Source organism: Durio zibethinus, chromosome 13 (genome assembly GCF_047325235.1).
Source record: "Durio zibethinus cultivar Kanyao isolate XHJ-2024 chromosome 13, ASM4732523v1, whole genome shotgun sequence".
NCBI lineage: Eukaryota > Viridiplantae > Streptophyta > Magnoliopsida > Malvales > Malvaceae > Durio > Durio zibethinus.
In genome coordinates, this window is record NC_143174.1 from 8,027,680 (window position 1) to 8,099,768 (window position 72,089).

At 30.3% G+C, this 72,089-nt stretch overlaps 1 protein-coding gene and 1 pseudogene across 1 annotated transcript; one reads left to right on the forward strand and one right to left on the reverse strand.

The window, feature by feature from the left end:
• Nucleotides 1-10,742: 10,742 nt before the first annotated feature.
• Nucleotides 10,743-14,014, forward strand: LOC111304019 (delta(12)-fatty-acid desaturase FAD2-like). The gene is made up of 2 exons (XM_022900549.2): nucleotides 10,743-11,159; nucleotides 12,572-14,014. Exon 2 carries the CDS (start codon nucleotides 12,600-12,602, stop codon nucleotides 13,749-13,751), a length of 1,152 nt encoding a protein of 383 aa, XP_022756284.2. The 5' UTR covers nucleotides 10,743-11,159; nucleotides 12,572-12,599; the 3' UTR covers nucleotides 13,752-14,014.
• Nucleotides 14,015-17,777: 3,763 nt separating this feature from the next.
• LOC149515295 (uncharacterized) lies at nucleotides 17,778-44,986 on the reverse strand (annotated as a pseudogene).
• Nucleotides 44,987-72,089: the final 27,103 nt, after the last annotated feature.

The window sequence follows — 72,089 nt, forward strand, 5'->3', positions numbered from 1 at the left end:
GAGGCTTCAAAATCTTGTTTGAAAATGGTTCTCCTTAAACAGAGGCTTTGAAACTTTTAAAATTTTGTTTCTCTTTTCTTTCTCTTTCTGTTGAAACTGGTTTGAAAATGACTCATGATGTCATGGCTCGAGAATTTCACAAATTTTGATTATTTTAAAAATCATTTTTCATACCTTAGTCCTTTATTTGAATTATCTTTCCTTGAAAAACAAAGTTTAAATTTTTTTGAAAAATATATTAACTGTAATTCACAAATACAATGAATATGGTACATGTAATGCAAGTATTATTAGAAAATGATATGATGCATCCAAATTTTGATAGTAAGGTTCTTTTCATTGGTCCTTTCCTTTATTTTTTTATTAAAAAAAACCATTCTTAAACCTAGTTTGCATATTCTAAGAGCTTCTTTCTTATGAACCTCAATAATCATTTGGTGATCTTTATCCTTACAAAGTTAACAAACACAATCCTGATACAAATTTCTATCAAATGATGTAAATACAAATGCCAATGTCAATGTGAGTGCTTGATGTAAATACAGGTGACTTTCTCACAATACAAATAACAATGTTCCTTTCATGTAAATGCCCTACAAATACCTTTTCTTAGGATGAAGATGTCATGATGCAAATGCAAACTTCTTTCTTATGGTGCAAATGCAAATGTCAATGTCAATGTGAATGCTTGATGTAAATACAGATGACTTTCTCACAATACAAATAACAATGTTCCTTTCATGTAAATGCCCTACAAATACCTTTTCTTAGGATGCAGATGTCATGATGCAAATGCAAACTTCTTTCTTATGGTGCAAATGCAAATACCTCGATTAAGATGCAAATACAAATGCAAATACAAGTGATGCAAATGTAAATATCTTTCTTATGATGCAGATGCAAGTGATGCAAATGCAAATGCAAGTGATGTAAATGCAATTTTCATAATGCAAATGCAAGTGATGCAAATATAAATGTCTTTTTATTGATACAGAGCTAAATGCAAATGTCTTTTTCATGATACAAATGCAAGTGATGTAAATGCAAGTATCTTTTTATTGATGCAGAGCTGAATGCAAATGTCTTTTTTATGATGCAAATGCAAAGGTCTTTTTTCTTATAATGCACATGCAAGTATGAATACAAATGTTCTTTTTTTTGTGATGTAGATGCAACTAAGGTAAATATCATTTTTTTATTAGTGATGCAGATGCACTGGGCTTAATATTTTATTGGAGGGCCAACTTGTGATGTAGATGCAACTAAGGCAAACATCTTTTTTTTTTTAGTGATGTAGATGCAACTAAGGCAAACATCTTTTTTTTTTAGTGATGCAGATGCAACTAAGGCAAACATCTTTTTTTTTTAGTGATGCAGATGCACTGGGCTTAATATTTCATTGAAGGGCCAACTAATTTAGGCTTAAATATTTCTTTGAAAGCTAGCTAAACTGGGCTTATATTTATTGGAGGTTAGCTAATCTAGGCTTAAATTTTTCTTTGAAAGCTAGCTAAATTGGGCTTATTATTTCATTAGGGGCTAGCTAATCTGGGTCTAAAATTTCATTAGAGGCCAACTAACTAGGCTTACATTCATTGGAGGCCAGCTAATTTGGGCTTAATATTTCATTAAGGGCCAACTAATCTAGGCTTAATATTTTTTTTCAAGGATAGCTAAACTGGGCTTACATGCCCGAGAATTAGCGATCTCTATTAGAAATGAAAGGTGAAGATTCTTTCCAAATAGGTTGAATAGTTCTATATATGGATATTTCTATTTATTCAAAAGGGTTTTAGCACCTATAAGGGATAAAAAGGCATGTACTTTTTTCATACAAGCTCATAGATGAAATATAAATTTTTTCTAAAAACATAAATTCCTTGAAAATCAAACATGTTAAACACTTTTTTTAATCTTCAAATGTGATATTTGATATATGTCAAAGTTAGCTGTAAAGGCTTAAGACTTTGAAAGGTCATTCGAAAATGGACAAAGGTTGAGATTTTCGAAATCAACTCATCTCAGACTTCTGTGACTTTGATATTTCAGATCTTTCAATAAGGTTTGACTTAACTTGGTTCAGCATCCACCACATTTAACATTAGGAATGACTTTCAATGTTTGCTCTAGGATTGCCTTTTTTAAGGTTTTCACCCTAGAGCCATTTTTCTATTTTTTTTTTATTAATGTATCATACACTTAAAAACTTCAAAACTAATCTGAAAGAGAAAAATAATTTTTTCAAAAGGGGTTAACGATCCAAATAAGAAATTATGTAAGAAATGGAGACTTAAAAGTTTTATGATCATTTTTCCAAGAGAAAACTCTTCAATTTTAGGCCTTCATGCTTGATCAAATATGGACTTTTCAAATATTGTAATGTAGATTAAGGTTTGAGGTTATTAAAGAAAAGGATAAAAAGATCCAAAACAAGTATTTAAGGCTATTAAAACTAAAGATCATTTTTCTATTCGAAGGATACTCTCTGAAGTCTAATTTTTTTTACTTTCCACCCACTCATTTTTTTCTTTCTTTTATTCTTTATTTTTTTTTCATTTTTTCCTTTCCTTTTTCTTTTTTGCTTTACTTTTTTTTTTTTTTTTTTTGCATTTGAATCTTGTCATTGAGTGGATTTAAAACTTTTGTGAACTTTTATATTGAGCCTTTGGCATAGCATATGTGTTTCTAATTGGATATCCCTATTTTTAACCCTTAGAGGTGTTTTTTCTTGCCCTCCAATATGGAAGGTGATCCTTAGTTAGGGTTTATTTTGAAAGAATTCAATTAGGCTTAAAAAGGGTAACAAGGAATAAATTTTTACATTTGTGAAATGGTAATGAAAGACGACCATTTATCATTTCAAGTATAAACATTTAAATTGAAGAGCAGTTCCCTTTAAAAAGATGACATCGAAGAAAGGTTCTCATTTCAATAGTTTTTTTTAGGTTTTTTGTTTTGACATTTTTTATTTTGGGGCTTTTTTTCTTGTCCCATTTTTCAAAACTTCAAAATTTATCAGGATTTTATTGGAATTTATTTGAATTTCCTAAATGCATGATATCATAAGCATATTTTCTTCATTCTCTTTTTCTTTTTCTTTTTTTTTTTTTTGTTTTGTTTGTTATTATTATTATTTTTTGACGTGCCTTCCAAATTCATTTTTCCAATAATGTGTTTCATAGAAGATGTCATATTTTAGCAAATCATCCTTAATGGAAAGTTATTATAAGAATGGGTTGATCATAACTCAAATTGTCTAAAGGGCAATAGGATCTTTCTTTTCTGAATAATATGCCCACGAGACGCATGGTTAGGCCAATTTTAAGGTAAGGAATTGAAAGGTTGGTAAGTTTCGTAATCAACATAACCCTGACAACATATAGGTCTGGCCAACTTTTTGGGTAAAGAGGCTGAAAGGTTGGTAAATATAAGCAATATGTCTTGAAAACACATAAGCTAGGCAAAAGTTTTGGTAAAAGACTGAAAGTTTGGTAAGTTTTGCGATCAACATGACCTTGATGACATATGGGTTAGGCCAACTTTTTGGGTAAAAGGGTTGAAAAATTGGTAAATATAAGCAACATGCCACGGAAACACATGAGCCAGGCAAAATTTTGGGTAACAGATTGAAAGATTGGTAAATCTGTGGTCATTTTATAGGATTTGTGTTAGCTTTGATTTCAAAAATTTTTGGAACTATAGCGTAATATTGACACATCAAATTATCACATTTGAATCTTTAAGAAAAAAATGTCATATTTACCTGATCTTCTAGGAATCCAAATTCCTTTCTTCCTTTTTAAATTAGATGTTTCACGAATTCAACTTTATAGCTTTTGAGGGGTCATGGCTGTTGAATGGAATCATTTGAAAGGCCTAAAAAAGAGAGTTTAGGTATTTGACAAATCCCTAATAATGATTGCCAACTCATACAAGACTCAAATTTTTTTTCTTGCCTTTCTATTTTTTTTTATTTCACTTTTTCCTAAGTACTTTTTCTTTTATATTTCAACCTTGGGACCTAACTATGTAGGGTTTTATTCAAATCTAACATTTTCCCCTTTTTACCAGTTATAAGTCCAAAATTTAACAGAAATTAAAAATATCAAATGACAATATAAATTCATGGAACACTCTTGATGCACAAGATCTATTCATGCAATGCAAACACTAAAACATGACCTCAAAAATTCATATTCTTAATAATATTCTTGAGATGACACTTAAACTTACAAACAAAGGTTTTTCATTTGATGATTCAATTTTAACATCATTGACTTGTAACTTTCCCACTATCAATCATTAAAATCACTAATCAATTCTTTAAATATTACAAAGAAAATCCTTTTATTCTTTCATTCAGCAAAAATCTGCTTCAAGGATCAAGCAAACTTGTTCTTGAATGCTTTAAGTGTCTTTAAAACTTGTTCTTTAATGCTTCAAGAATCTTGTTGACTTAATCTTGAATGCAAAATTAGCTGCAAGGGTTAGGCAAACTTGTTCTTGAATGTTTTAAAAGGTGTTGAGATTTATTCTTGAATACTTCAAAGGTCTTGTTAACTTGATCTTGAACAAACAGAATTGATCTCTTTCCTTTATAAGGAATAAAATTGAAGAGCAATACATTGACAATTCTTAAAACCCAAATGCTTTGTTCTTCGAGTTCTTCAAAATTTCTTCAATTCTTCATAGCTTGCTTATTCAGACTTTAGAGAAGTTTTAGGTATTTAAAATCTTTTTCTTCTCTTCAAAATTATTAATTGTGAATTGGGAAGCACTGTATTTATAGTGCCACTAGATAAGAGGGGGAGTTTCAAGGGAACTTAACCTCTTTGATTTTATCTCTAAATAATTGTAATTTAATTAAAGATAAAAATTGATGATTCATTGGTGAAATTTAATTTGTCAAACCAAGTATTTTATCTTCAATTGACAAGTGATATATTTAATTAATCATAAAATTAATTAATCAATTAATTATATTATTAAAATAATATCATCAATTCATATGGTGATAATTGATTTGTCACTTAAAATTTTTTTAATTAATTAATTAAAGAAATTTTATTGGACATGTGGTAATCCATGATTGGATGAAAATTTTTTCCTTCCACAATTTTACTAATAGAAATATTTACCTTTTAAAATTCTAATGATATACCTGCCTCATTGCATCCATTCTAAATCTGTCCCTGTTGTTTACTATGGCAATGTTCTCTTTTATTTTAAAAGAAAAAAAACTAATAAAATGCTGAATTTTATACATAAAAAAAATTTGTAAGAATGTGGAGACAAAACCTAAAAAGAAGATCCTTGGGATATTCCAACAATTTTACATAAATAAGAAGGTGAAATGAAAAATAAAATAAAAATATGATATTTGTGTATATTTTTAATTTAGAGATGGAATATTACTTTTTGCTATTGTAGTATTCTTTTTATTTAAAAAGCAGATTTTCTTTGAAAAAAAAAGTAATAAAAAGGCTGAATTTTATACCTTGGAAATCTTTGTTAGTTTGTGGAGACAAAACCTAAATAGAAGATCCCTTCACGTAGAAGAGATATCCTTACAATAAACCAGATGCTGAAATAAAAATAAAATGTACGATATTTATTTTTTTTAATTTAAAAATGGAATATTACTTTTTACTATAGTAATATTCTTTTTATTTAAAAAAAAAAAAACTTATTTTCTTCGGTCATAAAAAAAAGTAATAAAAGGCTGCATTTTATACGTCAGAAAACTTTGTGAGAGTATGAGTCAAAACCTAAACAGAATATCCCTTCACGTAGAGGAGATATTCCAACAGTTCACAGAAATCGAGGCATGGTAGACATGTGAGAATCACGTGCACAGTAGCTTTAGTGTTTTACCTTGGCTGTTCTGAGAATTTTTGACACTGACCCAGTGACCATCCTTTTTTGTTAATATATCCCTTTTTTTTTTTGCAACTCTGGTAATTTTGTTAACAAAAATCCAATCTAAAACATGCCGGCCTAAGGGCAGTTTCGTCATGCTAAAAATATTATAAATAGAAAAAATATCTACTTTTTGAATTAAAATTTTAATTATATAATATACTCTGAACAAGAAATACATATAGAATACATATAGAATACATACGTATGTCCACTTGTCACGTAGCAGTTACATCAAATGCTCTTGTGTAGGAATATTATATATTTTTTAAATTTTAATTAGTGATAAATAATTTTTAAAAATAAATTTAATTTTTAAATATAAAATTATATAATATATTCTCTCTCATAAATATTATCTTATCCAGTTGGCCTTTGAAGATCAATTTGTTTCAACTTTAACTATCTTTCATTTTATCTTTAATTTATTGTTGATTAAACTATATGAAAAATACTTCCTAAAAAGTCTAGAGTGGAAGGAATACTACACAACAGAAAAATGAAAATTCAAACAAAAATTAATTGGAAAGAAATATAAAACAGAATTCTTACTTTTAATAAATTTGAAACTTTTGTTTTCATTTTTCTTGTGTTTTTAAACAAAAGCAATTTTTTGGTGCATAGAAGCTTGATAAAAAATAATAATAAAAATAATTACAAATCATACTTAAAATAAAATAAATAAATATAATTAAAAATTTAAACTCAACAAATATTAATATTTACTCAGTAAGTTTTATGAATGAAAAAATGTTGATTCACTTTAATATATTTTTAATTGATTTTTAATGAAAAATTCAAAAAAATTAACCAAAGCAATTCCGCTATTTTTCCTTAATAAATTTTTATAAAATTTTATATTAAAATTATCAAAATCTAAATCTTAATTAATAAAATAAAATATTTAATACTCTATCAATATTCATAAGATAGCGAAAAAATGCTTTGAAAGTACTCATTAAGAAAAAAAGTTCAAATGTAAAAAATATCCTTAAATTATAATTCAATAATAATTTAAACTATTAATATTTTATTGCAATCAATTAATCACTTAATTTTTTTTTTATTTTGACCCAATTAATCTTTAATTGGATGAAATTTAGTGATGTGAAAAAATTGAATCAATCAATCTGTAAATTACAATCAATTGAACATTTAGAGTGATATTAGAGAGAGAGCAAAAAATAAAATAGAGAAAAAAAAAAGAAAAAAATTATTTTATTTAATTTATATATATATTAATTACATTGCATGACAAACTTTAATATATTTTATTGATAACATATAAAATTTTATCTTAGTAAAAAACTTATCAATATTAACTTTTTCATCAAATAATAACTTAATTAAATGTAAATAAATATTGAAAAAGTTGATTGATTGTAATAAAAAAAAATAAAGATTTAGATTTTTTTAATTATAGTTTAGAAACTTTTTATATCCTTAAAAAAAATCTTGTTCATTAATTTGATTTCTTAAAAGATGACAGTGAATAAAGGTGTTCACGAGTTGGATTGGATCAGGTTTGGATAGACTTATGTTTGATATTAATAGCTTATATAATTGTTTAGACTTGACTCAATCAGAAATTTTGGGCCTTAGAATTTTTCAAACTTAGCTCAAATTAAAAAATAAATCTCAAACCCACCCAACAAACTTAATTTATATAATAAAAAATTTTTAAATTATGATTAAATTAAGTTTAATTGAATTATATTCAATTCACATATATATAAAAATTTAAAATAAAAATTATATATATTATTTTTATTAAATTTAATTTTTATCATATAAAATAAATTTTAAATTTAATAAAATATATAATTTTTATTTTAAATTTTTATAGATATGTGAATTAATGTATATGTAATTCACATATATAAAAAAATAAAAATTATATATATATATATATATGTGATGGGTCGGGTCGAGTTAGGTTGGACTTAGATCTTAAATTTTTTGTTCAATACATTATTTGGAATTTAAACGAATTTAAAAATTATATTTAAACCCATTTAATAGACTTTAAATTTGTATTCAAATATTTTAAAATTTTGGACAAACCATCGAATTTGGATAGATATCTAACCTTTCATTAGATTTAACATTCAACTACTCTTTAAATGATACGTTGGATTTATTGTAAGATCAATTTGACGCATAATTTCCTTGTGGGCATATCAATGGCCACCTATAGGCTCCAGTTAACATTTCTCTTTCCTCAATCAATTCATACTACCGTTTCTTATTATCGAGACTACCCTAGATTTTAAATACAACTTTGAAAACAAAATCACTTCTTTTGGAAACTTTGGACCACTTTGGGGTCAATTCATCTAAATTATCAGAAATTATTTTGAATAAAAGTTTATACTAATTAACAAGAATTAAACACGTTTTTTTTTTTAAATTAGAATCATAACCAACTATTATGATAATGTTTGGTATATAAAAAAAAAGTGGTTAGGATAAAACGATAATAATCTTATATTATGTTTAGTTGTTTGTAAAGAAAGAAATATAATTACAATGTGGATTAATCATACTTTTGGTATAAAATGATTTAATCTTTCCAAAATAAAAGAGGATTATTTTTAATCTATAAGATTAATTTTATATTTTTTATTATACTCTTAAAAATTATATCAATAATTTAAATTATATAAACTTTAAAGAAAAATGATTTTTACTAATAAATAAATTATCTTATCATAATCTTTACATACTTAAATACAAAATATGATAACATTATTTAATTTAATCCTATTTATAATATTATCTTATCTTATCCATTATAATTATGTATACCAAACATGTCCTACATTCATATAATTAATTAAACAATAAACTATTACATCATAATTTAATTTACAATAATTGGATAATTAACTAACGAATTAAAACATAATTAAACAATCAAACTCAAATACACTTAAATTTAAACTTAAAACCTCAATATTTTAAGATCCCCTCTAATTAAAGATATATATATATATATAATTACCAAAAATGTATCTAATAAAATTTATTATAGAAGTCGTTTTTTAACTCCACATAAAAGTTTAAATAATTGGTATATATGTTTTTTAAAAAAGTACTCTAATAATAAAAATGATTTAGTTAACGAAGGTTTATAAATATTTATAAAATAATTTTTTTAATTTTTTTAGATGTGTCAATTTTTTTTATATTTTTTCTTAGCCAAGAAATGAGATTTTATTTATATGTCAAAATTATGTTTTTTTAATATATAAATTCTTATCTTTTTATATTCTAAATCTATATTTTATGAAATTTTATTTTTGATATTAAAAATCATAAAATATTAATTTTATTAATACATTTAAAGTATACTAAAATCAAATGAAGAATATACAACAAAGTCCGCAAGAGGTGGTATATGTTGTCGTAACCAAATGAAGTATATGTTTTTTTTACTAAAATTAAATAATTATTAGTAATAATATAAAAAAGTACAACAATAAAATAAATAAATACTAAGATTTTAATTTAAAATAAAAGGATGAATAAAAATAATAATATTAAGGAAAAGTAAAAAGAGTTTTATTTTCTCATAATTTTAAAGTAAAATGTTGCTTAAATTTCACCAAGGTGTTTGGATAATTTAAAAAAATAAATTTTGCTAAAAAATAATAAAATAAAAATAAAACTAAGGATTTGCTTAAGTTTATCCTTTATATGTAATTTTTAAAGAAAATTAAAAGAGTTTGATTTTATTTAATTATTGCGAGTAAAAATAAAATTTCATATTTTTTCATAGAGTTGAGATAATAAAAAATTATTTTTACTAGAATAAAGATTTATTTAACAATATAAAAACAATAAATAATAAGAAAATTAATCAAAGTGTTTTTTTAAAATAAATCTCTTAATTGCCACAATATTTTTGTATTTCACCAAGAATTAAGATAATAAAAAAAGTTTGTTTTTATTAAATAAATTATTCATTTAAATAATAAAAAAGATAAAAATAATCACAATAAAAAATAAATAATTAATTAAATCCCTTAATTATTATTAATAAAAAAATAATTTTATTAAGGATCTCGTTAAAAAGTTGATATGATCCTAAAATCTGTCTAAAATTTTAAGATTTTGTTGAAGAGTCAAAATAATCATAAAATCTATTTAATAAATTTTAAGAACTTGTCAAAGAGTTGAAATGTTTTTAAAATTATTTTCAATAAATAAATAAAATATTTTATGACAAAATTTTAAGAATTTTGTGAATGATTAATTTTCTCGAAATATTTTTTAAATAAAGATTTTCTATAAAATTTACCAAAACGTTAAATATTTTGTAGAATACGAAATAATAATAAATTAGTTTCATAAGAAAAAAAGGTTTTTTTATAAATAAATTTTAAGAAATTAAATTTAAATGTAAAAATGGATTACATTGTAAAAAATTAAAGGATTACACATGTTTAATTAAAACCATTCTTTGAACGGATGACATGAGGATGTTAATATCTTCTTCACTCGTAATCGTATTCTCGGATTCAACTCTGATTTCGCAGACCTAAATTTTTTTAATAAATTTTAATTAATTTTAAAATTTTTTATTAAAAATAATAATTTTGTGATTAATCACACCTAAAAAAAGATTATAACTCTAAAAATTTTTACTAAATTTAACGATTGAATCTCTGAACGAAAAATCGTTATGAAAATAAAATATAGGTGATATTTGCATCCGGTTATAAAAATGTTTAAATTTAACGAGGATGGTAGTAATTTTTGCTGATAATCCTGTGGTTTGTATAAAATATTAAACTTTTGTGTTTAATCTCTAACAATGTTAGAAGTAAAAAAAAAAAAAAAAATTATTATAACGATTGCTGAAAAGTAAAATCTAGAAAGGGTGTTTTGGAGATTTTAAAGAAAAAGATCTGGTGGTATAGATGACCTGGTCAAGCAAGATCAAGAGCGTTTGTAGAAGGGAATAAGGAGATGATGTGGTTGATAAAGAGAAAATCAGAATATCATTAAAAGCCATGGTGAAGGTGCTGTCAACATGTAAGTGGGGAAAAGGGCAGATGATTTCTTCCAAGCGTAATTTAGTGGGACTCACCACCATGCAATACCTATATCAAATCTTTCTCTATTATTTAACCCTGAAATAACTCCAAAAATAACTCATTTTCTCCGTAGACAGAGAAGTGCTCCTTCGCAAGAGAAGTGCTTCTGGCGTTACGAAAATTTTGCCTAAATCTAAGGTACTTTATTTTCTTTTATGTGTTTCCATGTTGATTTTTATTCATGATTGTTGGGTCTGTTCTCTTCTTTTTAATAATATTATTTTTCTTGGATGTAATTTAATTCATTTTATTTATATTAGTATATATTTAATAAATTCGGCTCAACTTTAAACACATGCAATTCATTTTTTTTATCCAACTGCGACATCTTTTGTGAAAAATGTTTGTTGCTGTCCCAATGTCTTCAGCTTTCTACCTTTTTTTTTGGTTGTTGTTAAGCTTTTGTTTTTTCTCTTTCTATAATGGATAGATAAGTGAAGACTAGTCGACTTCTTTTGTTAGCTGTTTTAATTTTTTTTTTACTTTTGTAAAATAATGTGGTTGTGAATATTATTTCTAATGATTTTTTTTTTATAGTTGTTTGTCACGGTCATCATTAAATGGTGGCTTTAATACATGAACAATGAAAGCATACATGCTTTTGTTATGCTAACTTAATTACCAGGGGTGTTTGCTATTATTTTTGCATTTGACTGCCAAACTCTCAACTGTTTTCACTTTTCACAAGAAAATAGAAAAGATCTTGAGAAACCAAAGGGAAAGAGAAACACAAAGGAGATAAACAATAAAAGAAGCAGATGCCATGCAAAGCTTTATTACTTTTTTTTTTAACTCAAAATTTATTGTTTACATCTAATATTCTATGCTTGAAGGCATCGTTTTTGTTAAAAATTCTGACAAACTTTTGGGGCTTTACTTTTTGTTGTGATCCCAGATACCAGTCCTACGATCTCCATTGTTTTTAACCCTTTGAAAAAAAAAAAACAAACCTTTCTTTTAGCTTTCTTTTACATTTTCCGGGCCACAATTTGTGATGTGTTCATTTTATATCTGATGGGATTCCCAGGGGGCTTGTTTCATTCAAACCATCTTGAGATGAAAGAAAGACTTTTGGCTTCTCAAAATGGTTGGTTATATTTTTGCCTTTTCTTTCGATTCTCTCTCTTTTTTTTTTTAATTTTTTTATTTCTTTGCTCACGAGAGTTGAGAAAAGTAATGCGTTACTTAAATGGAAGATTAGTAATAGTTTTGTTACGGTGTTTCATTTTAAAATATTGTTAATTTCAATGTTCTTATAAAATTTAAAACGTTTTGATACAAAATATCATTAAATAGTTAAATAGTAACGTTTATATTTATAAACATCATTAAATAGTTAAATAGTAGCAAACTCATGGAATTTTACATGATAAATTGAGCTAGATTGATTTGCAGGTCATAACTTTAAACTTATTTTCTCTTTCTGTGCATATTGTTGTAAGATTTGTTATTTACACTGGTCAACCATCAATAAATAATATTCAATATTTCAATATGAAGTGTGTTCGTTTAGTTATCAGAATTGGAACTGATAGCGTTTGTGTTTCCAGGGTTTATAGAGAAGAATAACCAAAAACAATGGGTGCCAGTGGTAGGATGCCTGTCCCCAGCAACAATAATGAAGAAAAAGAAAGTCCCCTCCATCGAGTTCCCTACGAGAAGCCTCCATTTACTCTCAGTCAGATCAAGAAAGCTGTTCCTCCCCATTGTTTTCAGCGCTCCCTCCTTCGTTCATTCTCATATGTTGTTCACGACCTCTGCTTAGCCTCTCTCTTCTACTACATTGCTACGTCTTATTTTCACCTTCTTCCATACACTCTTACCTACATTGCTTGGCCTATCTATTGGTTTCTCCAAGGCTGCATCCTCACAGGTGTTTGGGTCATTGCACATGAGTGTGGTCACCATGCTTTCAGTGACTACCAACGTGTTGACGACACTGTTGGGCTGATCCTCCACTCTGCCCTTTTAGTTCCATACTTCTCATGGCAATATAGTCATCGCCGCCACCACTCTAACACAGGGTCCATGGAGCGTGATGAAGTGTTTGTGCCCAAACCCAAATCTAGAGTATCATGGTATTCAAAATCCCTGAACAATCCACTTGGCCGAGTTCTGTCCTTTGCAGTCACAGTGACTCTTGGCTGGCCATTGTATTTAGCTTTCAATGTTTCAGGCCGACACTATGATCGATTTGCTTGCCATTATGATCCCTACGGCCCCATTTACTGTGATCGTGAAAGGCTTCAAATTTACATCTCCGATGCTGGTACATTTGCAGCAACTTATGTGCTCTATACAATTGCTACAGCAAAAGGGTTGGTTTGGCTTTTATGCATCTATGGGATGCCGTTACTTATCTTGAATGGATTTCTCGTTTTGATTACATACTTGCAACATACTCACCCAGCACTGCCACATTATGACTCATCCGAATGGGATTGGCTGCGGGGAGCTCTGTCAACTGTGGATAGAGATTACGGGGTGTTGAATAAAGTCTTTCATAACATCACGGATACACATGTGGCTCATCATCTCTTCTCAACAATGCCACATTATCATGCAATGGAGGCCACTAAAGCAATCAAACCAATACTGGGCAAGTATTATCGGTTTGATGGAACTCCAATTTACAAGGCTATGTGGAGGGAAGCAAAAGAGTGTCTTTACGTCGAGCCTGATGAGGGTGCTGATGGCAAAGGTGTTTTCTGGTATCGCAACAAGTTCTAATACCGGTCGCTGCCAGCCAGTTGAGGTCAATGAAAACGTAGTTAGACTACTGTTAACTGGGCAAGTGCGAGTGCTACATTAAATAAAAAAATGGTAGAAAAATGTGGAAAAGTTGCCGACTAGCTTTATGTTTAAGTGCTGCCTTAATAAAAGATGGTAGAAAAATGTGCAAGTGCTGCAACAAGTATTATCGCGCATGGTAGAAACATGCTGTGCTTTAATTAAACTTTTTCCCCCTTTAAGCTCTAGTATTAGTTTTATCTTATATATATCTATGATATGCGGGTAACTATATCACTTCTGTCGCAATGATATCTGAAGAATAAAAATTTATCTACGCTTTTACTTTAATTAAAAAGAATGTGAAAGGGAAATCTCAGATATTTGTTGACATCACATAATATATAGATGATGGTTCTCTATTAAATTGGTTGAGCACAAAAATATATTACACTACTTTCTTTCCTTTCTTTTTCCATTGATAAATATAATTTTTTTATTATATGATTTATCATACATATAAATGGACTTAAGCAATTATCTAAATTGATAACATTGCCCAACATAAATTTTGAAATGTGTTTGATAGTATCATGTTTTTGTTAACGAAACAACATATACAAGTTAAAATTTTAAGCAGTACATAATCAAATAATCCCTTATACACAACATTTTTATTGCCCCCAAGAAACCAATGAATAAAATAATAATATCAATTAACAAACTGATCAACTAGCATAAAATCAATTAGCGAAAATCGAATTAAAAATTAATCAACTAAACTTACACAATCAAAAATGTTTTTGAACTATAATTTAATAATTATTTAAATTTTTAATATTTTATTACAATCAATCAAATTTTTAATTTTTTATTTTGATTCAATCGAAATCTTAAATAGATGAAATTTAGTTATGTGACAAAATTTAATCAATCAATTTTAAAATTATAATTAATTGAATCCTTACAATGATCTTAGAGAGAGGAATAGAGAAAATAAAGAAAAAAATTTATTTTATTTAATTTTTACATATAATAATTACATCATGGGATAAACTTTCTTTATTTATTAATATCACATAAAATTTTATCTTAATTGATAAAAAAAAATTAATGGTATTAAATTTTTTATCTCAATAAAAGTTTAATTGGATCCAAATAAATATTAGAGATATTGATTAAATGCAACAAAAAAATAAAAACTTGGAAAATATTTTAATTGTAGCTTAGGTCTTTCTATACTCCTTAACCTATAATATTATATATCGTGATCTTATAATCTTTATTTGGAAAAGGATCTTATAAACTATTAACACATATAATAATTTTACAATCTAACATAATATTAATTTAAATAATTTATTCTATTATCATATTTAAAACATTATTTAAGTTTTTGGAAAGTAAATATATCTATAAATAAGAAAATCTCTAGAGAAGGGAGGGAAGACTTAACCTTAGACCTAACCATTTTAAGAAAGGATAGAAATGGTAACATCCAATGAATATGCAGGTAATAAAGGCAAAAATGAACATTTTGTTGTCATTCTTGCCATGTATTTTCAAAAGAATCAGATACGCTCTTATAAAAGAAATATACGAGTCCCTTGCATATTTAGCCTTCTACTTTCTTTATTTCAAGGTTTTTAGTCATGAAATGAGCTTTTACTATTTTTGTAATAGACGACCTTTAACTATAAAACGAACCATACGAACTAATGCTTTTTCACAAGTCAAAGTTACAATTTTCGCTTTGATGCCTCCTGCCTCTATATCTCCCAATATCCCCTATGTCTAACGGTTACAAGTTCACCAATGCTTCAAACTTAAACAACGCGTATAACCCATTTTTCCTCAATCCCAATTTAAATGAGTCTGGCCGGGGCCTCACCAACTCGTTGCTTCGTCCCTCTAATCGAACCAATGGCTTCAATAAAAGAAATCAATCTGCTATTGGTTTTGGCAGACTTGACATTAGCCAAATCACCTAACATGAGAGAAGAAGAAATCTTTCACCCCATCTGCTAAAGCTTCAGAACATCAAGGACAACCTTCCTCCCGAATACCAACCAGGCTTTCATGGGACTGTTCTCATTGAGACGAAGCCAACCCTGGACCGCATTTTGACTCTAATTCCCCAACCAAATGGTAGCAGCAGCCTCAATTGGGTTCAGATTCAACCCACCGAATTTAATTCCGTGAACAACGTCGACCTGTTCAACCAAGTAAACGGTCTAGCCGTCAGTCAAACTGATGTGCCTTGTAGCGTCCCTGTTCCAAACTTCGTAGGGAACCAATCAGTACTGCAGCCTACCTCTCCAAGCCCTAATAATCGTATTGATGGCGCCACTAGAGTTGAACTTCTCATCAGTCCATCACCGTTGAGCGTACACTATCCGTTTGAAATAAAGGATCAAAACTCAAGTTATAATTATTATCAAGTAGATGGTGTACTGGGATGATCAGTCATTAAAACCCAAGATAGAGATGTTAGCCCTGCCAATTCAAGCACTGATCTTATTCCTCGCCTAGAGGAAGCTCCTCATAACCATAAAAAATGATAGGTTCAAGGTCTGGGCTGAAGCTCAATATATTCCAGATGCTGAAAATGAACTCAGAAGGATCAGGAATGATGTCAGGATTCATAGTTGCCTCACAAGAAACATGGTTCATATTATTGCCCTTTGCCTGAATGCAAAGACCTCAGTCTTCTCTGCATCACAACTATTTGGAGCTTATACGCTGGCTTATCACTATAGTGGTAAATTGTAGAGGAGAAAAGAGAAGAGAAGAGAAGCACAAAAGTACGGTACTGAGAAAAACAATCTCAGCCGTGGTATCACAAAGGACGGTTTTATAACAGTTATGCCAAATCCACTTGAATTATAAATTGATGAGGACGGGTCCTATGGAAAAGAATGGCTGTTAAAAAGCAAAGAGTCGTGTTTAGAATCAGGACCACTCAAAGCGTTGCTCAAAACGAAGAGACTATCAATGTTGTCCTAGCTTGATATTCTTCAAACTCATGCTCTATAAAATTGTTTTCGAGATTAAAAATAGCAATGAAAATAAGATTATTTAACATTATAGTAATATTAAGATTGATGGTGTAATATGTGTGAATACAAATATAACGATGGCAAGGAACTGAATTGAAATGAAAATAAAAAATTACAATTAAAGATATTAGATTAAATTTTATATATAATTAAATTTATATTATATGTTTTATATTTGTAAAATTAATAAATAATAAAAAATTACTAAAATTATTTTTATATCAAATAAAATTTAAATTTATTTATACTTTAAATAAATGCATAGCTTAAAACCTAAAAATAAAAAAGCAATAAAAAATTAAAAAAAAAAAAGGGAAATGAAGCACAGGGTAAAAGAGAAAGTGGGAAAATTAACAAAAAATAATTTAAAAACTTTTAAGTATAAAATACCTAAATAAAAAAAAATTGTTGAGACTTATACTTAAGCAAGAGTAAAAATAAAAAAATTTGGTAAAAATGGAAAAGGAAGTCCCACCTTAGGGGATAATTATTTTACTGAACCCTTTTTCCTTCTAGTCTCCGGCAAGAAAGACAGTGAGATTGAGAGACTTTAACTGCACCATATGGTGCTATTCAAATGCACGCCACAATGCAATTAAAAACAAAAACTGCTTGGATACCGTCGCATTGGGGTTACGATGGTATCCAAATGCACCTTCAGTGATCTAGTTCTAATAATAATAATAATCGTGGTTTAATTTTCGTTTCATTTCTTTTTTATCTTTTCGTTTGTGAATTTTATTATCTTTTATGTTTTGCCAAATTTTGATATGATAAAAACATTTGTATGAACTTATTTTTGATTCATGCAATCTAATCCAAGAATTAAGGGTATGTTTTAATATTTCACTAGATTTACTGATCTCGCTCCGCCGAGGGATTTTTTCTTATATATTTATAATTTTTTTTAATTAATCTTAATATAATTGCGCTTCATCTTGGTATTATAGGTCCTATATTATTCCTACTACCTAAAATTTATCATTCCTTCACAACCCAATGTCCCCTTCAAGATCTCCAATGATTCGAGCTATTCAAACCTCAAGGCCTCTTTGAACATCCTGAAATAAAGATCTTATATTATCAGAGACGCGCTTCAAGTCAAAGGTGGCTGTCTTGTCTAGCTCCACCCCAATAAACCGAATGGCTTTTTTAGATTGAATTTCCATCAACTTTTGACCTGTTGTAACCATGTATCTCTACAGCTGGAATGTCTCCTTAAGGAAATGCTCCAGAGTACTTTTTGTAGTACTACAATCTTCTTGAATCGTGTCTAGATCATCGTCATGCTGAAAATTCCAGTTAACAACAAACAAAGAAGAAAAAGTTAAAAAATTTGCATGGATAAAAGTTGCTGATCACCAGTGAAAAACATTGATATCAGTGGAAGCCAATAAATTAGAAATTAGGTAATTTGCTTACCATCCGCTTACAGAGATCATCAGTCTTCCCTTGAAAGGACTGGTAGAGGCTGACTTGTTTATTTAGCAAAGGTATCAACAATAGAAACCTTTTATCCCATTGTCACTGCCTTTTATATCATCTCCACTTTCTTGCTTTCTTGTTAGTCTTTCAACCATGAGAAGTTGTTGCTTCAGCCTTTTGATCTTGTACGAAACTCCAAGAGCTTGTACTTAAGTACTGGCCAGCTAATGCTGACTTGTCAATATAATCGACTATTATTGATTCATTAGTTTCGCTCTGAATTGGATCTGGGTTGGGATATTCTCTCTTCTTCAAACTCCTTTTCAAGTGATTGGACTATCAATCTGATGTTCTTGGACTCGTTGAAAGATGGGATTGCCTCTTCTTTCTTGGCATGTCTTTCTTGAGACTTATCTAGCAAAGCTGTTTTTGTTTCTTGCTCCACAGTAGACTTTTTCTATATAATATTGAGTTTTGGCCAAAAGGAATCATGTGATAATACTGGATCATGCAAAGATAAATTTAACAGGTTGTTCTTCTGACAACTCAGAGGCTTTAATTGTGATGCAAACTGCTCCCTCAAGGAATCCAATTCTTCTTCTCTCTCCAGTGGCAAGGCCTCCAATTTCATATTGTCCTGATTGAGCTGTGACACATCCTGGTTTAGTCCTTCAACATGGGACAGCAGCTGTTTGGATTCTAGTTCCATACTCAGCAGACGCCAATGAAAAGCCTCTTAACTTCGCATCTTTCAATCTCATTTGTTCTACAAAAGCATCCAGTTCCAAATGGTGCCTCTTCTCAATTACAGTTTCATATTTTTGTGCTGCTGCTCGAACCCAACCTTTCAATCTCTTGACATCAGCTGTCACTACTTTAAATGCAAGGACAGAAAAGGAATAAAAACACAAAACAAGAAAAGAAAATCTAATACAGAAATGATAATGATCTTAACACATTAAGCATTTGATTGGATTCCATATACTATTCATACACAATGCTTAGTAATCACGAGAATTATAAAGAAATTGTTCTTACCCAAGTCCTCACTCCCTTCCAGAGAATGATAATCAGGAAGAGGAGAAAATACTTCTGGATCTATTTTAAACTCTGAATGGTCATATTCCAAAATAATATCAGTCGGCTGCGATCTGGTTTTACTAGAGTTTGACACCTCTTTGACACCCAAGGAAACATCCAATTTTGAATCGGCTTGGTTAGCAAAAATACCCTTCAACGAATGTCTCTCATGTCTAGACTCAGAGACTGCCCTCCACCATCCTAGTTCAACTTGCTTCTTCTTTGCCTTTGATACTTTAACTTCTTTCAAAAACAACTGCTTCTCGGACGTATCCAACTTAGATTTCCTTAGCATTGTGGACAAAATCTTCGCTTTCTGCTCCAAATCCTTGCGCATTTTTGTAATTTCTATGGACAATTATTGTGCCAATAAAACCGACCCCACTCAACCTCGAACCATCCTTATTCAAGTTATCCCAAAAGTATCACTATTCTCAAATGCGCAGTTGCCAGATCTGTTCTCAATTAAAAGCATGCAACCCCAAAAAACTTGAATTTAAAAACTTCTAGAAGCAGTCTTTGTTCTCAATTAAAATATGCAACCACAAAAATGGCGGGACATCAACTACCAAGCTTACCAATTCCGAAGAACAGCATGCATGGCGGTCCTCTATTTCGTCACAGATTCAACAGCACACAATGCAACCACTCTACCGTTTGAAATGAAATTATTTTTTTGATTCAAGCGAAAGGATTAAGAAGAGTAAATTACAGCTTCAATCCAATGTTGAAAAGCCAATTTTTGTGCTTATGCACAATCTTTTCCCAACTTGCCAAAATTCCAAAGCTAATTATTTATGCAAATAAATAAATAAAATAATAATTTGTAAAAATTAAAAGAAAAACGGACAAAACATGGAAAATCAAGAAAGTCCTAGCTTTTAAAATAATGGTTTTTTAATAAAAATAATGAAGAAAAAGAAAAGAAAAAGCCTCAGAAACATTTAAGCTAACACAATTCCACCTTGAAGCAGCAATTTCTAGTTTCAAATAAGTAAAAAAGAAATTGTGCTGTCATTAAGCCTTGCATAATCTAAAACCAGCCACCTGAAAAAAAAATACTTATAACCCAAGAAATATAAGACTTTTATAATATTAAAAAAATAATTAAAAAAAAAAACAAAGAAAGATTTTATGAACATACCAGAGTTCTTCAGCGGCGACAGCAGAGTCTGCTAACCTACGCTGTGTCTGATAATTCCTATACACCTTTGAACCTTAACGGCCGTGTTGGAATGACAACAGCAGCCACCAAAGGCATGATTGGAACCTGAAAATTTTTTACCATCGATCAATGACTTTAGTGCAAATCAGCAGTCCCTTCAATGGTGTTCCATAAATTTAGTGCAGTTGAAAGAATAATTTTTAGTTAATATTGTTAGGAAAATGAGGTCCAGCTCCATGTAATTAGTTTTAGACCAATCAAAGGCCATGGGTCTTGATCTTTTTTTTACAAAGAGTCTTAGCTATTTAACAAATAGAGGTGGGATTATTTTAAGGTGGTGTTGTAAAACCAAGAAGTAAAAGAAAAAAAGCTAGGAAAAATTGAGAAGAAAAGGAGAATGGACAGTTAATTGAACGGAAGTCGATCCGTGGTCTGATTGAGCTGAAACTTTGTTAACAGATTTATGATTAAGAGTTCTACATTTTGAACGGTAAAGATCGGGTTTGAAGTGAAAGGGAAAGAGCACTTAGTTTACAAATTGAAGAAAAACTTATATGGCTTAAAACAAGCTCCACAACAATGATACAAGAAGTTTGATCCTTTTATGGTGAGTCACAACTATAAAAGAACGGCAGCGGACCCTTGTATGTATGTAAAAAAATTCTCTGATGGTAACTTCATTATTCTCTTATTAGATGTTGATGATATGTTAATTGTAAAACAAGATGTTGGTATGGTTTGCAGGTTGAAAGAGCAATTGTCTAAGTCTTTTGATATGAAGGATTTAGGTCAAATAAAGCAGATTCTCGGTATGAATATTATCCTAGATAGGAGAGCTGAAAAGCTATGGTTGTCATAAGAAAAGTATGTTAAACGAGTACTTAGTAGATTAAACATGCAACATGCTAAATCAGTTAGTAGTCCACTTGTCAACAATTTTCATCTCAGTAAAAAATCTTATCCAGTGTCTAAGGAAAAACAACTAGCTATGTCTAGTATTTCTTATTCTTTTACAGTCAGTTCTTTAATGTATCTTATGGTTTGTACATGGCCTGACATTGCTCATGCAGTTGATATAGTGAGTAGATTTCTTTCTAATTCAAGAAAGGTTCACTGGGAAGCAATGAAATAAATTTCAGATATTTGAGGGACACCTCAAAAATATGCTTGAGTTATGGAGTTTCATAACTAGTTTTAGAAGAGTTTACTGATGCTAACATGGCAGGTGATCTTGATGGTAAAAAATCTACTTCAGGGTATTTATTCATTTTTACAGGAAGAGCTGTGTCTTAGCAGTCTAAGTTACAAAAGTATGTTACTTTGTCAACTACAAAGACTGGGTATATTGTAGCAACCGAAGCAGGTAAAAAAATGCTTTGGATGAAACATTTTTTTCTTGAATTGGAGTTGAATCAGAAAGAGTATATGGTGTTTTGTGATAGCCAAAGTGCTTTAGATTTGAGTAAGAATGCCATGTACCATGCTAGAACAAAGCACATTGATGTTAGATATCATTAGTTACATTTAGTGATTGAGGAACAACAGATACTATTGAAGAAAGTCTATACTGATAAGAATATAATAGATATGTTGATTAAGACACTTCTTAGGGAGAAGCTTGAACTCTGTAGTAACTTGACCAAAATGAGCTCCTTGGCCAAGATAAGTTTCAAATGAAATTGCTATGGTGATGAATCTCCTCCTAATAGGGCTGGAAGGGGAAATTGTTAGGAAAATGGGGTCCAGCCCCATTTAATTGGTTTTGGACCAATCAAAGGTGATAAGCCTTGGTCTTTCTTTTTACACAGAGCCCTAGCTACTTAATAAAAAGAGGTGGGATTGTTTTAAGGTAGTGTTGCAAAACCAAGAAGAGAAAAGAAAAAAAGCTACGAAAAAAAAAAGAGAAGGGATAATTAGTTGAACGGAAGTCGATCTGTGGTCCGATTGATCTAAAACTTTGTCAATAAGTTTATGATTCAGAGTTCTACATTCTGAATGATGACGATTGGGTTTGAAGCTTTTTAGAAACAAATCTAAGGTGTATTTATTGAGTCACCTATTTGGTGAGATTTCTCTAGTTATCTTTCTCTAGTTGTTGATTGGCTCTAGTTTTAGCTAGAGAAGAACTTTATATATCCATTATTTGATAGTAGAGATTTTTTTAGTGGTCTGTGATTTTTTTCTCTACACTGAAGGGTTTTTAACGTAAATCTTAGTGTGCTTTATTTTTTTTGTATTTTTTATTATTGATTGTTATTTGTTGTTGTGGGTTTATTACGATATATGCTTATGCATTATTGTGTTTATTGCTTCAAGCCCAATAAATATAAACAAACATAAGATATTAAAAGAAAATAGAACTGTAAGTAGATAGAATAAAAAAGAAATTTATAACTTAATTACAAAAAAACATAGTTTATTATTTATCCTTGTCATCTTAAGAATCTTTAGATCTTTATTTTTTAGTGCATTCATTTCTAATACACAATAAAGATTCAAGCTAAAAAAAGTCAATAGAATTTCACAAATATATATAAAAAAAATTGGCATTACATGAAGAAAATAAAAGGAAAAGATAAAATGAGTAACATACTGAACATCCCCAGATTAGGGGACAGAATTTATAACTTATCAAGAATGAACTGATGCTTGACTTTGTATTTTTTTAGATCTAGGTATGGGATATCCCCTAATTTGATGATGGAATCTAGCTCCAAACACACCACACCAACAATTGCGCTTCCCAGGTGAATCATTTTATTTTGAAAAATGTCATTTTATATTGAGTCATAATGCTTAAATAGTTCACAAAACAAACATAAATCAGTTTCATAATTCAGCTTTTCTAGCAAGCATATCAAAATGGTTAGTCACCATAATAAATTGTTCAAAAAACACATAAATTAAAACCATAGTCTAAGCAAGCATGAAAGAAAACCACATGAATTGTTGTTTCACATTGTTTATCATATGATTTCAGATTCTTCGAAAGCCTCCGGGCAAAGAGTAATTTATAGCTCCACTAAAAAGAAATTAAAAAAACAATGGAAAAAGTAAAGCAAGCCTTACCATCAAGGAGCAGCATCATATGCATAACCATTGTGTTTAGCATGGAATTAAGCTGGCATCACTACTTCACAATGGACAAATAGGAGTTTGTCAAGCAATCATACTTCTTAACCATTGAGATCCTCACTCATAGTATGTTGTTGTGGAAAAACAATTTGAACATGGTGTTTCCCAAAAAAATGAAAGGCAGTACATGAGATCATTGAAACTTCAACCTTCTTAGTCTATGCTTTTAAATCGTGGTGTGGTGCTGCAAAAACAAACCTATTGCTACTATGAAATGTCCCACATGTTAGATAGTGACATAGACTGAAATAGAACCTCAAGCTGTCAAAGATCATATTGTTTATATTAAACCATGATAAGTTTAACGGTTGAAAATAAAAATGACAATGTTGATGTAATATAAAATTTATAGAGTTAACACACTTTATCATATAAGTATATGAGCGAGCTAGGTTTAAAAAGCTTATTCCACCAAACCATTGTCTAGCTAAATCTCCATCTAATGAATACTAATACAATCTCAGGCTCTTTACAAAATCAAATACAAAGCAAAAAAAAAATTAATTGATTCCTTATAATTAATGATGAAGCAAGTTAAACTGGATAAAAAAACAACTAAAAAAGAAATTGATCATCTTAAAAAATGGCAAAACACTTGACACATATCAATAGTAAACATCAGTTCCAAACAACAATAAAAACTACCAATGTCATAGTGCTTTTATCTATAATTGCAACATTTCAAGGAACCATAGGTCCACCGTTCCATACTCTATTTCTAAATTACTACACGTTCTAATTAACTTAAAACATAAATTGATTGAATTTTATTTTCCTATTTATGTTCACAGTTAGTTGTGATGAACTTGATGGAAAAAAAGTAATAGTGGTATGAGTAAGACTTTGGCAGAAGATGGTGATGTCAATTATTAATATATTGGAGTTGGGGTCAGTTATTAATTTATTGGCTAGTAATACTCTGCAAATTTATATATTTTACAATTCGCACGATAGTTCCACAATAGTTTTATTTAAATAATTTATGGCTGTAACTGATTTTCATGAATGGAAAGATAATTTATCCTTTGAATCCCTCTCTATTTTTTTCTTAGTGTCCTTAATTCTTTTTTGTTCTCTCTTTAGTCTTTTCAATTCTCCCTTATTCTCTTCTTAATCTCTAAAACCCTAACCAAGTCACAATTAAGTCGTGACAAATTGGTATCAGAGCATTAATAGAGATTTCTAAATTACCATCCGCTTGGTCTACTCCATTATGGATATCGTGACTATTGTCAACTGGTTCCTCATCATCCGTCTTTTTTTTCTAAAAATTTCTCCACCATGATGGAGTTTAATTTTTTGTTCTTACAAATGTGGTGATGTGGCCAGGAAAGAATTTTTCACCACATTTAAAGCATAGGTTCTGTAATTTTCTTTGCTCTAAGAGAGTTTGCTTCTGTGTAGTTGATGTTGTATTGGGTTGACTTTTTATGGTTGGGACCAGGGGTTATAAGGGTTTTTGAAAGGAATATAGGTGATATTTGTGGAACTAGGTTTAGTAAGTGGTCTATTTCTTTTGTATTCAACTTTCAAAGCTAGTTGGTGTAACTTAGCTTGCTTATAAGCTATTACTAAAGTTCAAGGCTCACTAGCCTTACCAGCTGAAATAGTATCTACCGATCCGATTGAGATAAAAGCAATACAAAATTGGCCACAGCCTAAGAGCCTTAAGTCTTTGAGGGGATTTCTTGGATTGATTGGATATTACAAGAAATCTATAAAAAGCTAAGGGGAGATCAATAAGCCATTGACAGATATGCTTATAAAAAAATGGGTTTAAGTAGACACCTACAACAATATTAGCTTTCAATCGACTCAAGGAGGCCATGTGTTTTGCCCTTGTCTTAGCATTGCTTGATTTTAATAAACCTTTTATATTTGAAATTGATGCTAGCAACAATCGGATAGAAGGTGTTTTTTCCCAAAATAGAAAGCTAATAGCTTACTTAAGCAAGACTCTAGGTATTAGATATAAAGACCTTTTTATTTATAAAAAGGAGTATATAACCATGCTAATAGCAGTAACAAAATGAAAACACTACTTGGAAGGACAACCATTAATTATCAAGACAGATCATGAAACCTTAAAACATTTACTTAAGTAGAAGTTGACCACCACCTTTTAAAAAAAAAGGACTAATCAAATTACTTGGGCTAGATTACTCTATACAATATAGAAATGGCAAGTTGAATATAGCAGCAGATGCCTTATCTATGCAACATGACAAGGAAGCACAAAACTATAGCTTACAATCCATTATATTTATACCAGAGTGGGTAAAAGAGATCAAGTATAGCTATAATGGTGATAAACTGGCACAAGAGTAAATTAAGGCTTCTATCATCCATCTTTTTGATAATTTTCACTATTCAATCAATAATAAAGTTTTAAGATTTAAGGGGTACGTGTATGCAGGTAAAAATAGGCAGTTAAGGGAAAAAATTTTACAAGCCTTACATGATTCACCTCAAAGGGGCATTTAGTAATTCAAGCCACCTACCACTGACTTAAATTGAATTTTTATTGGTTTGAGATAAAGAAACAAGTTCGTGAGTATATCCAACAATGTGATAACTATTAAAGGAACAAATATGAACATGTTCGTTATCCTAATCTTTTGTAGCAAATTCTTATGCCACAGTAAGCTTGGGATGTAATCAATATGGATTTTGTTGTAGGGTTGCCCTTATCTAAAAAATTTAGTTATATTATGGTGATAGTGGATAAATTCACTAAATATAGTCACTTTTTTCTTTTGTCCCATCATTTTATAGCTATGGAAGTAACTAAAATATATCTTAACCAAGTTCATAAACTACATAGGACTCTTAAAATTGCTATTTTTGATAGGGATCCAGTTTTCACTATTTTATTTTAGTAAGAGTTGATGAAATTATTGAGAACCATGTTTATCTGAGTACAACATATCATCTAGATTTGATGAGTAAATCGAAAGGGTTAATCAGTGTTTTAAATAGTATTTATGGTGTATGTGTTTTTTCAAGCCTAAAAGTTAGGTTCGATGGCTATCGTTTGCCAAATGGTGGTATAATACAAGCTATCACACTTCTTTGGGAATGCCTCTCTTTCAAGCATTGTATGGCTATACAGCACCAGCCTTAGTATGGGATGCAAATAGTTAAGCAAAAGTGGTGAATGTGAAGGACTTACTAAAAGATAGAGAACAAGTCAGTAGGTTGATGGTTAATCAATTGAATAAAGATCAATAGAGGATGAAATTGTATGTTGATAGGAAAATAAGTAAAAGAGAGTTTTAGGTGGGAGATGAAAGTCTATTTAAAATTTCAACCCTACAAATAAACCTCTTTGGCACTTCAAAAGAGTTTAAAACTTTCATCTAGATATTATGATCCTTATCTTATATTAGCAAAAATTGGTTCAATTGCTTATAAATTGCAGTTACCTCCTACTTTTAAGCTTCATCCAATGTTTCATGTCGGTTTGTTAAAAAAAGGTTAGAAAACAAGGTAGTTCCCAACCTAGCTCTACCATAAACTAATGAAGATGGATAAACGCTTGTGTATCCTACTGTTGTGATTGATAAATGAATAGTTAAGAGGCACAATAAAGTTGTCACACAACTCCTTATGGTATGGTTGAATTTAGAGCCTGATAATGCAACTTAGAAGACTATATAGTATTGAAGTCACAGTTTTCAGATTTTGATCCTTAGGAACAAGGATATAGTGATGGAGAAGATATTATGATGTACTGGATGGAAAAAAACAATAGTGGCATGATCAAGACTTTGGCAAAAGATGGTGATGTCAGTTATTAATATATTGGGATTAGGGTTAGTTATTAATCTATTGGCTAGTAATACTCTACAAATTTGTATTTTTTATAGTTTGCATGGTAGTTTCACAATATCTTTATTTACATAATTTATGGCTGTAATTGATTTTCATGAATGGAAAAATAATTTCTCCTTTGAACCTCTCTCTATTCTCTTTTTAGTCTCCTCAATTCTTATCTGTTCTTTTTTTAGTCTTTTCAATTCTTTTCTTAATCTCTAAAACCTTAACCAAGTATAATTGAGGCATGACATTAATCTACATGTCTCTAATTAAAAAATGACAATAAATAACATTTTTTTTATTTATGCAGATCATCGCAAAGAAATGGACAAATCTAATTTCTCAACAAAGAAGGAAGAAGAAAAGGAAAAGTTTTCAAAGAAATATTAAATTATACCATTTAGATTAAAATTAAAGAAACACATTATAAATTGTTATGTTGGAGATTTTGTAAATTTAATAACTCCGAATAGATAATTCCTGTGTACTTGATGATGTCCTATTGGAAACCTAAAAATTACACCATAGCATACAAAATAAGAGAAATGAAAAAATATCTAACATAATTTGTGATATCTGAGCAATGTTATATCACCTTGCACCACTCACATTGTTACATTTCCTTGCTACATAACAGCACCTGCATTTTGAATGGTTTTAAAGTTTATCCAACATTTTAAGTTTTGAACTTTGCAACTAGATTAAACATTCCAAATCATCTTTGTAAGGGGAATAAAGTAGCAATCATGTGCCTAATGCTTAAATATGAAAAGATAAACAATTATCAGTGCTTAAATTAAGTCTAGTATTGCTTATAATGTCATTTGCCCAACTTTTCTAGTTATAAATAGTGGAATGTTCAAATAAACTATTGTACTTGGTAATTGGCATACAAAATGATGGAAAGTCTCATGGATGAAAATGGATTCAATACATGGATTCAGGAAGTCTTATGGTTTTTATAAATCCTTAAAAGTCTAGAAGACTATGGAAAGATAAAATGGAGAAAAAACTTAGAAAGGAATCATTTGTGTAATCCAATAGTCATTTGTTTTCTATTTCAGTGGATGTTTAAAAAATGGATATGCACAAATCATGCTTACTGGACTTGATGCCACAATCATAGAAATAAAAGCTCAAAGCTCTTATGCAATATGATTTTATTAGTCAAAGTACACCAACCTTTATTGGATTTATTGATCCTAATAAATTTGTAACTACCATGAAACAAATTTATTGATCCCAAACACATGTTTTATGTACAGAATAAAAATGAAAATCCTATGAAAAAGTTAACTATGGCAACAACATTACAGTAGAGAATAATTACTTGTTTTTTATGGATTTAAAATTGGGAAAATGTAAGCACATTAATAGTGTTAAAGTCATTTATTCTTCAAAGAAACCCTTTCTTTCCACTAATTTCTTGCAATAGTTTTAAACTTTCAATAAGTTGAGCTTTATGATTCTAAAGAATCTAGTATTAGAAATTACTTCTATTGTTTTCTTCCATATTTCTTTAGCTAAAAAGTTTTTACTCACAAAACAATATACATAATTTTCATTACTGTAGCACAACCCAAATCCTTTTTTTAAAACTCTGACACCATAAATTTGAACCAAATAAATCTAGCAAATATATACCTCTAACCAAATACTTTAAAAGTTTTGAGATGATCACTCTATCATTCAAAGTGGTTATCTTCTTGGTGGTAGCTTTTTCAATGGGAAAAGACACAGCCAAGTAGTAAGCCTGCAATGATTGAAATAGTTAAATTGCCTTCTTTTTCAAATTGTACATAACTATATCTAACAAACATTATAATAGCACAAAGTACATGAAGTACCAATTTGGGAGGTTAGATACCTAGAAATACAGGTGGTTGATTGTAGCAAATGCTCTTAAGATGTTGTAACCTAATCTAAAGTACGGATTCTCAGCTTCAACTGCCATATAAAGTGTAAATGGATTAAAAATGTAGATTTTATTTTCAATGCCATAAAAAAATTGTGGGCCAGTGGCAAGGATTAGAAATGTACATTGAAAAGCTCTATATCAAAATTTTATTGAATCCTTGGGGTGGTCTAATAAGCTTTACCAATTTGTTTGAAAATTGTTTCACTTTCAGACATACTTCTCAGTTTTTCAACAATGAAAATAAAGATATAATAAAACAAAAATCATATATAAACAGATCTCATAAAGACACAATGATTCGGTATTTCATGTATTCATATATAAACAGTTTACCTCTTCCTTGAAGTTTACATCATAAGTTTTATCTAATCCATAAAAGTTAGACACAACAACATCTATTCCAATAACAACCTAGAATAATAAAAGAACATTCAATCAGCCATCACCTAACATTAAAACAACATGCAATGGATGCAAACTTCACATGCAAAAATTTTATAAAAGGGAAATAAAGAAAAATACGTGAAACAGAAAAGCTAGGAAACCTAACCATAAAAAATCCCAATTTTCACATGAACTGAACCAAAACAAATAAAAAATCTAAAATGATAATTAAAAAAATAATTAAAAAATGTAAAAATTACATAGGGTTGGTGAAGGCACGCAAATCGCAGTTTCAAGTTCTTGAGTAGCACGCAGACCCTCATCTTTTTCAGTTGAAATGTTGTTGTTTTTTATAAATGGTAGAAGCCCAATGTTTAGCTCTCTCTTTTCTTCTCTTCCTTCCCCTTTCTCTCACTACAACCCTCTAAAGTGTCTTTCTTTTCTTTTCTTTTCAAACCCGATTAACTTGGCCCAGAACTTGCTAAACCCATTGTTGTCAACGTTGATGCTGAATTTTAGGTTTAAAAAACTAGATCTTGTTTCTTGCCTGAGTTTTATGTGATATCTAGATCTAGTAGGTATGGGATTTTTTTTTTTGTTGACAAATTCTAAGTATTGTTTGAGATAGGACGAATAGTTAAAAAGTCTAGAACTTTCTATAATAATTTAACATAAGCCTTTGGTCTCAAATCACTCATCAACTTCTTTTAAAAGATAATAGTGACGTGGCCATCAAATTGGAGAATTTAAGAGTTGAGGATAACTTTAATAGTAAGGTATATATTAGAAAGATGTTCATGCTTCATTTTAGGTCAATATTAATATTTGATCAATTTAATCTATATAAGAGAACAATTAAAGAATTATAATAAAATAAAATAAAGCATTGAATTATAAGATTATGAGTATATGAAATTTACATTAGTAAGTTATTCTTATTCCTCTAAGCAAACCAAACAATGATTCACACTAATTTCATGTAAAGGTAATAATGCTTGGGATGACTAATAACACGTATCCTAATTCTCACAATTCAAAGGACAAAAAATATCAAATGAAAAGCATTAGGATAATAAAATTTTCAAGTACAAGTTTGCCATATAGAATTATGCATTATTAGCATCAATGTCTAGCATCTTAATGATACAACTACTAAGTAAAGATGTCCAAATAATTCAACAATAGAAGCATTAGTATACAACTCCAAAAAAATGGAATTACATTAATGTAGCAAATTATATCCCAAAATTTTAAGTGCCAAGATTTTGCATTAATTATACCGTGCATGTGAAAACACAAACATATGTGCCATGCATAGGAATGAGAAAAACAATTAAGAAAATAAAAAACTGATTTAAAATTGTAGTGTTCGGGTCGATTTGAATTGGATTTTTTTTATTTGATTTTGATTAAGTTTAGATGTTAAATGTATATATTAGGTTAGAATTGAGAAGAGAAAATCCAAAAAAAAAAAATCGAATTGAATTATATATTTTTATTAGTTTTTATACATATTTTAAATTTTTAGAAAATAAGATAATTATTTTATACTTAAATCTATTTTAATATATTAAAAATCATATTAAAATAATATATAAAAATGAAAAAATTTAAATTTAAAAAACTAATCAATTGAATAAAAAAAATTTGGTTTTAATCAAATTATATAGAAATTCAATTCGAATTTGGATTATATTTTAAAAATTCATAATTCTATACATGTTTTAAAAAATCAAACCAAGTTGAATCCAATTTGATCTAATCCAAACCGTCATCACCCTTACCCATACATACATTCCTAAAAGATTGAATTAAAAAACTTTAGGTAATAGAATTATTACATCATTATCATTTTCCTTTTTACTAAATTTTATTTTGTTTATCATTTGGAACCTAACCTAGGAATTAGAATTATTAAAATACAAATAGTTTTCATGGCTAACATTATTTCAGGAGCTCATGTTGGAAAATAGTGGCAAGCATAACTACTTATTCCACAAATTGAAAACTAAAACATGATATACTTTAAAACACACCATCAACTAAAAGCAAAAGACATACTAGTACATTGATGACAAGGAAGAAAACTATTTTAATTCAAACTCATCAAAATAAAAGTTTAAAATTGACCAACAAGAGGGGAAAAATGAAATAGAATTACCATAAAAGTGCATTATAGTCTTTGGCATTAAGTCTAGACTAATGAAAGTAGACTTGTGTTACTAATTCAGTGAAATTTTTTTTTTGTTTCATTCTTTGAAATTTCAAATGGTCATAAGATTAAGAGGTTGAGATCACTAAAGGCAAATATAAAGGAAATAAAGCTAAGATAAGCTATTTTGCTATTTAGAAACAAAGCAATCTTCACTCTTTTACACAAACAATACGTATCTTTTTAAATTTGTAAATATATAAAGAATGTAAAGCTAAAATAGATAAAGCTACTTTACTGTTAAAAAACAAAGCAATCTCCACTCTCTCGCAAAAAGGCTTGAAATTTGTAAATACATCTTTCGATAAGTGTTCATGCAACAATTTGTACATAAAAAATGATATTGTAATGAAAAAACATGTTAGAAGAAATCAAATCAATTTAATCCATACCTTCTACATAAAGATTAGGGATATTTTTTGCTTTTGTATCTAACCTTTTTAAAGATTTTGCCTACCCCAGTCCTTTTGAATAATTTTTCAACTTCCCCTTTTCAATCTCTTTTTCCTTTTCCAATACCTATAGCATGTTAAACCAATAACTAAAACAGATAAATGTTTGTGGTCACTCATGGTTTTAACTAAAAAGAAAACATAGGGAAGAGTATATTTTTGGCATGAATAATTGAAAATCAACAAATGAGATAACCTAAAATTTCAAACAAACATTGATTAGATAACAAGAGAAAATGTAAGCTAAAGATTTTAATATACAAAAACATAACAAAATCTATCTTAGTCCAACCTTCGTTCGTTAGATAATCTAGGCAAACATCCTAATAACTTGAGTTTCCTAAGTAATCTATCATAACATTTAGATTCAAGAATCTACTCATTAGATGCAAAAATATGGAGACACTATTAATCATTTTTAATTAAGTGTGATTTGCCACTTATTTGAATATGTCATTTTTAAAGTTATCCTAAGTATAAACTAAAGGTCCCTAAAATGAATAGATTTTAGTCTATATCAACAAAACTAAGTTTGGGAGTCGAATACATATAGAGAAGGTTTTAGCACCCCCATTACGCTCAAAATTGGTTCCAAATTAATCACATGTTATTTGTTTAAACCTTAATCAAAAATGGCTTTTTATTATGCAAATCATTCAAAAATCAAGTAAAAATATACAAATGTTATTAAAAATCATGCCTAAATATCAAGTCATGCAATAATCATATCAAAAATATAATAATAAATCATGCAAAAATATCATGCTAGTAAATCATGCAAATATATTAATAATCATACAAATATATTTATAATCATGCAATTATATTTATAATCGTGCAATTATATTTATAATCATGCAATTATATAATATATTAATATTATTCATGCAATTAAATTAAATTCTTGCAAAAATAAGTACCATATAAAAAAATTAAATTCATAAAACATAATCATAAAATCCCACCAATTTTTCTTTTCTTTTCCTTTTTCCTTATCCTTAAATTCAATCACATAATTAAAATAAAAAATAATAAAAAATAGAAAATAATGAATAGAAAAAATAAAACAAAGAAAAACAAAAAATAAAATCAAAATCAAAATAAAAAAAAGGAAAAAAAAAAAAGAAAAACCTGCGATTTGTGTCAGGTTGTCATGCGGTTAGTGGATTAAAGTGTAGATCCACCCCTTTCTAAATGGCGTTGCTTTAATGCTATTAAAAAAGCCAAAAATCAAGTTTTTTCCTCTAACTTCACTTCTTGCTACTCTTTCTAACTTCATTTTCTCTTCCTTTTCCCAAAAAACTTAACCAATCCCAAAAATCGACCCAGAAACTCAAATTTCGATGTTGAAAAATTCAATCGATCATAAAAAAATTTAAAATTTTCCAAAAAGGTTCACCAATGTAGATTCTGACCATCATAAAAACCTTTTGGCCATTGTATATTTCACCGAAAAGTTCAAAAACACACAAAAAAATTCAAAGCAACTAAAAGAAAACCCAAAATTCAAATAGAAACCTAGCCAAAAATTTAAAAAATTCAAACAAATTCCCCAAAACCTAGAAGTTCAAAATAATCCTAAAACATAACAATTTCAATTCCCAAAGCCTAAAAAAAAATCTATATTCTTCTAAAAACTTCAAAAATAGAAACCCACTTGAAAAGAATCCCAAAAACAAATTTTGAAATTTCTTAAATTGAACCCATAATATATAACTTTGAAATTGCTTAATTGTTTCTATATTGCTTGTTGTTGATTGCTTGTCCCCTATGATTACAAACTATATAGGGATTCAATCCTTTTTACTTTAGAAACATTCAAGTCCTAATGAATCTTGGCAAAATTTGCCTAAATTTAATCTTTTTGTAAGTTTTATTTTTCAATGAATTGCAGCTTAAGAATTTCCATAAACAACTGGTTCTTAGATTCTCAACATTCAATAAGATCCCAAAACTTAAATCTACCAATTTCTTTTTTACAAAAATCTCACATTTAGTTTTTTGTTCTTTTTTCTTGACTTTTTCTCTGAGTTTGACTTTGACTAAACTTAAAACTAAAACAAAAAATAAAATCAAAATCAAAATCAAAATTGGAATCAAAATCAAAATCAAAATTGGAATCAAAGTCAAAATTAAAATTAAAATTAACGTCAAAATTAAAATCAAAATTAAAATTAAAATTAAAATTAAAATTTTTTTGCTTTTAATCTTTAGGCCTAAAATTCACTTTTTGTAGTAAGGCCCAATTGTACCCAAATCAAAATTCAAAACCCAATGATTTTTTAAAAAATCTTCGTACAAAATGGGGTGTTTACAATTGCCCCATTTGCACATTTTTTATGAAACAAGAATTGTACAAAAACAAATGACATCCATTTTGTTTAACTTAAGAAAAATCAAAAAAGAAAAATTGCAACCTCAATAGAAGCCTCAAAACTTTGAGTAAATAAATGCTCTTCCCACTAGAGGCTTTGAAACTTTTGAAAAATAAATGCTCCCCCCATTTTAGGCTTTAAAACTTTTGAGAAAATAAAACACTCACCCCACCAAAGGCTTTGAAGCTTTGAAAAATAAATGCTCCCCCCACCAAAAGTTTTGAAACTTTTGAAAAAATAAAATGCTCCCCCTAATTGGAGGCTTTGAAACTTTCGAGAAAATAAAATGCTCCTTAGGATTTTTAAAATTATGCCCTGAGGTCTTATAGATCATTCTTACTTTAAAAAAAATTCCTCTTTAATAAAAGTATTGAAACTTTAAAAATACTTACTTTAAAGTGACTCTTTTTAACTCAACCAGATCATTATTGATTAGTTTCCCATGACTCTTTTCCAAATCATTTCAACTTTTACTTTCTCTTTCCTACTTTCCAAAAATATACAGTGAATGCATGCAATGAATGAAAAGTCTTTCCAAAATTCTCAAACTCAATTTCAAAGCTCAAACTTTAATTTTTCTTCTTTTTCAGACATACATAATAAATTTAATGCTTGAGTGTAGTGAATGCAATGCAATGCAATTCATTTCATTTATCTTTTCAATTGTGGTAAATCAGAGGGTTTCCAAAGCTCTTTTCAGATATTCTCTTTTTCTTTAACTCTTCAACACTTGTAGTTTGCAACACGGGTTATCATCCAAACCCCAAAGACTTATTTTCAATATGATCTCAAGAATTTTATTTTGAATCACTAGGGATTGACATTTTTCTAGGCTTTCTTGTCATTCTTTATTGCCTTTATTATTCTCAATTTTCTTTTAAGGCAATATAGAGATCTTTTATGAATTTTTGTTCATTTACTCATCATTATTATAATATCACAAAAAAATAATACAATCATCAAAATGGAAAGAAATAAAATAATGTGAAAAGTTAAAAGGGCATTTATTACAAGAAACAAATTTGGTAAATAAAACGACAATGATCAATTAATAATTGAATGGGTATCAACTATCCAAATATTGAATGTTCTAAAAATCCTTAGCATTTTAATCCAATATTTTTTCCTCAAAGCCTATTCTATCAATGTTCTTAACCATGATAAGCTTTGTAAAACTAACATTGACCCTGTGTGGTGAAATCTTTAGAATGTTGCTCATTTCTTGCATGTAAGTAGCCTTGTCAAATTTTCAACTTATATGTTCCCTTTTTTACTTAAATTGCCTATTTGGATTTTCACCTTGAGTTTTTTTTCTTTTTTTTAAGCAACATATTTTTTCATAGTATCTGAGTTGATTGGATTCAGTAATTCATCCCTATCCATTTTTGTCAATGTTAAAGCCCTACCAGAAAAAAGCTTTTTTCATCATATATAGGCCTTTTTAATTTAATGTCCACTTCCCTTGGTTGTTACGCTAGTTTGAAAAGAACTTTTTCAAAAGTAATTCTTCTTTTCAAAATTGTCGAGTACGAACCTTCTTATCATGTACTCTCATCATCCTTTTCTAATATAATAGACCATGGCATAATGATATCATTCTTTTCTCCTCAATGAGGTTCAGTTGTTTATAGCAATTTCTAACCTATTCTGCCTTTTCTAATTTAGCATCCATTAGAACTTTTAGGGAAAGAATCTCTACTTCAATGGCCAACACTACTTCTATTTCATAAACTAGTGAAAATAGAATAACTTTAGTGCATTTTCGCACTAAGATCATGCCAATCCTTGTAAGTATCGATATTCTTTTCTAAAATCTTTTTGATATTCTTGTTAGCAACCTTTACTATGCCATTTATCTTTAGTTGATAAGGTATGAAAATATGATGTTTGATATTGAACTGAGCATATACTTCTTTCATCATCTTGATGTTCAAGTTCTTAGCATTATAAAAATTGATTCTTTCTAGTAGTTTATATTGATATATTATCTCTTTCTTTAAGAATTTGAACATCATTGCCTTTGTAACACTAGTATATTTATGAAATAATCTATTATCATAAAAATAAATTGATCACCCTTTAAAGCCTTTGGAATAATGGGTCCAATCACATCCATATGTCACATTGAGAATAGCCATGGAGGTGCAAGAACAACCAAGTTGGTTGGAAAAGAATTAATCTTATTTGTATAGATATGACATTTGTGGCACATTTTTGCATAGTTGATACAATTACCCACCATTGATAGCCAAGATTATCCTTCTTTCATTATTTGTTTAGCCATCATGTGACCATTGGTATGGGTTTCACAGACTCCATTATATACTTCTTCAAGTATTTTTTGTTTGCTATAGTGGTAGTTTCACATCTTAGAAGTTCTTGGTCTTGACTTCTTTTGTATAACACTGTTTTATTAAGGAAAAATCCTACTACCATTCTTTTAATTTTTTTTTTCATTTTTTGTTGCATGTTTAGGATATTATTGACAGTTCAGGTACTACATGATGTCATTGTACCAAGGTCACCCATAAACTTTTTCTTCAATACTTGAGCAATGTGTTGTTGAGTCTTTACTTTTGGCTTGATGGGTTGAATCTTAGAATTCACATTTACTTTCATCATAGCGGCCAATGTAGCTAGTGCTTCAGCTACAAGTTGGATCTTTACAAGTTGCTTGATCAATTGAGAGATTTATTTTTGATATCAAACTAGCTTGGTATTTTTTATCTCCTATTCCTTACATAATTGATAAATTACTAGAGATGAATCTTTATACATTTTTAAGACCTCAATTTTTTTCTCAGTTGTGGTTTGTAGTCCTATTACACTTGCTTCAATATTCAACCACATTATTGGTGTGATTGAAATTCAATCTAGCAATGATTGGGTAATAATGGTTCTTTAAAGAGATCAAGATTGCCCTAATCTCATGTCCAAGACCATTTAAAGCCCTATAAAAAAACATCTTCGTAGCTTTTCTACAGATACCTCTTCTTCAACGTCATTAAATTTTCATTAGAGAAATCAAACTTCATTAGCTCATAAACATTAGCAACTTGATTTGCTAAAAATTTAGCTATTGCATTTCCTTTAATCAATTTTTGAGTTACATAAACAAGTCATATTCTGATAGTATAACTTGTCATCTAGTAAGTTTCCTATATAATGAAGACTTCTAAAAAATATACTTAAGAGGATACAATTTTGCAATAAGTCATGTTGTATGATATAACATATACTGCCTGAGTTTTTGAGTTATCCAGGCTAGTGCATAACATATTTTTTTCTAAGAGCAAATATCTTAACTCATAATCAATGAATTTCTTGCTTAAATAGTAGATGGTTTTTTTTTTTGCTTGATTCATCATGTTATCCTAATATACTTCCCATAGAATTCTCATTCACTGTTAGATACAATATTAATGGCTTCCTAAAGACTTGTGGTACCATTACTGGTAGGCTTGATAAGTATTCTTTGACTATTTCAAAAGCCATTTGACATTCATTATTCCACTCACCTAGATTGTTTTTGTAAAGTAGTTTAAAAATATGATCATATTTCAAGGTAAGTTAAGAGATAAAATGAGTAATGTAGTTTAATTTCCCAAGAGAGCCTCGTACTTCTTTTTGTGTTTTTGGAGAAGATAGATTTTGAATAGCATGTACTTTATTAGGATCCACCTTTATCACTCTTTCACTAACCGTGAATGTCAACAGTTTCCAAAAATTTGCACCAAATGTGCATTTAGTAGGATTGAACTTGAGTTGAAACTTTTTTAATCTTTCAAATAATTTTCTAAGATTAATGACAAAATCCTTTCTTTATCGAGATTTGGTAGTTATATCATCCACATATATCTCCATCTCATTATGTATCATGTCATGAAAGTGAGTTATCATTGCTTTTTAATATGTAGCTCCAGTATTCTTTAAGTCAAAAAGCATTACCTTGTAATAGAATGTTTCTAACATTGTTACAAATGTGATTTTTTTCCCATATCTTTAGAGCCGATCTTAATCTGATTTTAGCTTAAAAAACCATTCATGAATGAGAACATAGAATGCTTGGTAGTGTTATTCACAAGTGTGTCAATATATAGCAGTGAAAAGCTATCTTTAGGACTTGCTTTGTTAGATCTCACTAATCTACACATATTTTGACTTTTCCATCCCTTTTAAGAATTGGAACTATGTTAGCCACCTATTCAGGATATTTGGCTACTTCAAGAAAACTAGTATCATACTACTTTTTAACTTCCTTTTTGATTTTCAACAACACTTTAGGCTTCATTCATCTCAGCTTTTATTGTATTAGCTTGTATTCAAGTTTCAATGGTAGTTTATGCACTATTATATCAATACTAAGTCTTGGCATATTTTTATTAGACCATGCAAATACATCCACATACTTATGAAGTAGATCTATTAACCTTTTATTATCAATTGGTGATAGTGTTATGCTAATTTTAACCTTTTTCTTATTTTTTTCCCTCAATTAACCATTTATGGAGTTTTTTGATGTGGCTTAATTGGTTTGTTTTCTTGTTTCATTAATCTCATTAATTTATAAGGCAAAGTATAGTCATCTGAAGCTTTTTCATATCAAGTTCATCAATATGAATAGAATTTTCAAAGTTAAATCTTGGGTTATTACCATGATTTCCTTCACATTCATTATTTGAAGACTTAAAAATGAGTACAATTGGAAGATGTAGGAAAGTGTATATGCAAAAGAATGAAAAAATAAAAATTGAAAAAGGAAATGTAATGATAATGCATTATGCAAATTGTTTTATTGGAATAATAATGAGTAAATTAGCCCAAACATAAAAGATACCTCTAGTGCTTAGGTTTAACAGTTGGGGTTTGACTCACTATATTACCTTTTTAGAGGTTCAAGGATAGCAGGTAACTTCGTTATCTTTCAGTTTTTCATTTCAGTACTTGTCAAGGTAAGATACATAAATGGCTTTGTTTCTTGATTTTCAATAGTTTATCATTTACCATCATAATAGAGAGCCCAGAAAAGATCTTTCTTAAATCCCATACAACATCTCATCAGTAGCTTAAGATAACTTAAGATAGATGCATCCTCTGGAATGAAAAGTATTATACAAATAGGGAATGACCAACTTTTCATCCTCAGGTTCATACCCCATAAGATCAGCTATCCTATTTTTCTTTCTGGCATTCACCTTTATCATCTTGTCTAACTTTGTTGGCTTATGTCTTAAACCACTTTTATTTTTATTATTGGTTATCAATAGAGGTAGGTTTATCCCTTACCAACTCTTATCTAAGCCCTTCCCAAGATGCCAACCTTTTTTAATCACTTGCTTAATGATCATACTAGTGCTTGTAAACAGCTAAGAGGCATAGAGCTTAGATCTTTCCCTTACATATGTTATATTGATTATTTTAAAAGATCTGTACAAATACTCCAATGCTCCATTAGTTGCTTTTACATATGGAGTGGGTAATGATTATGTCAATAATGAATTTGACTTTTTGGTCAAAGAGAAAGAGATAACACTTGTCATGTAAATCCATAGTTTTCCTAGTAGGCAACTATAGGCTGGAGAGATAACAATCACTTGGAATTTGACATTGAAAGTATAAAGACTAATTAATAGTGATATTTTGATATCTCTCAATGCTTTCCTTTGAGAACCATCAAAAGCTCTCACTATTATGTAGCTAACTTTCATATAAAATGAGTCAATTGGTAGCTTAGCCAAAGTAGTGGTAGGCATCACATCAATTGAAGAGCCATTATTGATTAAAATCTTTGCAATCGTATGACTTTTGCATTTTGTAGTGAGGTGAATGGCCTTTGTGCTTTCTCATCATTCATGAGGTATCTCATCATCATTAAAGGCTATATAGTTGGAAACCACCAAACTTTTAGCAATATTACTAACCACTTCCATAGATATGCTGTGAGAGACATAAGTTTAGTTCAACACTTTTTGTAATGCATTCTTGTATGATTTCGAGGAAAAAAGTAATGAGAGAAGCAAAATCCTTGTAGATATCTTATTTAGTTGTTCAACCACACTTTCAAATGCACATTTTTCTCATGTGTGGGTAAAAATGGAGAAAATGAGAAATTTCAGTCAATTTAGATATATTTTGAAGGATTTTTGTGCAAATTGTGAAAATGTCCTAAACTATTGTTATTAAGCTACTAGTGCCTTTTGAATGAGTTTTTTTATTTTTTTTCTATGAATTTATTGAGCTTATTTCCATAATTTTTCTAGCAATTTTTAAAGAAAAATGTATTCAGTTTATGGTTTGAATTTTGTAGCAAAATAAAAGCATAAAGTTGTCACCAAAAGATAAGGAAAGAAATAAGCATGTTGTTGGTATGGTGCATGGTTCATGCAATCATTTGTTTGGCACCCTATTTTGGCATTCAAATAGAGACTTTAAGAGGTGATAACATGGCATATTAGAGGGCTTTCATTGGCTATAACTTTAACCTTTTGGAAGTGGAAAAACACATGAAAGGAAAGCTTGCAATTGAAGAAGAATAAAGAAGCCTACATCCAATAGTGTACCAAGGATGAGGAAAGAGCAAAGAAATCTCTAGAAGACCTATCATTTCCTAAATTTTTTAAAAGATTTTTTGGGGCTTAATTCATCACTCACCTAATAATGGAGCCAGCCATTTTAAAGAGACTTTAGATTAGGATTTAAATTTTATGTTCTCTAAATTTCTTTATTTTACATCGTCTTGCACTTTACTTTCCTACATTTTCTTACTTGCCAAACAGTTTTAATTCCAATTTTTTTCATTTGTTCTTGTTGTAATTTTCACTTTCCTGACGTATTTTTTAGTGTTCTTTACAATTTTGGCAATGAAACTTGCAAATTTGATTGATTTCCTACTTGAATCTTTAAGTTTTTTCACTGATCTCAAATCTGTTTTTGCATTTTTGTATTTGACATAGTGGCAATATTTTAATCAAAACTCAATTGTTTTGTACTTGTTTTTGCTTCAATGTTTTTCACAATTTCATAGCTCACTAGGGTCTAACTTAGTAGAAAATCAGTATCAAATTCATTCCTAATAAATAAAGTTAACTCTTGTAATTTGAGGTTGAAATCTAGATCTAGAGCAATGCAGGCATGATCTCTAAGTTTGAGCACAATTCTTCTCTCATTTGGCAATTTTTTTGATTATTCCAACTTCTGATCTTTTAGATTTACTTGTTAACTTGCTTATTTTCATTTTTTTTGCAATTTAATTCTTGGATTTGTTAGCTATTTGGATGAATTTTGTTGATAGTGTTCTATTTTTCTTTATTTTGAATAGATCTAGATTTGCTATTTCATTGAGCTTGTTTTTCTTATTTTTGCTGCAATTTTCTTGTTAGATTTTGTAGTAAACTTGTTAATTCTTACTTTAGGTTAGTTTTAGTTCATTCCCTAAGCAATTGTAGATCTAATTTTTCTTTCTTAAATCATTAGTTTCCAGCTTTCAAAACTAGTTTTGGTTTCTGCTACTTTTTGTTAGATCTTGCAAACTTTCTTTAGTTTTGATCTTTAATTCACTTTTTCATGTAGTTCTTTTACTGTTCTTTTAATGTTCAATTCATATTCATACATTTTGACAAGAATTAAAGTTAGAAATTTCTTTTAAAAACCATTTTTCTCTAGTTTTGCATTTAAGGTATGATTTTTACTTTCATCTTATAGCTTATGATGATCTCTTCACATTTCATTTCAAATTTGTTGTTCCTTAGTTCATGTATTAATTTTCTTTTATCTTTTACAACTTACATCCATGTAGTTGAATTACATCAATGTTAGAATTTTCTTAGTTGATTATTGGTTTATGTTCATTATTGTTACTTTATCTTTAGTTTTCCATTAGTGTTTTGAATTTCATTTTTTACTTTCAATCTTTACTTCAGTTCCATTTTATTCATTAGTTAGGCTATTATTTTCATTTCAAATATGTTTTCATTTAGTTTAGCTATTGTATTTTATAATTTTTTTATTATTTATTTTAGCTATTGTTTTTGTTTATTCTTTTATTTTAACTAGTTTCCATTTTGATGCTTTATTTGTTTTTATTTTTGTAGTTAGGTTTCATGCTCAATTTGTGATCGAGCCAACTATAAAAAGGTAGCATGATAATAGATACTTAGCTTAAGAAATTCTTTACTTAGTCTTTATAAGACAATATCTTGACAAAAGGTCACTATTATTACTTGTACGGCCTATGCACTTATAAATTTATCTACTCAACTAGCTTTTTGATTCCCCTAATAGGAACTTCCACAAGATTGCTTTTATCACCCTCTTCACCTTCTTTTGCTTTTTCTTTTCTAGCTTTATCCACCATTTTAGGCAAATAACATTGTCCATTTTTGGTCATGCTTTATATTTTGGTTATATTTGCAGTATCAATTAACGTCTAATCATCACCCAATCCTTAAGTTACCATGTTGTAGTTGTATTTTCATGGTACTACTTTATTACTTTGATATGGAAAATGACTTAGGACTTTGGTTGTCAGAGTTGGCTTTAAAGCAAGCTTTTCTTGGTTTTATATTGGCTTACTATAGATAACGAGAGGCTTGACCAAGGCTTTGCAAGGTTCTTCAACTATCCCATTCACCATAATTTTTTTAAGTTCTTCATAAAACTCAATTAGGGAACCATCCATCATCTTTTGTAACACTTGTCAAAAGGCATCACAATGCTGAATAGAATGTCCCAAGGCTTTTTTTTTTATACTTGCAAGATTGGTTCAAATTAAGTTTATCACAGTTAACTTTGTGACTTAAAGGCATTAGATGAATCATGTCAGCCTTCATCAAAGCTTTGGTATAAAGTAGTCTTGACATCATTGACACTTCTCTTGATGTAATAGGCTTTGTCATTATTTAAAGCATTGATTGTTCCCCTAGCATGATTTAGTAATAGATTTTCATTGATATTTGGTCCTCTTGAAGCATTGGAATTCAACAAACTAACCTTAAACAGATGTTGCACCTTGTATTTCAAGGTAAGGCAATTCTTGGTTGAGTGACTGATATTTCTAGCATGATAGTCATAGCTAGCATTAGCATCATATCATTTAGGGTAGGGCCGTTTCAAAGGTTTCAAATGGACAAGTGCTATAAAGTGACCCTTTACATTACTTATTATAGCCACATACCTACACAACCTAACTTTTTCGTACCCCAACTGCTTCTGAGCCATTTTGCCTTCACCAATCCATTATATTTTAATTTGAAAGTTGAATATAGGAGAGCTAATTTTGGTCTAATTACTAGTCCCGTCAAAATATATGTCCAGGGGTTGTTCTTGTATAAACACAATTTAATCTAAAGATGCTATCTAGGAGGGAAATGTAAAGAGTTTTCAAATAGCATTTGTAAACTAGAGAGATCAGCAACACCAGCAATCTAATGCAAATTTCTATGGTTAAGATATTTCAAGGCTTTTTCATTTAACTAACTTCCCTAATCTATGTTGTACTTTTCATTTTTTTTGGAACTATTCAAATGGTATGGTGACATTGTCAATGTATACATTCCTACTAAAAAAAAATTTTGAGGTCAAACATATGGGTTTATCAATTTTAGAAATGTTAAGGATATTGAATATTTACTTATAGCTTTGAACAATATTTGGATTGGCACTTATAAACTTAGAATTTTTAAAGCTAAAGGAATATTTGATGTTTTAAACCAAATTTAACATATAAGGACTACCAAGTTTAGAGAACCTAGTAGTAGGCCTAAGGTCTGTCTCAACAATTACAAATTTTATGTAGAGGTGGTTAAAGGTATGTGGTAGGAAAATGTAGATGACTCTAGTAGCCATAAAAAGAGCTTGTCAAAACCTAAAATAAAAAAAATTGATGATTCTTGTATGATTGGTGGGGAAAAGGTCAATAAGAGCTTGGTTTCTATTTCTTATGGTGTTTTATATAATCATATACAAGTTTAATTAGACAAAGGGTCTTTAGTTATCAAAATCAGTCCAGATCAGATTCTAAAAGCTTATGCCTTAAAAGAATTCAAAAAGGAGAAGGCAAAACAATGAGAAAAAGCTGTCACATAAGGATCATTTAATAAAAATGGCAAACTATGATCAGGCCAAAGAGTTAGGGGATAAACCAGTACAAGCTTACCTTTCAATTGACGATAAGCAATCTTTAAAGGTGTGTGGTTTTTGGTTATTCCTACCATTGATCCAATGTAAGGAATTATCAACTATAAATCTATTGAAAAAAGCTATGTTGATTGTGATGTGGTTTCAAATTCTTATGACATAGCAAGAGAGCCTAACAACATTGGTGGTTGCGTAAAAATGGGTGAATATGGTAATGGTGAAGGGATAATCAAGGACAAGAAGTTATTAAAAGATCAAATAAGTTCAAACTCTATGAATTTAAGTAAGGAAGTTAATAAAGAGCAATATGAGGAATTTGTCCAAAATGATGATGGCAAATTAGAAAAAAAATGATGATTATAGTGTTAAGTATGAAGATATTGTAGACCATTTCGATTATTTAGGTCAAAAAATTTTCAAATGTCACAAAATCAAGAAAAAGAAATAGAAAAACTATAAATGGAATAGGAAAAAGATTTTAAAGATTCCATTACGTATTCATGATCCCCTTGTGATTCTTAAAAAAGAAAATAGCATTTTGGATAATGATATTTGGTAGGTAAATTCTTTGCATAGAAAAGAGGCTGTAGACACCCAATTTGATCCAGGCCCGGATCAATTGGGCCTGGTCCAAATGGGTAGGTCCAATTTTATCTTTGTCATAGGTATTTTTATTTTTATTTTATATTTTATGTATATCCTATGTATTTATTATTTATTTATTATTACTAATATATATATTTTATTTTTTTTATTTATTTTATTTTATTTATTTTTGTTTATCTAATTATATATCTGATATTATTTTTTTTATTTATCCTATAATAATTTTTTTTATTTATCTTTTCTAATTATCTATTATTATTATTATTATTATTATTATTTTTTATTTTGGAGGGCTGTGATTGAAAGTTGAAGAATCCTGCTGTGAGTGGGGATTCAATCAAAAGAGTCCAGATTGGATTCAAAGATTGAATCCCCATCCAAAGAGGAATTGGGATTGATCAGAAACTCCTGATCAATCCCTATATAAAGCACCTCCTGGAATAGAATGAAACACACAGAGAACAAACAGTAAGTAAAGCTACTGATTTGAGAGAAAAAAAGGGGGGGAAAAAAAGATAAAGGAGGAATCTGAATAAGAGGAGGAGTCCGAATAGGAGAGAAAAAAAAAGGGGGGGGGAAAGCCCCCATTTCCACTAGTCCTCAAGGCCTCTCTTTGGTGGGTGATCTCCCCTCCCATGAAGTGCTTAAAGACCAAGACATCGCATTTGTCAATCGTGATGTGCCTGTGACTGCCCTTTGAGCAAACGGCAGATGTGACATAGCTTGGAACCTCGGGTTGAGCTGCTGAAATGGAAAAGCTAGCTAGACAGCCCGTGTTTGACCATGTAAAGGCGAAATCATTGAAGCAGGATCTTAAGAGGGAAAAGGAATTCTAGAGATGTCAGTCTCGGGTTCAGCGGCTTCAAGCTGGTGATAAAAAGACAAGTTCTTTCCCATGCTTTGTGTGTTCAAAGGCGAAGGCATAATCAAGTCAGGGATTGGTTTTTATGACAGTGGTATGTGGAAAGAGGATCATGAGGGTATTCGGGGTGTCATACATGACTCTTTTTTCCACCATTTTCACTTCCTGCAGTCCATAAAATATTACAAAAGCAGTGAGTGGTATATCTCGAGTATTACACCCACAATGAATGATGATCCCGTCCAGGATCATGGTCTATCGCAAAATCAAAATCCTGGGGGCATCCCGTTAGATCGAGGTGCTGGAGGCACCCTCTCGAGCCAAAACAAAGTTACCCAACGAAGGAGATCACGAATGCTTGCTGGTCAAACATTAGCGGCTAACCCCTATGGTCCTGAGTGCAGGATGTTAAGAAAGCAAGGCTGTACAGCAAGGCTGGATCGCCTGTCAATGGCCAGCCTTGGCACCAAGTTCGGGTACGTCATCTCGGAAATAATGGAGACTTTGGGGTTTGCCCAATATTTCTGATTTTCTCCCAGCCCTGGCAACCAAGCCGATGAGAAAAGAGAGCAGATGGTGCACTTGATAGAAGCCTCGGCAGAAGCTATTTTCTGGGACAGCATCGCATTCTTCAAAGCAACTCCAGCAGATGACTTTCCATTCTAACAATAGTTCTCAAGGTCAAGTTTCCACAGTGCCCTTTGGTCATACACTGTCAGCGCCGGTGACAAACCATAGCAAATGTTGAGCTTTTGGAGATAAAAAATAATTAAAATGAAGAGCAATAAGGGGCCACTGACGTACTCAGAACCTAGAATGATCGTACAGTGTAAAGGAACCAAAACAGTGAAGAAAGTTCACAGATTCCTTTCTGGATATACGCTGTTGGAGGATGGTTGGTGAGAAACCGACCATAAATAGAAGATGAGTAGGTCGAAGGGAGGTTCATGGTGAATTTTCAGCATCAACGGTGGGCGACTGTAGCGGCATGCAGAGGCGACAGTGTTGGAGCTTCGTTGATTTCTGGAAGAACCGATTGGTGTATATTTGTGGGAATGAAGGTTGTTGATGGGAATTTTACAGACCAGAAATGACAGCCTACTCAGTAACAGCAGAATTTTCATGCGACTGGAGCTGCACCAAACACGGGATTGCCTCGATTTGAGCAGTCATATGCTCAAGGCACAGGTCCTGCCTGGAATGGTCAATTGGTTCTACAACAGCAGCCTTCTTCACCTGTCTATGTTGCTCAGAGAAGTGGCTTGCTACCACCACCACTCTGGGAAGTACAGGCGCCAGACTCTAGCCCAGTTGCGGGTGCTCAATATCCTCAATCAATGGTTACTCAAGTTAGTGTAACACATGGCCAACCTCAAGGACCTCAACATATGAGAAGTGATCAGATGGTGGGTATGTACATTCAGCCAATCACAACCAGTCATTTGTCAGCAATTAATAACAAGGCTGTTCAGGGAAACCGGTTTGCTGGTTTTCATCCTCAATCAGTTCTGGGAGCACAGTATATGGACATACTTTCACAGCAAATGGCTTCTATGTATCCGCAACAAATGTATGGCAACCAAATGGGAGTATATGGTTATGTTCAGCAACACTTCAAGCCATCATTTCCTTCGTGGAAAATAAGGGAGATCGTGTCAAATTGGTGAAGGCTATGATAATCTAGTGGAGCCACGTCGAATTCCTCAGGGTAAGATAATCTTTTTTTGGTATTTTATTTATTTACTTTTTTCTGTATGTTAGTTATTTTGAGGAGTATTATTTTTATTTTTTTTTATTTTTTGCAAAAAATAAAATTTCAAAAAAAAAGATTTTTGAGGAAAAGTTGAAAGTATCAATTTTCCTTGAGAATCAAAATTTTTGAAAAATATTTTTAGGGAAAAGTTGAAAGTATCAATTTTCCTTGGAAATCAACGTTTTAAAAAAAAATATTTTTGGGAAAAAGTTGAAAGTATCAATTTTCCCTACGTAAGAGCAATCATTCTTTCCTTCCTTCCTATTTTGATTTTGATTTTGATTTTTCTTTAACTAATCCGACAACGGAGCCTTTGCAAGTGAAACAGTAGTTTTTCTTGCATACTCTTGAGGTGAGGAAATTTTTTCAATTTTTTGCTAAAAGTATTAGAGTCAAATGAGAAAATTTCCAATAATTAATTACTTGGTAAAATTTTAAGGCTTTTGGATAACACAAATTTAAGCTGGTACCATCTTTTGATGGGCGTTGTGAGGGTGCTATAACCTTCCTCACACGTAACCGAACTCCCGAACCCTGTTCTGGTTTGTAGACCTGAACCTATTCTTCTAGGGACCCTTAAACTTAGGTGTTCCCTAAAAGGACAGATTCCATAGGTGGCCAATCGCACCTAGATAAAAAAAAGATTGGTGGCGACTCCCTGAAGTCAATGTCTAGCGATAGATCCCCGGATCTAGACGTTATGACAGCTTGACGACTCCACTGGGGACCTTGAGAGTCAGGCCAACAAATAATTTGTGTTATCCAAAAGCCAAATGAAATTGAACCTTGTTGTATATATGTGTTGTTATTCATTCATGTTTTAGTTACCTTGTTAATTATGTCATTCATATGCATGTGCATAACATGAGCTCTATACCCGAGCTCCGTCCCTCTAGGAGGGAGTAAAGTACCTATTGCTTTTGTGAGGTCTAATGCCTCCGCAGTGGCTAGCGAAATACTCCCACTCAAATTGAACCTTTTCCGCTTGTAGCCTGTAATAGGTGAGGATTAGGGTGCCTTACTAGTTTGTGATGGACAAAGATGTAAGGAGCAATTTGGGAACCTTTAGACTTTGACCTTAAACCACATATAGTGAACCTTAAGAGTGCCTAAACCTAGGATAGAGCCATTTCTACCCAATGATAGATATACCCTGAAATTAAGACACAAAAAGGGTGCTTATCTAATCATCTTGATTGTCTGACTTTGTGCATCATTTTCATTATCATATGTAACATTACGCATCAGCATCATTTTCATTTCATCTATGAAACTAATTGTATTGTTTGTCTGATTTTATGCATCTGTATTACTTTCATGATCATGTTTTAACACAATCATTTGCATCCATTTCATATTAGATTTCATTCAGAAAAATGTTCATTTCATTCGTGCATCAAAGCATCATACATAAAGCATAACATAGCATTTTTAATCATAATTATGGTGCTAGAGGTTCAAGGATAGCTCCATCAAATAACCCCACTCACCAATACAAGAGCTCAAGCTAGACTAATGGAACAAAAAAATTTCAGTCGTCTTGAGAGAATAGAGAAAGCTCAGGAAAAGTTAAAAGGGGAGTTGAATAAGATTTTAGGGGCAAACTGATTTAATATGGTGGTTCAAATTTTAAGTCAAATGTTACTCATCGACAGCGAGTGGAGAGAGCCTGTTTTTCAAGAAGTGAATTTCAATTGAACAGAACATCGATCATATTCCAACAGCTACAGTTGAAGATGTGAAGCTTGTGGTGGCTACTGCTCAGAGAGCTTTTTCTAGAAACAAAAGCAAAGATTAGGCTTCAGCTTCTGACGCTGTTCATGCCAAGTATTTACGGGCCATCGTTTCCAAAACAATAAAGAAAAAATTTGAATTAACAAAGCTTGAGCAATTGATTACGGGAAACCACTTGATGAGGCAACTTAAGACATTGATGATGTTGTTGGATATTTTGAGTACTATACGTACCCTACCGAAAGTTTAGATGTGAAGTAAAAGGTTGCCATCTCTCTTCCTATTGAGACATTTAAGAGTTATGTGCTTAAGGAACCACTTAGGGTCATTGGATTGATTACTCTATGGAAGTATCCACTGTTGATGACAGCCTGAAAAGTAGCTCTTGCTTTGGTTGTAGATTATGCTGCAATATTGAAACCTTTCGAGTTGGTATCTATCACCTGTTTGGAGCTGGCTGACATGTGTAGGACGGTTTGTTTTCCTTCAGGTGTCTTGAACATTTTAACTGGATCGAGCCCGAAAGTTATGATTTCTTTGGCATCTCATCTCAATGTTGACAAGATTGCCTTTACCAGAAGCACTACAACAGGGAGCATGATAATGGAAGCAGCCACTCAAATGGTCAAGCTTGTATCTTTAGAACTTAGCAGGAAAAGCCCAATCATTTTGTTTGAGGATCAAGAATATGAAGAGTCACGATGAATCAATGGGGCGAGATAAAAATCCTTCACCTGGTTGCCCAGGGGCATGATTTTAAAGAGGATGTTAAAACTGATTGAATGCCACTTGTCATTCTAAGAGTTCTTTTAAAGTAATGTTAGGATTTCTTTTCTGCAATATGATTTCACTTGTTATCATTTTAATAAAGGCAAGTCAATGCATTTCATTTTCTCTTTCACTCGACCATTATCCCATGCCCTGTTACCTTTCATAACTTCACATTCCCATTCTCAAAATTTGGATGATGAATATTTAGACAATGATAACAGTAATTTTGGGATTTAATTTTGAGAACTCATCCACATTAATATGAGAAGATGATTTGAGCAAAAAGTAAGCTGTTACTGGAGGTGAAATAGATATGTCTTGAAGATGTGTAATCTTTTATACAGATTCATGAGCTTAGATGATGTTCAAGAAAGGTATTCACAATTGAGATGAAAAATGGCCATTTTTCTTTTACCATTTGAAAAACCATTTATTGTTACCCCTTTAAGCTTATCATTTTTTTTTTAAGAACCCCAACCAAGGATCACCCTCTACACTGGAGGGTAAATTTTGAAAAAAAAAAGAAAAAAAAACACCACAAAAGGTCTCAAAAATGGAAAGAGAAAGAAAAGCAAAAGAAAAATAAAAGCCACACATGACTTGGGGCAAAGTAATGAGAATCTTTTGTGTGAGGAAAGAAAAAGTAGTGAAACGATGTGGGGGGAAAAATGCCAAGTTGTATCAAATGATCCTTTGGTTTTGAACCTTTTTAATACATGTTTTGAGCCTATTATATCCTTTTTTTTATGACCCTTCACCTTGGCCTACATTACAACCTTGAAAAGTCCATTTGGATCAAATGTGAATACTCAACTTGAATGATCATAGGTTGAGCAAAGACATGCTCATGATGAAGCAATGGAATCATGCTACATGAAAGATATCAACAATGGATGAAAAATGAGAAAAGAGAAAAAAGAAAAAAAAAGGGGAAAAAATGAGAAAATGAAAAAAATAAAAAAGGAGATTCAAATTGAAAAGCTGAAAAGGTGATTTTGGTACCAAAAAAAAAGATCCAGGTCAAATGGCTCACATGAATGAAATATCAAAGACATCTGAAGATCCCTCAAAGACTGGGGCAGAGTTCGCCAAGCTCAAGATGACTTCAACAGTAAATGGAATGAGTTTTTGAAAAAGAATCCTAGATTAATGTTGAAAATTGTCTGAATATTCATCATTTGGACATACCATTCACCTCAATGACATCTAATTTATTTCCTTTCCCATTTATTTTCTACCAAAATAGATCTCCATTGATTATCTTTACCATAATTCACCTTCTGTTCTCTTATTGTTTCACCCCTAGAATGAATTGAGAAAATGCTTGATTGCATTATATTTGTCAAGAATTGAAATGATAATGAATGAATGAATATGTGTTTAAAAGAATCTTACATTCATTTGAAAAGAAATCTAAGATGATGAAGAAATGGTAAAAACCTAAAAGAGATGATTTAGAAGGATGTATGATGTGACCAAATAGAGAATATGATGGGGCAAATCTTGAAAAGTGATACAACCAAGTGATGAGTACAAGGATGAATTGGTCGAATGGTGGGAACAATCAGTGGACAGAGTTTGTTTTGGAATGGTTGATGCTGAGACAAGGACCCAGTGATGGTGGATGAAATTTGTTTTGAAATTTGCTAGTGCTGAAAAATTCATTGAATGATGGTCAAGGGATGATCGATTGATGAAGCTTATTCCAAAGTATTGAGAAACTGAACAAGGAAAGAATATGAATGGAAAGGACAATTGAGAGCTACACTGGTTCGATCTTAGAAAAGCAGTGCAATTGGATCCTTGAGGAATCAAAGGGCTTGACACTCAAGAAAGAAAAAAAGAGCTTGAGAAACTTGAGTTACATACATTGAACAGGAATTAATTGGCCAACATTTGCATAGCCTGCATTGAAAATCATGCACATTGCATAGCATACACTACTTTCAGGAAAGTATAGTGTATAAATTCAAGAAGCAGGGGTGTTCCAACATCCCATATGGAGAAGACAAATATGAAGATATTTTGCAAGATGGAGAAAAAACTTATCAGGTAAGTTCCTAATCCTTGAAATAGGATGTCTTTTGGTATTAGGGTTGATTTATAAGACCTTTGGGCATGATCTCCTGAAATTCCCTCAAACACAACTTTCAACTCCTTCGAACATGATTGTCTAGGAGTATTTACTTTTCCAAAGTCGTGGTGCCTCTATTTAGAGGAGCAATTTACTTTCCAAAGTCGTGGTGCCTCTGTTTAAAGGAACAATTTACTTTCCAAAAGTCGTGGTGCCTCTGTTTAGAGGAGCAATTTATTTTCAAAGTCGTGGTGCCTCTGTTTAGAGGAGCAATTTACTTTTCCAAAGTCGTGGTGCCTCTGTTTAGAGGAGCAATTTACTTTCCAAAAGTCGTGGTGCCTCTGTTTAGAGGAGCAATTTACTTTTCAAAGTCGTGGTGCCTCTGTTTAGAGGAGCAATTTACTTTTCAAAGTCGTGGTGCCTCTGTTTAGAAGAGCAATTTACCTTTTCAAAGTCGTGGTGCCTCTGTTTAGAGGAGCAATTTACTTTTCCAAAGTCGTGGTGCCTCTGTTTAGAGGAGCAATTTATGTTTCTCAAAGTCATTGAGCCTCTGTTTAGAGGAGCTTTGGTAAAAAAAAAAAACAAAAAAAACAAAAAAAAATAAAAACAAAACAAAAACAAAACAAAAAAACAAAAAACACAAAAAAACAAAAAAATAAAAAATGACAATGTTGAGTTGAGTCTTGATTAGGTGTCTACGTCTTTGCGCAATTTTTGTTTCACAGAAAATGTGCAAAGAGGGGCAGCTGTAGACACCCAATTTGATCTAGGCCCGGATCAATTGGGCCTGGTCCAAATGGGTAGGTCTAATTTTATCTTTGTCATTGGTATTTTTATTTTTATTTTATATTTTATGTATATCCTATGTATTTATTATTTATTTATTATTACTAATATATATTTTTTTTTATTTTTTATTTTTTTTTATTTTTGTTTATCTAATTATATATCTGATATTATTTTTTTTTATTTATCCTATAATAATTTTTTTTATTTATCTTTTCTAATTATCTATTATTATTATTATTATTATTTTTTTATTTTGGAGGGCTGTGATTGAAAGTTGAAGAATCCTGCTGTGAGTGAGGATTCAATCAGAAGAGTCCAGATTGGATTCAAAGATTGAATCCCCATCCAAAGAGGAATTGGGATTGATCAGAAACTCCTGATCAATCCCTATATAAAGCACCTCCTGGAACAGAATGAAACACACAGAGAACAAACAGTAAGCAAAGCTACTGATTTGAGAGAAAAAAAAGGGGGGGGAAAAAAGATAGAGGAGGAATCTGAATAAGAGGAGGAGTCGGGGAAAGCCCCCATCTCTACCAGTCCTCAAGGCCTCTCTTTGGTGGGCGATCTCCCCTCCCATGAAGTGCTTAAAGACCAAGACATCGTATTTGTCAATCGTGACGTGCCTATGACTGCCCTCTGAGCAAACGGCAGATGTGACATAGCTTGGAACCTCGGGTTGAGCTGCTAAAATGGAGAAGCTAGCTAGACAGCCCGTGTTTGACCATGTAAAGGCGAAATCATTGAAGCAGGATCTTAAGAGGGAAAAGGAATTCTAGAGATGTCAGTCTCGGGTTCAGCGGCTTCAAGCTGGTGATAAAAAGATAAGTTCTTTCCCATGCTTTGTGTGTTCAGAGGTGAAGGCATAATCAAGTTAGGGATTGGTTTTTATGACAGTGGTATGTGGAAAGAGGATCATGAGGGTATTCGGGGTGTCATACATGACTCTTTTTTCCACCATTTTCACTTCCTGCAGTCCATAAAATATTACAGAAGCAGTGAGTGGTATATCTCGGGTATTACACCCACAATGAATGATGATCCCGTCCAGGATCATGGTCTATCGCAAAATCAAAATCCTGGGGGCATCCCGTTAGATCGAGGTGCTGGAGGCACCCTCTCGAGCCAAAACAAAGTTACCCAACGAAGGAGATCACGAATGCTTGCTGGTCAAACATTAGCGGCTAACCCCTATGGTCCTGAGTGCAGGATGTTAAGAAAGCAAGGCTGTACAGCAAGGCTGGATCGCCTGTCAATGGCCAGCCTTGGCACCAAGTTCGGGTACGTCATCTCAGAAATAATGGAGACTTTGGGGTCTGCCCAATATTTTTGATTTTCTCCCAGCCCTGGCAACCAAGCTGATGAGAAAAGAGAGCAGATGGTGCACTTGATAGAAGCCTCGACAGAAGCTATTTTCTGGGACAGCATCGCATTCTTCAAAGCAACTCCAGCAGATGACTTTCCATTCTGACAATAGTTCTCAAGGTCAAGTTTCCACAGTGCCCTTTGGTCATACACTGTCAGCGCCGGTGACAAACCATAGCGAATGTTGAGCTTTTGGAGATCAAAAATAATAAAAATGAAGAGCAATAAGGGGCCACTGACTTACTCAGAACCTAGAATGATCGTACAGTGTAAAAGAACCAAAACAGTGAAAAAAGTTCACAGATTCCTTTCTAGATCTACGCTGTTGGAGGATGGTTGGTGAGAAACCGACCATAAATAGGAGATGAGTAGGTCGAAGAGAGGTTCATGGTGAATTTTCAGCATCAACGGTGGGCGACTGTAGCGGCATGCAGAGGCGACAGTGTTGGAGCTTCGTTGAATTTCTGGAAGAATCGATTGGTGTATATTTGTGGGAATGAAGGTTGTTGATGGGAATTTTACAGACTAGAAACGACAGCCTACTCAGTAGCAGCAAAATTTTCATGCGACTGGAGCTGCACCAAACACGAGATTGCCTCGATTTGAGCAGTCATATGCTCAAGGCACAGGTCCTGCCTGGAATGGTCAATTGGTTCTACAACAGCAGCCTTCTTCACCTGTCTATGGTGCTCAGAGAAGTGGCTTGCTACCACCACCACTCTGGGAAGTACAGGCGCCAGACTCTAGCCTAGTTGCGGGTGCTCAATATCCTCAATCAATGGTTACTCAAGTTAGTGTAACACATGGCCAACCTCAAGGACCTCAACATATGAGAAGTGATCAGATGGTGGGTATGTACATTCAGCCAATCACAACCAGTCATTTGTCAACAATTAATAACAAGGCTGTTCAGGGAAACCGGTTTGCTGGTTTTCATCCTCAATCAGTTCTGGGAGCACAGGATATGGACATACTTTCACAGCAAATGGCTTCTATGTATCCGCAACAAATGTATGGCAACCAAATGGGAGTATATGGTTATGTTCAGCAACACTTCAAGCCATCATTTCCTTCGTGGAAAATAGAAGAGATCGTGTCAAATTGGTGAAGGCTATGATAATCTAGTGGAGCCACGTCGAATTCCTCAAGGTAAGATAATCTTTTTTTGGTATTTTATTTATTTACTTTTTTCTGTGTGTTAGTTATTTTGAGGAGTATTATTTTTATTTTTTTTTATTTTTTGCAAAAAAATAAAATTTCAAAAAAAAAGATTTTTGAGGAAAAGTTGAAAGTATCAATTTTCCTTGAGAATCAAAATTTTCGAAAAATATTTTTAGGGAAAAGTTGAAAGTATCAATTTTCTTTAGAAATAAATTTTCAAAAATGGATTTTTAAGGAAAAGTTGAAAGTATCAATTTTCCCTACGCAAGAGCAATCATTCTTTCCTTCCTTCCTATTTTGATTTTGATTTTGATTCTTCTTTAACTAATCCGACGACGGAGCCTCTGCAAGTGAAACAGTAGTTTTTCTTGCATACTCTTGAGGTGAGGAAATTTTCTCAATTTTTTGCTAAAAGTATTAGAGTCAAATGAGAAAATTTCTAATAATTAATTACTTGGTAAAATTTTAAGGCTTTTGGATAACACAAATTTAAGCTGGTACCATCTTTTGATGGGCGTTGTGAGGGTGCTATAACCTTCCTCACACGTAACCGAACTCCCGAACCCTGTTCTGGTTTGTAGACCTGAACCTATTCTTCTAGGGACCCTTAAACTTAGGTGTTCCCTAAAAAGACACATTCCATAAGTGGCCAATCGCACCTAGATAAAAAAAAGATTGGTAGCGACACCCTGAAGTCAATGTCTAGCGATAGATCCCCCGATCTAGACGTTATGACAGAGGCTATCAAATCTTAAAAGCTTGGGAAACATATCGTGTTTTGGGTTTTCTTTTAACGACGATGAAAAAATTATTATTAACAAGTTGATGGAAATGGAATGGAAAGACCTAGATGATAATGCTAATAGTTAGTGTTCGATAGCTATCATTCAGTGGTTCTATGATGGTGTGGTTGATTCTATATTCGGTAAGTTGTTGCTGGCGATCTATCTTTGAATCCATAAGCATGCTTTTTTTTTCTTGCTTTCTATGATTAACTTCTTATATTTTCCTTCAAAACTCAAGTGTGATGGGCTTTTTCATAATTGGTCATATTTTAGATTCTTGTTTTGTATCTTGATCATTCTTGGCTATCATTGAGAACTGGTAGGGTGCTTTTCTTTGATTTATATTTAGGTGATCTATGATACTTAAATGGATTTGTATTGGTAATTTGGTTTGTGTCTTTGCTAGTTTAGACTAGCTTTGCAACCTTATGGTTGCTTTAATAAATTTTAGCTTAGCAAAAAAAAAAAAAAAAGGACACAAATGGTCAATTAGCCATAAAATCAATTAAGATACAATTTATTTGTTTTGCTTCAATAAGAATATGACAATCCTGCTTATTAAAAGTTTCTATTCCCAGCTTTGAGTTACTTCTACATGTTTGTTCAATATGAGTCCATGATAAAAATAATGGCAAGATGATTGCTTTTTTTAGGTTTATATTGGAATAAAAAATTTGCTTTGTAGGTCCAAACTTTTTGTTTATTTCTTAGCTGAACAAATTTACATGGTTCTAAGAAAATAACAATTAACATAAAGGGAAAATGGTAGCATGTATTGTTATACATCTCTCAAAATAAATTGGTTGTTGGTTAATTTTATAAGATATCAACCTATGATCATTCATTCAAGATAAAAACAATTAAAAAAGTGTTGTTAGTGGAAACTAAAATTAAAAAAAAAAAATGTTAGTAACAAAAATAATGAATGAAAGAAAAATAAACTGATTTCATTGATAGTACAAAGAATTGGATTGAGACACGGATATCACGCTTTCTTTAAGATGATTAACTCTTTTATGGGATTGTATAAACTGATGCAATAGGTTCTCAAAGTGTGTCACCTCTAGGATATAACAACCAAGCTATATATTCATAATACACTCTACAATTCTACTATTAGGAGTTGAAGAAATTTTATTATATTCGGAGTTACTATTAAATATATAGTAACAATCAAAACATTTTTATTATTAAAATATATATAGCAATTCCCTCTTTTATTTTAAAAATAAAGTGTTATAAAACATGTTATTCATCATTTTTTTAAGTTTTCGACAGTGATGAATTATTATGCATAATAAAGGTGTGTAGTCACATTAAACCTTTTGCTTAGTGTAGGTTTCTTTTTTTTTTTTCATAGTTAGTACTAAGCCATTTGCATTGAACTTTGATTGTAAAGACATAAAAAAAATTATATAGCACACATAATAATTCAAATGTTCATAAGCTTCTAATAAGCAAGCACTTTATGGCCTTATGCTTGATCCCAATTTTAGTAGTGATCTAGAACCTTGTCAAATGGTCCCACTCCAACACCCACTAGGTGAAACCTATCAAGAGTATTCTAGTAACTAACACACCCTACATATATTGAGCTATGGATTTCATTAAGATTTAAAAAAAAAAAAAACAACCATTTAAAATGTTACAAGATAGATACACTTACATCATAGGGATGGATAAATGAGTTTAAAGCCTTGAAAATATGTATCATTCACCAAACGATCTCTAATAAATCAATTATAACTTTATAACAAATCATCAATAACTTAGTACTAAAATATCAACAATTTATTAGTAAATAAGTCATAGCTTAACAGTTAAAAATTAGTAGTAAATCAATTCTAATTTAATAGTAAATCATTAATAATTTTGTAGCATATCATTGATAATTTAGTAGTAAATCGATGATAACATAATAATGAATCAATAATAACTTAACTGTCAGTCATTAGTAAGTTTATTTATACTTGAGTTATCAAGAATTAACTTTTGGTTACTAGCAAAAATGAAGCTAAAAATTTTATCTTGAGAGTCTAAGGTAAACCTACCATAAGCTTACTCAATAAAAAAATCTAGTGAAAAACATTCTAAATTTGAATGAAACAATATGTTAATGAATAAAAAGAAATTTATCTCATACTAGGACTAACACTAGAGGGGTTTAAGGCTTTAGTGGCATCTTTTTAAGATTTAGCAGCATTTATAAATGCCACTAAAATATTTGCAATGTTTGCCAAAAATGTCACTAAGAGTATCGGTTATTTTTATGTCAGGAAAAATGTATAAAACATTGCTAATTTAGCAGTGTTTGTAAGTACAATCACCACTAATTTAAAGGCAATTGTATCATTAAACACTGTTATATTTAATGGCATTTGTAAGGACAATCGATCATAAATTAGCGGCATTTGTTTTAGAAAAATGCCGCTAATTTAGAGGCATTTGTATCATAAAATGCCATTCTATTTAGTGGCATTCATAAAGACAATCGACGCTAAATTAGCATCATTTGTATAAGAAAAATGTCACTAAATTAAGGGTGTTTGTATAAAAAAAATGTCGCTAATTTAGCGGCATTTTTTTAGGAAACCACTGCTAATTTAGTGGCATTTTATACTACAAATGCCCCTAAATTTCAAATTTAGTGGCGTTTTGAACACAAATGCCGTTAAATTAATAAATTTACTTTTTTAAAAATTTCTTTTATATTTATTATTATTATTAAATAAAAATGTTAAAAGAAATAAAAACGAACTTAAATTCATAAATTGAATATTATAAATACATAATTTGTTCAAATATGCATGTAACACAAAGTTTAATAATATATGAAATAACATTCAAATTATTTTAGTATATTAACCAAAAAATTTAAAATGTGTGAAATTGATGACTGTATAGATATAAAATGCTGCCATTAAATGAAGGATTTTTTTTTCTCGGTCACTAGCGTGCTCAAGAACCTACTGAATAATATAATACAAGTTTTAACACTTAATAATAGGATTTTTTGTTATATTAAAAAATATAAATAGTTACTAAATATAATACCTAAGTTGGTGGATCACCTAGATTAGTTCTTGAAAATTGTTGTTGCACAAAATTCATAAAAGTATTGAATTGATCATGTAACTACTAAAATTTTACATGCTCTTGGTCCATTTTAACCCATTTTTATTCAATTTTAGCACGCTCATGTTCTCTTTCCGCTTCCATTTGCTGAAAACGTTGTTGCACAGTTTGTAACTCCTATTTCAATATGAAAATATCTCGCAAAGATTGATTTGCTGAGAATGTATATTGCTAAGAGCTACATCCATAGTAGCTAGATGGTGTTGGACCCAATCCAAGGCCTCGGACCCATCCATGTCTTTCTTTTCCATCAATTTTTATGAAAATCCAAATTTTCAATTCTTGCATTTTAACAGAACCATTAGATGCTACTTCAATCTCATCAACCATTTTTCTTTCACTTTCTCCTATAAATTAATCATATAAAACTGTCAAGTTTAATGATTAATTCATAATATGTTTAAAACAGTAAATATTTACTTTATGTATAAAACATATATAACAAATTACCACAATTTTTTGTGTTTCGACATTTAGGTAAGATTTGTCTTTTTTGTATGAGTTAATTGAAAAAGTTTCACATGTCCAATTTTTTCACCCATCTTAATCTCCTATATAAAAACATATGTTATTGTTAAATACATATCAACCACAACTTATTCATGCATATCAAGCCTGTCAATCAAGTTCAAAAATTCGAGTAAGTTTAATATCATGTATTTAATCTATCTAAATTGTTAATATGAAAATACAACTATAAAATTATATTTTTGCCCTTGCCTTTTAACAGCACCAAAGTCTTAAACAAACGTAAATAATAAAAGCATTTGGGCCTTTCACACATATCAATCATGAAAACCAAGTTCAATCATTCAAAAAAGTTTAATATCATGTATTAAAGCCATCCAAACTATTAAAATAGATTAATCTTAGCAAATTTGTATTTTTGCTTTTTAGTGGCAAAAATAGTTCTAAATAGATGTAAATGATAACTTTTTCAAACATATCAACTGTAGAAATCAAGTTCAATCATTCAGATAAGTTTAATATCATGTATTGAAGCTATCTAAACTGTTAAAATAGACAATAATATTAAATTTGTAGTTTGCCTTTTAACGACATAAAATGTCCTAAACAAGCGTAAACATTAGTTTTTCCACACATATGAACTATGAAAACCAAGTTCAATTATTCTGGCAAATTTAATATCATGTATTGAGGCTATGCAAATTGTTAAAATAGAAAAATAACAACAAATTTGCATATTGCCTCTTAACAGCATAAAAAATCTTAAACAAACGTAAATGATAACTTTTTCACACATATCAATTGTGAAAACCAATTTTAATCATTCAGACAAATTTAATATCATGTATTGGAGCTATCCAAACTGTTAAAATAGAACAATTTGTCCAAATTTGTATTTTTACTTAATAATGACACAATGTACTAAATAGGCATAAACAATAACTTTTTCATACATATCAACCATAGAAACTAAGTTTAATAATTTGGATCAACCTAATATCATGTATTGAAACTATCAAAACTATTACTATAGAACAATAACTATAAATTTGCATTATTGCCTTGTAATGGCACAAAAAGTTGTAAATAGATATAAATTGCAAATTACAACACAAATATCAACAATGAAAAACCAAGTTCATTCATTCTGATCAGTTTAATATCATAAACTTACTATTTCTTTTTACTTTTTGTAAAACTTTTTGATGCACTTGTGTGGCTATATTTTTGTTCCTTTCTGCTACCAATCCCAGTTTATTCTCTTTTCTGTCATAAAAAATAGTTACGTATATGGTGAAAATACAAATATTACCAACTTAAATCATAAAACAGCTTTATTATTAAAACTAATATTAAAGGTTATAAATTAGTGAAAATCAAAATTTAACTAATTGTTCATATTGCTAGCTAATCACATTACAGAGTACATTTTTCATTATAGCCTCTATAGTAGTATTTCGATCGAAATACTTTTTCTTCAAATTATGCTTATAGTCTTTTCATTTCTTTCCCAATGACTTAAGCACAAATAAAGTTGATATTTCAAGTACAAATCTTGATTGTAATAATACAAAAAGAAAAGTTTTAATCAATAAACCAAATTTAAAATAATTAATGTTTTAGATGTAATTAATTATACTAATACCTTAAAAAAGTTTAAAGCATCGGCCTTAACTTCAACTGGAACTTTATGCCATGTTTCATAATGAATAGGCAATTTCATTCCATTACAGGTAATCATGCCTAGAAATCCAACCAACAGTTGAGACTTTTCACCAATTAGTTGCTTATCAAAGTTTGCAGACACTACAATACGCTCGTTCAGAGGTAGTGTAAACAATTCATTCAAAGTTATTCAGCCTCCGATCCTTCGTTGACCATTGTTATCAACTGCAAAAAATAAAAAATCAATTTGTAAATTACCAATACTTTAATCATTATAATCGAATCTAAATATGGTGTTTATGATATCTGTATTCAAATTAACAGCAGAATCAATTGACGAGATACTATCAAACTTACACCTCCTGCATTACTAGATCCAATATTAGTTAACGGGTTAGAAGTGACTAAGTTAGAACAGACAGTATGTACATTTCCCTCCAAAGGATTTAGTCCATAGCTAAGATCAATTGATGCCACAAATGGTTTTAAACTAGTATCTCTTATATGTATTCCTTTCAATGTACCTTTACATATTGTCGCTTAACTGCATCATAAAAGCGAATATATAAAAAACATATGTAAAGAACATATATAAAGACATTGAGAAGTTAAGAAATCATAACCAACAATACATAAAGAACATATCAATTTAATTAAATTAAAAGATAATGTATGACTTACAATACAATAATTGAAATAAAAATGAATGTGACATAAATTACAAACAAGCATTTATTACATTATGTTTTAAACACTCGAATTACAAAATATAGATGATCCATCATGGTTCATAAATGTCTTCATTAACATCTTCGTAGACCTCTTGAGTAGAGTTATTGGAGATATTTTCATCCAAGTTTTATTCAGCAAAATAAAAACATTTAGTTTCATGTTCAACATCATATTTGGTAGCTGACCCTATATCAAATAAGTATCTAAGTGTGTTTTGAAGAACAAGAAACCAACCCAATTCTTTAGGATCTTCAAAATAAAAAACTTGTTTGACTTGAGAGGAAAAAACATAAGGTTTATCAATGAGTTATTGTCTGATGTGAATTAATCAACAAAAATTCACAATTGTAAATCCAAACTGATTTTTCTTAATACCCCTAGCACTATTCATATTAGCCCGATCACACCAAAATAAGACAACTTTCCACTTGCCATAATAATCCAACTCAATGATGTCATTAATCATGCCATAATAGTCAATATTTCCCTCTAAAAGGTTTATGTCCCTAGCACTACATAGCTAGTAATTGATGAAGTAACAACAACTCTTGAATTTTGTGTACTTCTAAATCTCTCACAGGATTGTGTGAATTCTAAATTCATTGATGATAAAACCTTTGTATCATTTAACAATCATGTTCGGCCTTTGTGAAAGACACTTCACCTCTTCACTAACAAGCCTTCCACTCCAAACCTATAAAGGTGGAATATATATATATGTTATTAATTTTATTTATACCCTAAGCATTCTATGTACATTTCTCATAATGGAAAGTATGACATTACTTATAGTTACTCTTAACCATTCTTGAAAGTTTTCAGCGAACAACTTATCAAGCTCTCGAGGGTTAGATCATTAATAATGTGCACGAACTCTCAAATTTTTTTTATACTCACTACAAAGCATCATAATAAAGTATTAACAATAAGAAAAATACAATAATCTATGCTTAATGGAATGAATAATTTCCTTGCAAGAAAATTTACGTGTGAAACGATTCAATTGAGTTATGATGAAAAAGAATATATCAATGTGCTTATGCCCAAGATGTATCATCTAACTCCACCATTTCAGCTTTGCCTATTGGTTATCCAAACTTTCAAAAAGATAACTATAGGCAAAGTCAGAATGCTACTGCATACCAACATTTTTTTATGGCATATTAAATCTCATTTCAACATCTTCCAAATAAAGAGAACAAAATGTCATACACTCATCTGCTAAATATCCTTTAACAATAAAACCTTTTGGATAGCATTTGTTATGTCAATAAGACTTTAACCTCCCAAAAAACCTAAGGCATAAAATATTTGTCATATACCTTTTTAACTAGAGTGATATGATCAACACTAATAACCTAATCAAACTATTAACAAATAATACCTTTCAATAGAATACATCTATCGATAATAAACTAGTCCATCATCATATGGAAGGTGGATAACCAAATACATCATAATAGTGAAGAACTTTGAAGGAAAAATCATCTCTAAATGGCATAAAGTAATCATGGCTCGATCTTGAAGTTTGTCAAGCTCTTCCACATTCAGAACTTTCCCACAGAGAGCTTTAAATATGTTACTCAATTAATTACCACTGAAATGACTTGCTTTCAAATTGATGAATGTAAAGTAAGGGCAAGTGAGTCTTGCATCATAATGTGATAATCATGTGACTTTAATGAAAAAAATTTTTGCTCCTTCAGATTCACACATTTCGATACATTTGACGTATAGCCATTCGAAAATTTTGCTTTTTTCAAAGCCTTGCAAAACACATCTTTCTCAACTTTAAAAATCCCAAAATAGACAAAAGGTAATCGATATTTGCCATTAGGAAGCAACTTCAAATAAAGGTTAGGGTGAATCTCCATATCAACTAGGTCAAGCTGACTCTTTAAGTCATCTTTTAATTTTTTATTCATATTGAGAATTGTCCCAATAAAATTTGTGTAAACATTCTTCTCTATATGCATCACATTAAGGTTATAACATAATAAATTAAGTTCCCAATAAGGTAACTCAAAAAATATACTTCTTTTTTCCACACCTCAAACTCATTGGGGTCATTTTTTTCATCTTTTTCCTCATCACTTTGAACATCAAAATCACCACCTTGAGTATCATTATCATCAACTTGAGTAATAGAAAGCCAAACACCTTCAAAGATCTCCTTCACTTTTTTCCTTGATTGAGTCATTTTTTTATATATGAAATTAATACCTTTTAACTTTGGCAAGATATTGAGCCATTAATTGGTAAAGGTGATCTCTTTAACTCTTTATTTTCATCAAATAGATGTTTTTAAAATCTAAATCAATGATTATCATCTAACCAAGAATGATGTCCTATATAACTAAACTTCCTACCTTTATGTAACCACTTCGAACATATTTGTGCAGCATAACATGGACGAGCATGCTCCAACTAGATAAATTTGCATAAACAAAAAAAACATTAATAGTCCATAATAAAGTAGCACGCATATTGAAGTTTTCTTTTTTTTGATGCATTATAGGCTTCAACTCCTTCTTATAATTGCTTTAACTCTTTAATAAAAGGTATAAGTAGATGTTTGTATCATTACCCAAACTTTTTTCCCCAAGAATTATCACAGATAAAATAAATGACTATTGTTTTATGGCAATCCATAGTGGTAAATTGTACAAAATCAATATAACTGGCCAAGTATTATAAGAAGTACTCGTCATTTTAAATAGGTTGAATCCATCATATGCTAGTCCAAGCATAACATTTCGAGGATCAGAAGCAAAGTCCAAAAAATCTGTAGGATGCCTTAATGATCCATCATCCATCTGTTTGTCATAATGCTATCCCATAGAATCTACAGTTTTAGAAAATATGAAGAGTCGTTGAAGTTTTAGTATTAATGAAAAATACTATAAAACCTTTATAGGCTTCTTTGTTACATTAACCTTATCATCATCCTCATTCAACCTTTGATCAAATTTTTTTTCACCTAACTAGAATTATCACACAAATGATAAGATTTATTGAATTTTTCTATCACCTCAATACAACATGCAATCATTAAGACAACTATAAATTTTTTTCATATCTAAGACCTAAATCCTTGATCATCTTATTTGAATCCTTACAAGATTTAAAGATTTTTGCAAACGGAAACATTTCTTTCATAAACTCTAATAATAAAGTCAAAGAGTTTTTCATCCATTCACATAAGCATTTCAAGTGAAAAAGATACACACAAAAAGATAACCTTGAATGCTTAAATTTCTCATAAAGTTCTTCATTCATATCTTCAAGCAACCTATAAAATTTTGATGCTTCTTCACTAGGTTATTGATCACCTACACCTATCCCATGTTCACCAAATTCATTCATTTCAACATTTGACTCTTAAATCCATCATTTTGGGGAGACGAATGATGAAAATCTTGGTTATGAACTTTAAAAGCATCTTGTAACATGCCTTCAATATCATCTTCTCTAATAAGATCATGTTGGTGTTGTGAAGCTTTTGATGTTGAAAAAACTTTAGGCAAAGACCTTGACAATACAGACTTTCCATGAAAATACTAATTAACATACCCCAAGACAATTTCAATGCAAATTAAATGCTCCAAAACAACTTCACTCATTTGCCATTCGATATTAGCACACTTCAAACATAGGCATAATATCATATTATCTTCACTTGTATTCTTAAATGCAAATTAAGAAAAAATTTCACTCCATCTCAGTACTTTTGACTTAATCTTGACTTTGCATCCAACTCTTATCCATTTGGTACTTACTACATCATCAGACCAAAATTATATAAATAAATTATATGAAAACGAACATGTCAAATACTTAATTATACTATGTATTAAACCAAAAATAATAACAAGACTAGTACTTATAGAAGACCAGAATAACAAAACAGTTATGCACACTATAACAATATCAGTCAAAGGATCGCCCTGTAATACTTGAACGATTTTTTAGTTTCTTCAACCACTGGAATGAAGCACCATAAAAAGTTACCTCGGTAACTTTATTCAACTTATTGCTAACAATTTGTAACAGATGAGAAAGGTCACCATCCCATTTTTAAAATTTCAACTCCTTATTGTTAAGTATTTTCTCAACTACCTAATATAATATATTCCAAATAGGTATTTGAAGAAGATGGGTTTTAAAGAAAAATTTTATATCAAAAAGTTATAACAAAAATTAGAAAAGCTGAAAGAATAGTAGAATGAAGTAAACGCTAGAGTAAATAACATAAGAATAGTAAAAATAAGGTTCCAAAAGACAAAGCTGAAATAGCAAAAGCTGAAGGAAAGGGAAAGTAAATTGTAGTTGGTTTGGAAAGAGAAATAGTAGATTAATGAAGCTGAAGCTTGAAGTTAGGGATTCGATAGGTGAAGTGTAGGGACAATTTTAGTGAAGTTTGTAAGATAAACGCCCATAAATCTAACAAATAGAGGCGTTTTCAACAAACAAATGCCACTAACTTTTAATGTTTTACGTTAGAGGGAGTTTTAAAAAATTACATTTAACATTATTTAAAATTACAAAATGATTTAAGAGGCTCATGATTCTAATTTCTATGATGAACAAAGCCTTCAATTAATAATCCTTTTTAATTTTTGGGGGGATTATTGAAAGTATTTCAGGCAAAAAACACCTTCAATAATCCCCTTAAATTTTGATGAAGAGATTATTGAAGGTATGTTTCACTAAAAATGCCTTTAATAATCTCTTCCAAATTTTTATCAGAGGATTATTGAAGGTTTTTTTGCAAAAAATGCCTTCAATAATCCTCTGAAATTTGTTATAAAAAATTATTGAGGGTGTATTTTGAAGAAAATGCCTTCAATAACCCTCTTAATTTTTTTTAAAAAATTATTCAAGGTGTTTTTTTCATGAAACACCTTTAATAATCCCTTTCAAATTTTATTAGGGGATTATCGAAGGTGTTTTTTTTAGTAAAAAATGCCTTCAATAATCTCATAAAAAATTTTAAAAGAAATTATTGAAGGCATTTTTTTTGTAAAAAATACCTTCAATAATCCCTTTCAATTTTTTATCAAGGGATTATTGAAGACCTTTTTTTTGGTAAAATGCCTTCACTGATCATTTTTTATATTCATTCCCGTCTTGAAATTTGGAATCTCAAATTGCTATTACAGAGAATGATTAAAAGCTACATTGCAACCAAACCAAAACCCCTAAACCCATATAGTTTGCCTTTAGGTTTCTTTATCTCTCTCGTCACCGTCGACGTTCAACAACTCAACGTTGCGCACCTCTTTACTTACCAGTATGTCCTTATTTTATTTATTTTTTGTATTATTAATATTCTTCAATATAGGTTTTTTTTTGTTCCTTACTGTATATATATAAATATATATTATTTTTATTCATTGTACTATCACTTTAGTCATCCCAGCACCTTTTATTGTATGTATGGTATTTTTGTGTAGTTTGGTTTAAATATTATGGTTTGCTAAATGGTATTGTGGAATTTATATCTATTTTTTTACTCATCATTTATTTTGCATGAAACTCTTATTTAAGGTTGGAATCATAGTATGGCTTGTACTCATAAAATATTATGGGTTTAAGGATGATTTATGTATATTGGTGTAGTAACTGTACTATGATATTAGTTATTTTTTATTACATGGTGTGTGACATTTAGATAGACAATTTGGTGTATTTCGTATAATTATGATCAAAATCATAACTATTATGAAATCCAAATAATATATTTCTCCTACTATTGAACATGAAGAAGACACACCTGTAGGCCAAAAAAGAAAAGCATGGGAATGAAACAAACAAATTGAAGTGACTAACACCAAATTCACATCGGTTTCAGTCAAAGTGGGTAGCATGTACCTGATGGTGTCGTCAAGTTGGCTAATCATATTGGAACATTGTCCATAGTACCATTTCAATTGCGTACCATAATTGGTGATGAATTCTTGATGATTTAAAGGATTGTATATGAGAGTCAGTGTGGTATGTTTATTCAACTATTTCATAAAATTTGTTAAATGATCATTTAATTGAAATTCACTATGTTCATACTAATAGTGTTAATTTTTTTAAGAACTGTTCAACGTCCCAATTGAGTGTAAAAGCTTGTATTACAATCGGTTAGGAAAGCATTCAAAGACTTTGAAAGTAGATTGATAACCCAATATGTTTTACCGCTCACTAATCAGGGTAAGGTATTGGTTGTTCCACCTATTTCATATACAGATGTTATAAGTTATAATGATTGGCTGATTTTTGTTAGAGATTGGCTATCAGAAGATTTCTCGATACGCATACCCATTACAAAAAATTATTTATAAGATTTTATGTAATATATTCGATATCTTAATATGTGATTTACATAATTTCTTTTTTTCTAGAAAATAAAAAAAAAAAACAAAAGAAAATTTGGGCCAAACAAGTATATCGCCATCGGACATCAAGAAAGGGTTTTACAAATGTCAACTATGAGCTTGTAAGTATTTACACACTTGTTTTATACTCATAATTGAATATTTATGAACATTCATTTAAAGATTCTAATTCTTGTATTACAGTAGTTTATTAGGAATCAACTAGCTCAGGCACTGAAGTTTATAGATAGGACATATGAAAACAAAGATATCTGTTAAAGGATGGATTATTTACAGATGAAGCAATTGAAAAAATGGCTAAAAAGATTATATGTATAATTGGTCATTATATCAAGTATGATTGGCTTTGTACTAGTATGCATGCTTGTATACTAGCTTGTATAGATTTATTGTTACAACCCATCCTATTATTACCTTTCAGGATGATTATACTACTAAAGTTAAATTCGATGAACTGGTAACCTAGTATGGTGAAAATCCCTTATCTTTAGCATTAGGTGCGAAAGAAAGACATGGTCGAGTTTGTAAGGTTGGTAAATTTATGTTACTATCAAAGTTTTTCAGTAATTAACCTAAAACCCCTCAAATGATGAATACATAATATGAAGCAATCATTGAGTAACAATAGCAAAGACGTGATGAACAAGAGCAATACCTGAATGAGCAATAGTAATGACTCACTGCTTTGAAGGTGATGTTGATAGCAATGCAACCTTGCATGCTCGTAGGCCAGTCAGATAACATTATCCACATAAGACAAGCTTTCGTTGCAAGTCAAATAGAAAACCCAACTTTTAGTACCAACCATGAAGTATGATATTGTTTATTCACTTAATATTTATTTGTTTATTATATTTATTGATTTAGTTTTATTACCTATATTCCATTATATATTGTAGCAGGATGCTAGGACTCAGAATATAACCCTTGCTCAGGCTATGATTAATGAGTTATCTAATTATTCAATTGATCATTTATCTAGAGAAAAATGCATTAACATTGAGTCCGAGGACGGGTTATTTGATCAACCATCACTTTTTTACATTGGTAAGGATAAGGTTAAGGAATTTTATAACCTGGATGAAATATCAGCTGCTAATATTGTTGCTTATATAAGGTTAGCTTATAAATATAAATATGCAAAGTCAATATGTATTAATCGATATTATGGTGTATTACTAACTAGTATTGTTGATTGTTATCGTATAGCTTCTTATATAGGAGGTCAAAGTGAGACAAATGACCCATAAATTTAGATTCATTGACCCGAATTTTATTAGTAAGCAAAATGGCACAATCATTTTTCATGCTCATCATGTGATTCATTGCATGAAAAAATAGGTTGATTATTATTTGCTCCTATATAATACTGTGTAAGTTATATTCATACAAATAATTATTCCAACCTTACCCAAATCTGAGATGATGCCTAATCTAAGTTATCATTCTTATTATTTTGTAGTCATCATTGGCAGTTTATTGTGATTGATACCAATTCCTTTACACCATACTTATTTAATTCCACTTAACCAATAACGATGTCTAACCCCTATATTAAAAATTTTATAAAGAGGTATTACATGTTATTATATTATCTTCTATTTCTTCATAATTATTTTTATTTTTTTATTAAGTAATTTTTTTCTTTTCAATTTAGGGTAATATTTGCATTTGATAAAAAAGCAAAGATAAATTAGGTGTCATTACCGGTAAATATGAAATTTATTCTTTTATGCTGAGTTTGTTTAGATAAATGTTTCCTAAACCCACTCAATTTATTTTTCAGGTACCTCATCAACCATGATATATTGAATGTAGATATTATGTCCTTCATTTTATGAAGGAGATAGTTATATATGATTTTATGACCACACCATTAAAGGTTAGTATTAATTTCATAAAATCGTTATATCTTTAAAAAAAGTTAAATAATGTTCTCGTTTAGTAACATTTACTTCTGATTTTTTTTAGTGGGAGAGTAAAGAAAGCTTCACAACAGACAAACTTAATGAAGTCTGTAAAGAGTGGTGTGAGTATATATTATCGTTTGCTAAACCTTGAGGTTAGATATTGTTGATTGAGTGTAAATATATGCATTTCATTTGTTATAATGTATTTAACATGCCATGTTGAATGGATAATTTAAGTTTCTAGATTGGGGTATTGGTTTAATATTAGTAGTATATATTTGTTTTATATCAATTGGCAGCTTATATGAATACACATACATTGAGTACAATTATTTGAGAAAAGTATATTTATATGACAACGTTATCAGATTTAAATTTGAATGTGTCATCAATTTATTGAAATACTAAAATATTCGTCATGTAAATTCCAAAATGTAATTTATAGTATCACATATATAAACTAAATATTTTTTGAGCATAAACCTACAATTGAATTTAAATGTTTTATGGGCACAAACCTACAATTGACTTCACATATATAATTAAACCAAATGTTTTTTGATGGGATTACTGAAAGCATTTTTAGCTAGAAAATGCCTTGAATAATCTTTTACAAAATGTTGAATGGGGTTATTGAAGATATTTCTGGTTAAAAACGCCTTTAATAATCCACTCTAAAAGATTTTGTAGGGATTGTTGAAGACGTTTTTGACCAAAAACGCTTTCAATAATCCCTCATAAAAATTTATTGAGTGGATTATTGAAAGAGTTTTCGACCAAAAATGCCTTCAATAATCCCTTCCAAATTTTTTTATGGATTATTGAAGGTGTTTTTTGTTGAAAATGCCTTCAATATTCTCTCACAAAATTTTTTTGAATGGATTATTGAAAGTGTTTTTAACTAGAAAATGCCTTGAATAATCCTTTACAAATAATCCTTTCAAAAACCCAAAAAATGTTAAAGGAAAGGATCAAACCTAC

What these genes read in the sequence shown, in the direction of transcription:
- LOC111304019 (XM_022900549.2), top strand. Translation starts at nt 12,600, where the DNA reads ATGGGTGCCAGTGGTAGGATGCCTGTCCCCAGCAACAATAATGAAGAA.